At 34.7% G+C, this 72,089-nt stretch overlaps 2 protein-coding genes across 2 annotated transcripts; one reads left to right on the top strand and one right to left on the bottom strand.

Moving 5' to 3' along the window:
• Positions 1–28,638: 28,638 nt before the first annotated feature.
• Positions 28,639–29,400, bottom strand: LOC120079198. The gene is made up of 2 exons (XM_039033363.1): positions 29,053–29,400; positions 28,639–28,929 (listed from the first exon to the last, which is right to left on the bottom strand). Exons 1-2 carry the CDS (start codon positions 29,398–29,400, stop codon positions 28,639–28,641), a joined length of 639 nt encoding a protein of 212 aa, XP_038889291.1.
• Positions 29,401–46,609: 17,209 nt separating this feature from the next.
• Positions 46,610–71,111, top strand: LOC120080438 (disease resistance protein At4g27190-like). Its single transcript, XM_039035094.1, is given in 9 exon segments — positions 46,610–46,740; positions 49,829–50,212; positions 50,214–52,671; positions 55,895–55,943; positions 55,946–55,994; positions 55,996–56,161; positions 56,857–56,984; positions 56,986–57,556; positions 70,792–71,111. Coding segments are annotated over 8 exon segments (3,789 nt in total). The 5' UTR covers positions 46,610–46,740; positions 49,829–49,868; the 3' UTR covers positions 70,816–71,111.
• The last annotated feature ends 978 nt before the right edge of the window (positions 71,112–72,089 follow it).

The raw sequence follows: 72,089 nt of genomic DNA, 5'->3' as shown, positions 1-72,089 counted from the left end.
ATGGTAGTTGTAACAATAACGAGATCGATAACTATATTTTGGTAATAGTATCACATTGTACACATTGAATAAGATTTTGGCCACCTATTTTGACTTTTGTTACAACACATAGTGTGGATCTTCATTCAGTAGACAGACTCGACCCAGTGCCCAATAGTCTTTTGGACTAGTTGATAGGTAATATGAACTTCCCCATCTCTTACAGTTTGTACTCAATGTCCATTGATCCCTATGGACATTTTTTTGCCCGTTCTTTTATGTAGTTGGTATATGTTGGTCTCCCTATTTATTGTTTATTTGGTTCGGTCTTCTGTATGTTTTATCTATGTTCTATTTCGTTGTTTTATTTACTTTATTTTATTTTTACTAATTTTGTTGTTAATTTTTTGGTTAAATTAGCTATACACATTTCAAGTCGATTGTACAGTACTATTAATTTCATGTCTCTCTATTAGATTAGATATGTCCTGACTTTGTAATGCAAAGAAGAGAAAAGTATGTGTTGTTATGCACATATTAGCATTCCTACTTCGAGAAGTACTTGTAGCCTGTGTTGCCTTGGACATGCATCAAGTGATAGGTTTGAGGATCAATTTCTTAGGATGACTTACCAGATATGGTACTTGCAATCTCCAGTTGAGGAGAATGATGTTAGTGTTGGGATGTATGCCTTAAAATCTCATAGTTAATATGTTATTTGAAATAATGGTTGATTATTTTATATATGCAATTATCCATTAAAGAAAGATCCAAGATTATTTTATGAAACTTGAACATTATGTGATAGACATACAGGTGGATCATGTTCAAATAATAACCTAAATGGTTCGTAGTATATGGATAAGATTGGGTGCCTTATCTTGGTGACACTATGGATACGAACCACTTTGTAATTGTTACAAGAGTTGTAAAATGTTACAAACGACTTGATCCTAATCGTTCATGTGTAGACATGTGAGTAGAGGCATCCAATACAAGAGTTTGTATAAGACTAGAACACGAAATGATTAATTTCTCTTTATAACATTGTTGACTGAAGAGATTACATTTCATATGATGACCATAGATAACTCGACCTCAATCCTGAGTCGGTTATGAACTTCTATCTATGAAGATAGTCCTTTGATTTGTATGGGTGAAAGTGGCCCGATTCAACAACTCAATAAGCCTACTATTTTGGGAATTTATCCGAGGAGGAAGCTAGGAACATAGCTATACAAGATGGAATTCACTCATTCCCGTCTTTAGGGTAAGTAGATGAATTGCTTCCTTGAGTACTGACTCTGGGTCTTGGACAATGGAACCCTTCCCTTTCACTAGCCCCAGACAGTCTTGTTTATGGTAGGACCCTAAACAATTTATTCACTAGAGGATCAATGTGACTTAAGGAGTTAGATGTAATTACAGGGGTAAAATGATAATTTGATCCAACTATAATTACTTCATCAAGGGTCGATTATTGTTGATTGATTATATCCATGGACACAAAAATATATCTATAGTGGGAAAAGTGCAGGTGTGGGTCTTTAGTTAAGTGACTTGTTTGAATGTTGATTAGCTTAATTAAAGAGTTTAATTAGTTAATCTCGTATCACTGGAGCTTCTAATTTGTAGGTCCATTAAGTCTCCTTGTTAGCTCACTAAGGATAAACAAGAATAATTTAATTTTAGATTAATTTGAATTGTTCAAATTAAATAAGGGAATCAATTGTATGAGATACAATTAATATAATATATATAGATACATTATGATATAAATTTAATTTTGAATGAGATTCAAAATTATACTTTACTATATGAGAGAATAATATACTTGAATAGGATTCAAATATTAAATAATATGAATGAGATTCATATTAAAACTATAGGTTAAATTTAATATGAATGTAAGCCCTAGATCCTTTGTATTTTTCCTAAGCCTTAAATTAAATATAATGAACTCTTGGGGGAAATTGTTAGAATATAAGAAAATATGGAAGGAAAGGAAAATTTTGGCTAAGTATTGAACTCGAGAGACATGAAAGTTTGAGATTTTTTCGGAATTTAATTTGATGAAGTAGTTAATGATGGTAATCATCTAAAAGTTGAAGCTAAAATGGAGGTGGCTAAGTTTGGTGCTTTGCATGAAGAAGGTGGAGGTGGCTAAATTAGGGAAGATGTGTGGCAAGTGAAAAATGGTAGAAAAATATGGGTTGGCCACCTCAAAATAGAGTTATGAGTGGGATAATTTGGGAATAATACATAACAAAGAGACCAAGTAGGAGCTATCCACATTAGAGGTGGAAGTGGCTAAATGTGGGCATGAAAGAAAATAAGTTAATTTAGGTTGGAGATACTTCACCCATGAGAAGAAGGAGGTAGAAGGCTTAGAGGTGGGCTGAAGACACCTCAAGGAAAAGTTGGGAAGTGGTTGTGCATGCTGCAGCCACGTCAAAGGAGTGGAAGTAGGTGCTGGAAAAAAGAGGCTACTTGAGCTATGTATAAAAAGTAGAAAGAAGAGGCTGGTTCTTCCAAACTACTCGTGCCCTTTCCAAGTTTCTTGAGCCAAACTGAAGGAAAATGAGTAAGGAAGAAGCTCCAGGGCTGCTGAGAAGGTTTGAGGCTGGCAAGATTAAGAAATTTGAAGAAATCTGAGGGTAGTTGGTGAAAAGGGCAAACCCAGATAGGGTTGATTTGTAGAGCTATTAGAGGTATTTTCAGTGGGTTTTAAATCTCCAAAAGTTAAGTTTAATAAGTTAAAAGGTCTCTCTTGAGTTCCACAAAAGTTATTTGAAGTGCGTATGACTAGATTTGGTAAAATAAAATTTGGAAGTCTGCTAAAGAATAAGGGATTGTTGTTGAACAGCCTAGGCATGCTCAGCCCAGCCTCACACACACATGCTAGGCCAGCCGCGTATGCACCCATGCACAGATGCCTACCTTGTGCCCGCACAGAGCCCACACACCATTGGCCTCACTCACCCATTCTCGCGTGCGCCCCGTTTGCCCTGCCCTTTCCTCACACGCCCAGTGCCCAATGCCCATATGCGTTGCCCATGTGTGTGCACCCCTGCCCACCTATTCCCAATCGCATGCCCATGCCCAACCTAGCACGCTCACACGCCTAGCCAAGTGCCCATGGGCCATTTTGGTATCCGTTGACATGTTTTGGCTATTTTGGGATTTTGGTGAGTTATTTTGGAACCCAAATAAGCTTTTCTTGATATTTTAACCCTAAATTAATAATTTTTTTTTTTAATTTAAGAGTGATTTTTGATAATTATGGAATAATTAAGGGATTTATTTGTAGAAATCCTAAATTTGGAAAAATAAGGGGGCTAATAAGGATATAAGGTAGATTTGGGTGTAATTATAGATTAACTAGGGCCTATTTTGAATTTAAGGACATTTATGGAGAATGACCTGATGAGCATGAACTATTTTTCCAAGTCAAACAAACGGTGTAGAAGCTTATAACCCAAAGAGTATTGGCCAACAACTGTGAGTGGTTTATTTTTAAATGTTTTGGTTAATATATTATTATATGGTATTATAGTATCTATGGTTTGAAAACTTGACATGATCTGTTTATATGTTTTCTGCTAGTTGAATTCTTGATTTAGATAAATATGTTTTATCTATGGAAGAATGTTTTATGTCAGATTTTATTAAATAAAATGATTTATTGGATTGAAATCCCTGGATTTAGTTGGAAACTTATATTTTTATTTTGGTTTGATGGGAATGGATTTCAAACCACTGGATATCAGATTGAAGGAAATCTAATTCTTGCGGAAGCGTGAGATGACCTTGGATTTTATTTTTTAGTTTTTAAGGAAACAAAAACAACAAACGAAAATAGAAATAATAATAGATAAACATTATAGGAAGCCTGCTTTAAAAGAATAAATAAAGGGATAAAGCAACAAATCTTTGTTGAATCCCAAACTTCTCGATAAATCCTCTTGCTTTGATCATGTACACTTCTTCACGATCAAGGACACCACCGTAAGAATAACCTTGTTATTCTCTATGAATCCAATGGTAGAAGAATGGTCTTTATCACCTTGGAGGAGGAAGAATAATAGAGAATGGTTGAGAGGAAAAATTTGAAAGGAAATTTAGATTGGAGGCTAAGGTTTTTCACAATGAAATTTCATCCCCTAAATTAGCCATAAAAGGATATTTATATGGAGAAGGGTTTACCCCTTCTCCAATTCTTTCCCAATTTACCCTTAAACCCAATTAATTAAATAACATTTATTCAATTAATTAACACTATATGGTTATTTAAATATATATATATATATATATATAAATCCAATTTAATATATATGGTTAATTAATTAATAAATAAACATCACATGCTTATTTGCCTTCAACTCTCAAAATTAATTAATTAATTAATTCTTCATGAATCTAATTCATAAGAATTTAATATTTGAATCTTATTCAAATATTTCTCTCTTAATTATAGATCATATCTATAATTAACCATATCATAGTAATCTCGCTATTCCATTAATTAACTTGAACAATTCAAATCATTTCTTTTATTTATCCTTTAGTGAGCTAACAATGAGACCTTACGGACCTACATATTAGAAGCTCCAATGATATGAGATTAATTAATTAAACTCTTTAATTAAATTAATCAATCTTCATTAACTACCGGTCACTCTACTAAAGATCAATAACTACATTCTTCACATTGTAGATATATTTATGTGTCTGTGGATATAACCAATCAACAGCGAGTCGACCCTTCATAAATCGCTCATAACTACAGCTGGGTCAAATTACTATTTTACCCCTGTAGTTACCTCTAACTTCTTAAGTACCACTAATTCCTCTAATGAACAAACGGTTTATAGTCCAACTATAAACTAACACCTCTAGGGCTAGCGAGAGGTTGAGGCATCAATGTTTAAGACTCAGAATCAACTATTAAGGGAGAAATTTATCTACTTTCCTTAAGGACGGGAAGGAGTGATTTTCATCTTGTGTAGTTGTGTTCCCAACTCCCTACCCAGATAGATCCCCAAAATGGTAGGCTTGTTGAGTTAGCTAACAAGGCCACTCTCACCCATGCAAATCAAACAATTGCCCTCATAAACAGGAGTTCACAACTCACTCAGGATTAAGATCAAGTCACCAATGGTCATCCTAGTGAAATGTAAGTCTCTTCTAGTAACAGTGTTATATTGAGAGACTATTCATTTCGTAGTCTGGTCTTATACAAACTCTTTGTATAGAATACCCCGCTCGCATGTCTCTACATGAACGATCAGGATCTGATCATTTGTAGCACTTAACAATAGTTGTAACATCTAAAGAGCAGATCGTACTCGTAGTGTCACCAGGATAAGGTATCAAATCTTATTCATCTACTACAAACCATTTAGATTATCCCTTAAATATGATCCACTTGTATGTCTCCATATACATGTTTAAGTTTCATAAAATAACCTTAGATTTTAGTTTATTGGATTGAATTAATACAATCTAAATGTCAATAAAATACCTCTTATTTATTAGATATGTGATTTTTATTTACAAACTACAAAACATATGAGATTTAGGATATCAACTCCAACACGGATATCATACCCTCGTTGTTGTTAGTATATCTCAAGCAGTGTCTAATGGGATATTATTGATATGTGTACATAAGACGGGTTGTATTGAGTACAGGGTTTGTGTATAGGATTTGGATGAATTTATGTGGATCTAGCTTTTGGAATGTTTAAGGAAACTTAGGTTCATGGTCTCTATTTTGATATGGTTCAGAAATTACTTGGCTATGATTATGTTTTGGGTTGTATTTCATTATTGGTGCCTTGCAAAAATTTGATATTGTAAATGTTTTTCAAAAGTATTTCTAAAAGAAAACCCTATGTTCATATAAACTGCCATTTACTGGGCTCCTAAACTCATGTCTTTCAATGTTTTGTTTTTTCCCCCAAGTAGCGAAGGAGTTTTGGTTTTTGCTCGAGGTTGAGTCTGCCATGCCACAAGCTTGATTTCGCATTTAGTGTCAGTGTCTTAGGTTCCAGTTTGTCTATAATAAGTTTTGGGACTTGTAAGATAAATTATATGAACATTAAGTTTGGTTGTAATAAAATAAGAATTTGAGTTAAGTGGTTACTTAGTTATAGAAGTTGTTGAGTAAAACAGGTCAAGACAGATAATAAGTATCACAAAAGGGTTGTATTTGCTGTCTTCACGCTTTCTTCTACGTGAATGAAAAAAATCTGGGAGGGAGTGTGACAGCGAATGAGATTCATATTAAATCAATAGGTTATATGATAGAGACAAATCTTTGAATAAGATTCAAATATTATTTATATAAATAAGATTCATATAAAACTATATTCTAAAATTAATATGAATGAGATTTATATTAAAACTATAAGTTATGTGAGACGATATTATTTGAATATGATTAAAATGAAATTAAATATATGATATTTAATTAACTAATTAATTAATATCTATTTGATTATATATATTAAGTGAATTATTAATATATACATTAAATCAAAAGGAGTTATTTTACGTCTTGGTGGAGTTGTAACTCCTCCACCAACCAATTATATCTTCCATCTCACTAGTTTTTCATAGAAGCGTTCTGTGATTTCATGTATACAGAAGAAGAGTTCTTTTGTAGATCTTAACTCTCTGACACACAAGAGTTCTCTCCAAAAAAGGTTTCATAAAAAAGTTCTACAAAAAAAAAAAAAAATTCCTTCCAAATGTAAGATCTGACCATCTCGATTCTTGCCCGAGAATAGAAAGGAAGCCCAGGTGGTAGTGTCTAGTTCGTGACTGTATGTGGGTGTTCATGGTTGCTCCTGTGATTGCGAAGAAAGATTTCCAAAATGATTTTCAAAGGCATACTTATGAGAATATGTTTATCCTCTGTTTATTTGTTTCTCTGTTTACATGAATTTCCAAAATGATTTTCAAAGGCACAAGTGTCACGTACTTCCACTGAGGAATTCGATTTCTTCAGTTAGTTGTGTCAATACGTTTCGTATGGATAGGTGTGTGTTTCATAAGTTATGTACTATTCTCATGGGAAGTTAAGGACTAAGAATGTGTGTGTGGAGGAGATGGTGCCCATTTTTTTTTTGCATGTATTGGCACACCATGTGAAGAATAGAGTTGTTGGTTTCACCTTAGAGAAATTTTTTCGAATTGTTCGTAAATATTTTCACGAACGCCTTAAATCTATTATCTGATGCCAAAGCCTTTTTTGGATGATCCTTGTGGGAATATCAACAAAGTCAATCAACTTTCGATAGAAGTGGTTTAACGTAATTAACATACACTATGACATTATGTACCAGCTAAATTGATTGTTTTGGGAGGGTTGAATTTATTAGTTTATTATTTGTTGTTCAGCTATCATGTAGGGGTGCTTAGGTGCTTGTTGTATGGTACATTTATCGTGATGTTCGTGCGTGAACTTGTGTTGGAATGACTCTGCACTGAGACTAACTATACACCAAACTGTATGTATGCTATGCGATTATCACAAGTTTTCCTATATCTCGTCTGAGTATAAATACGATATAGATTTCTTGGTGAGAACCGAGGTCAAGCACAAGGACTTGTAACTAAAATGTTTGTAAAGCTAATGTGTTTGTGGTGAAAATTAAATAAATCATAGTGGGGAAGAATAACGTGAGAGCATGGAATCATACACTATGCGATGAAACTAACTAGACAAGCGACAAGAAATTTAAAACTAGTCCTGATAACTTTTGAGAGAACAACAACTTCAACTTGGAGTAAAAATGAATGGAGAAAGTAGTGTCCGAGAAAGTCAGTACCATGTTCCTAAGTTTAGTGTTACGGGTAATCCGGGCTCGCTACATCCGTTCATCACACACGACCACATTTGTCATATCTCTATGGCGCATGAATGATGTTGCATTGAACATAAGGTTATTTCTATCTCTAGAAACACTTCTTATTTTGCTTGGTGAGTTCCACAATCACTTACCCTCTCAGGAAGTTGGAAATAGCTACTTGATTCTATGAGTGATCATAGGCAAGCATTTACTTAATCATACATTAAGCAAACAAGATTAACCCTTAAGACTAAACTTAGCTCATGGTTTTAAACTTCCCCCCTACCCCACGAAAATTAGTTAATCATGATAAGGATATTGGGGATGATGCCCTAACCTCTTGTGTCCTGTAGTTTGTAAACACAGTTTGTATGAATGCTTGTGATGTATATGATATTTTCTTCACTATTTATCTTTGAACATTGGATGTTTTATTTTACCACAAACCAATAAACTAAAATCTTTGGTTGTCATTATGTAACTTAAGTATGTATATGGTGACATACAAGTGGATCATATCTTAAGTGATAACCAAAATGGTCTATAGTATATGGATATAGGAGGGAAACCTTATCCTGGTAACGCTATGGATGCGGTCCGCTTTGTAGAATAGTTACAAATGTTGTGACTTGCTACAGATGGTCTGATCCTGATCATTCATGTAGGGACGTGCGAGCGGGGGCGTCCTATATAAAGAGTTTGTATAAGACTTGACCATGAAGTGTTAATGTCTCGTTATATAATGCCTTTTATGACAGAGACTTCACTTCACTAGGATGGCCATAGGTAACATGACCTCAATCCTGAGTGAGTTAGGAACTCCTACCTTTAAGGGCGGTCCTTTGATTTGCATGGGTGCGAGTGGCCAGGTCGTCGACTCAAACCTACCACTTTGAGGATTCATTTGATTTGGGAGCTGGGAATTCAGCTACACAAGATGAAATTCACTCCTTCCCTGAAGTAGGGGTAAGTAGATAGATTGTTCACTTAAGGGCTGATCTCGAGGTTTGAACGATGTGGCGCCACACATCTTCTCATGGCCCGAGAGGTGTCCATACATAGTAGGACTATGTTGTATTGTTCATTAGAGGGATTAGTGGTACTTAAGAAGTTAGATGTAACTACAGGGGAAAAATGGTAAATTGGCCCAGTTGTACTTACGAGCATCTGTGAAGGGTTATCGTACTGTTGATTGGTTATATCCAATGGACACAGAAATATATCTGTGGTAAAGAAAGTTCAGTTGTCGGTCTTTAGTGGAATGCCTGGTAGTTAACGGATGGTGGATCTCGTGGCTAAAGAGTTTAGTCAGTTATTCACGTACCGTTGGAGCTTCGAGCCATAGGTTCATAAGGTCCCCTTGGTAGCTCAATGGATTTAAGTTGGGAATCAGTTTTTGGGTCAGTTTGAAATGTTCAAATTGACAAGAGGGAGTTCGATTATATATGATATGATTGAACTGGTTGATTATATTTGATACATTAATTGGAGGAAAATAGATATAAATATGATTTATATCTATTGGAGGAGAAAACACTATGGTTTATATATGATATTAAACTATAGGTTAATGAATATAATATGATTATATTTCTTATTTTATTTTGACAATTATAGGATAATTGAACGTCGTTTTCTTCGTAACCATGTGTTAGTGAGAAGTTCCAATCAGTGTTTGTAACTGAAGAATAAAATGAAAATCGTTTTTATTTTTCAAGAATCACAGAATTCGCTCAAGTGAAGTGTGTTGTGTGCTGCCTATCGTTTAGTAAAATCAGAGAGTATACAATAGCTTGAGTTTACTACACGATCACATATACACGCACACCATCTTCTAAACAAGCACCTACGTTTTACTAAACGGTTGTATAGCGCCCGAGCTTTACTAAATGATCGTATAGACGATCATTTCCTTTTTCCTACACGATCGTGTACTTCACCTAAACGATCAAGCATTTTGTCTATACAATAGACTAAGCCTTCTCCCACTTGCTTGATCATTGTATACGATCTTCATTCTTCCTCCACTCTACCAAATCCCGACAGAGCCCACTCTTTGGATTCTCACATCGAAAATACCGAAGGCTCCAAGTGGTGGTGTCATCCCCATCCTTTTGTTTGTGTGGAGGCCGATCGTGGTAGATGACCGGTGGTGTTGCTGAATGATAGCTTGACGTTCAGCGAGAGCAAGAGGAGCCATTCGCTTGGAGAGAACGAGTTTTGCTATGGAGAAAAGTTCTTCAACTGGTAAGTTTACTTGTTCTCTTGTTTGTTATTCTTAAAGCATGCCGGTAATTTTGTAGTATGATGCATATATGTATGTTTGAATGTAAATATGGTAAATCTGTCACAATGTCTTTGGAAAGATCCGTTTCCTCTCAGAGGTACTCTTGTATAAAAGTTCCTTCAATGGAAAGAAGAAATGATAAAGATAATAAAGGTGATGAAGGCAATCATGATAATATAAATATAGAAATAGAAATGCCGATTATACCATGAGTTAATATAATAATGTCAAAATTTAATACAATAATGAAGACAAGAAGTAAGTAATGAAAGTGTAGTTTTCAACATGAAGGAACTCTATTGGGGAGAGAACCTTTAGTGGAAGCGGATCGACCAAATTCCATTTTCATTGATTATAAATTTTTACAATAAACATTAAACAAGATATGCATTTAGTTATAAATTACAACATGCTTTAGAAAGGGTTTCAAGAAACCTCATCTTTGAAGACCTTTCTTCACGTTTTCCCTTGAACAAATCACGAACTCCTTGAAGACTTTCTTCAAGAATAACCTCGAACACGAACGAACACGAACGTTTCCTTGGTATTCTCAGGGTGAGAACCCAGGAATGGTGGGCTTTGGCTATTTTGGTTATGAGGGAAAACTTAATGGAGATAGAGGAAAGATTGAGAACTCTTTCAAAAACGCAAAACACACAAAACTCTTCTATTATTTTCTCCTTTTCTGTCAAAATCGTCCAACAACCTTTTTACAAGAAGAAGAAAAACTTTTCTTTTCTACTTACCAAAAATAACCACCACTCACTTACGTGGGTGGAGAGAAAAGAAGGGGAAGAGAGTTATAACTTCCTTCTTTATTATCAAAATAATAATAATATAAATATAAATATGATAACTAACTTATCATATTATATATATATATTAAATTATATGTTATATCAAATATAACATATAACCCATAGTTTTAATATTGTATCATATATAATATAAACTATAGTTTCTTTTCTCTTTTATATGACATTTAATATAAATCTGATTTAAATTTGACAACTATGAATCCAATTCATAGAAACTATATTTGAATATCATTCAAATATTTATTTCCTCCCATTAAGCTATAATGTATCAAATACATTATGAAAATTATATCACACATAATTGAAACAAATTAATTATATCATATATAATTAAATCCCTCTATTTATTTGAACAATTCAAATTAATCCAAAAACTGATTCTCAATTAATCCTATTGAGCTACTAATGGGATCTTATGGACCTGTAGCTTGAAGCTCCAACGGTACATGAATAATTAATTAAATTCTTTAATGACATTATTCACCATCCGTTAAGGGTCAGACACACTAAAGACCGACAGTTGCACTCTTTGCACTACATATATATTTCTGTGTCTATCGGATATAACCAATCAATAGTACGATGACCTTTCATGAATTGCTCATAAGTACAGTTGGGCCAAATTACCGTTTTGCCCCTATAGTTACATCTAACTTCTTAAGTACCACTGATCCCTCTAATGAACAATAGATCATAGTCCAATTATGACTAAACTTCTCTTAGGCCAAGAGAGGGTGTGACACCACATTGTTTAAGACCCGGAATTAGCCCTTAAAGGAGCAATTTATCTACTTACCCCTGCCTTGGGGAAGGAGTGAATTCCATCTTGTGTAGCTGTATCCCCAGCTCCCCAATCAGAAAAATCCTCAAAATGATAAGCTTGTTGAGTCGGCGATCTGGCCACTCTCACCCATACAAATCAAAGGACTGCCCTCATCGGCTCGTTCACAACTCACTCAAGATTCAGGTCATGTTAACTATGGTCATCCTGGTGAAATATAAATCTGTATTATGAACGACGTTATATAATGAGACTAAACATTTCGTGATCCGGTCTAATACAAACTCATTTGTATAAGATATCCTTGCTCGCATGTCTATACATGAATGATCAGGATTAGATCATTTATAGCACTTTACAACAATTGTAACACCTACAAAGCGGGTCATACTCGTAGTGTCATCAGGATAAGGTACCCAACCTTATCCATCTATTACAGACCATTTAGGTTATCACTTAAATATGATCTACCGGTATGTCTCTACATACATGTTTAAGTTATAAAGATAACCTTGGATGTTAGTTTATTGGTTTGTGGTTAATGCAACAAAATATCATATATTTTATAGACAATGAATAAAATATCTTATATTTTATTAAATACATAATGAGTTTGTTCAACAATGTTTACAAACTATAAGACCTAAAGATTTAGGGCATCAACCCCAACACTTCAAACTGATGAAGTGTTAAAGCTACGGTGACTAATGATAGTGTAAAGTGGAGAAGGCTCTTTCAAGCACTTGCTCCGACGAGTTTTCCAGTGGAGAGTTGGAGGGAAGTTTAGAGTGGAAAATTCTCAGAAGTATTCTCGAATGTTCTCTTGCTTATGGTTCAACTATTCTGTCTAAGGGCGAACTTAAACAAAATATGGATCTCTTCTTCATAGGCGTCAAGGCTCTATTTATAGAGCCATGCACTGATAGCCTTAGGTCTCCCACTCTGATCAATCGTCATCTCTGATATGGTTGGTGAGAACGTCAACACTACTTTCATGGTCAACATTCTGAAGTTGTGGTAGAAGATCCACTAGTATTGAGTTAGAGATCCCCAAGCATGATCATATATTTCTTCATCAAGTGAGAGCTCGGCGCATGCGGACAGATCCTGCGATTAGTTGCAAATCCTGCGATCAGCTGCAAAATATAACATTTCAGTGCAGGTTAACTCATGATATGCGGTCAGTAGGGATTTCAAGTGTACTTCACTGCAAGTATAATTTTTAGCATGAATTCTTAGTATTATTCGCATATTTAGCCTATCTAGCCTCATTATTCTAAGTAAAAGGCTATAATAACTTGTATTCTTACAAGTTATCAGTGCTCTCGGTGGAACACATATCAAGGTTCATGTTCCAAAAAGTGAGAAATTAAAGTATAGAACCCAAAAGAATGAGATCACCACAAATATGTTGGGATTTTGTGCACCGAACATGCAATTCATATACGTCCTACCTGGTTGAAAAGGTTCCATCCACGATGGCCGCTTTCTAAGGGATACAATTACTCAGAGGAATGGTCTGAGAGTTTCGCAAGGTATAACTATTGGTACAAATGATCATATTCGTCATGTTGTATGGACCTTCTCTCATCCTTCCATTCGTTCCTTGGATAACTGAAATGCACAAAAAATGTGCATTATTTGCCTTAGGTTCAGAATGGATTTTAATGTGATTTTATAAGATTTGATGTGTTTGCTAGTGATTTCTAGGTTTTATATTCGAGATTTGAATTCATAGTCAAAATGTGCTAAAAAGGACCTAAATATACACAAGGGGGTCAAAACTAAGGAATGGATCAAAGAGAGTAAAGAAAAGAGAGGAAAAAGTCTCACATCACAAAAGCAGGGTAATGCAACATTGTTGTTTTTTTCTTGAGAACTAGATTTTTCAGGCACATAAGGCAACATTGTGGCACTATGAAGGACCACCGTAGCGCTACACGAGATCAACATTACGCTGCAGCAAAGGGGCGCGTGCGAGGGCCTACAGCGGGATAGTACCGTGTCACTATCCTAAAGCCCCACGACGCCAACATTTATATATGAAAATTTTGTAATTTTTGGCAAGTTCTTGGGCTCCAAGTTTTCATTTTTTTTTTTATAAATTGGGAGCCTTTAAGCTGTTCAAGCCACGAAATACAAGAGAAAATTCAGTCCTTAAAGAGTGTTTATGCTACAAAACTAGGGAGTTTAAGGGATATTTTGGAGGCCGTTTGAGTTCCTGAGGTGATGATCGAGGTGAAAAATCTTTTCTTTGGTTCTCTTTCTTTCTCTAATATTTATGCTTGAAATTATGTATGGAAGTATATTGTTGCAAGCTATGAATGGCTAGACTCGTTAGTTGTAGGGTGTTGATGAAGTTATTATGAATTTAGGTAAAGTTTTAGTCTTTTCATAGATGTTTGTTGAACCTTATACTTTTGAATGATATTGTGCTTCATTCTTATTGATTGACCTTCAATGAATGTTAGGTTAAATGTTGAATTGATAGATTGAATGTTTAACCGGATCTGTATCGTTGCATCATTATTAATCTTTCATGAAAATAGTTAGGTTAATAATAAATTTTTTTAATAATATTTCTTAATGCCTTGTTTCCTAATTTGATCTCAAGAAATTAGTTATCATTTAATTTGAATGAGAGGGAATTTTTTTTGAGAAAGTAATCTTGAATTAAGTTTTTAAACTTGAGCATATTGTTTGCACATGATTCCATGAATTGACTAAAGTAGACTTAATGAAGTAATTAATAGATTCAATATCCTAGAACACTTTAACTCTTAGATTTTTAAAAACTCCTTTATTTCTTTTCTTTATTGTTTTACATAATTACAAACTAAAACTCGATTTCAGTTCTTTAGGTAAAGTTGACACAATTATGAGATAGATAAACAATAATTGTTAGTTTGATCCTTGAGGACGATATTAGACCTTTTGTGACATTTTAATTACTATAACTTGACTGAGTGGATCAAATCCCAGCAGAAGCATGTGATCGAATTCTTTGATTTCTTGAGCGAATTAAAAATATAAATAATCAAGAAAAAGATTAAGTAGCATACCTTTATCGATCCAAAGATGCAACAATATTCTTCTTGCAGTCTTCCTTTTCCACGAGATCTTCCTTGCTATGACTCTAGCAAGGATCTGGCTTGTAGGAACCGCTCTAGAGAACCCTTTTCTAAAAGTTTGGAGAATTTTCTTGGGAGAGAAATCTCTAAAGAATGACTATAGAGATTATTTTGTAGAGTGTAGAGTGTGAATGCCATAGAGCTCCCCAAGGCTTTATTTATAGATTTATACTGGGTCACTTCTAATCATATCAGGAGAAATCCCTCCGTGGATATTTTAAATTAAATATTCAATACTATCTAATACAAAATATCTCCCCATTTAATATCTCATATTAAAAGGTTTAAAATATTTAAATTATATCTAAATATTTATCTTATGCATATTCTCTTTAATTTAATCTCATTCAAATTAATTAATTAATATTTTAATCATATTCAAATAAATTAATTCTTTCATCATCTATTAAATTTGAATCTTATACAAGTTAAATAATTTATTTGTTTACTTCATCCAAATAAGTAATTAATTATTTGAATCTCTTATTCAAATAAATTAATTCTCCAAATTGTAAAGTTATAATCTGAATATCATTCAAATAAACTTTATAATAAATCAAGTAATTAATTTTATCCAATACAATTAATACTTTCTTATAAAGTTTGAATATTTCAAATTTTCTTTCAATATATTTGATCCTCGTTGTCCATGGTGAGCTAGCAAGGGGACCTTATGGATCTACAGATTATAAGCTCCAATCATCCAGGATTAATTAATTAAACTCTTTAATTAAATTAACCTTCATTCAATAACTACATGGCAAACCATTATAGTGTTGGGTTTTATGCTCTAAAACTCGTAGATAGAAAATGTAAATAATAAACTGTCATGAATAAAGAGTTAGTGATGTTATTTTAATAAGTATTATTGATTGTATTGTATCTGTTTTGTCTTAATAACCCTAAATTCAATAAACTAACACCTTATATTGTCTTATGAGTCTTGAATTGTATGTGAAGACATACGGGAATCAAGATGTTGGAACATACCATCGTGCAACAGAAGTAACCAGGATCCAGAAACACTCTAATTCATTAATTTTGGCAGAAAAGAAAGCATGCTAGAGCAGAAATAAATGAGTTTCGTGACATACCTTTATAGAACTTTCTCAAAGCTTGAATTCAGCTGCAAATCTCCTCTGAATCTTGTTGTAGACCACCCCAAGATCTTCTCAACTATCCTCTTGGGGCTCTAGATTGAGTAGTGGGACTCAAAATAAGCCTGAATCAAGGGAATTTGGAGACAAGCTCACTGCAGTAACCCGACAGAAGAACAACTTCTTCTCTCGAATTTTTCAGAGAAATTCTTTCGGTTGCCTTCTTCAAAACACTCAAATCTCTTCAATATCTTGCAGATATTCATGCAAAGAGATTAGCTGCATGAGATGTAGTTCATGCTTGGAGTAAATGAAGCTTGAGAAGTGGGTTGTTAGTGAGCTGCTTGGAAGAAGATAATGGAGAAAATTAATTTTCCATTATGTGTTTTTTTTCTTTCTTATTCAATTTTGATAAATATTGATTTCACAAATCAATTCTTTTAATAATTGAAAATATTATTAATTTTACAAAATTAATTTCATAAATTAGTTTTCTTAATAAAATTAATAAATAATTATTTAAATAATTTAAATCATTCTAATTAATTTAATATCAAATATTAAATTAATTTTACACAATTCCATCTTCAAATATTTAAATCATATTTAAATATTATTTCTCCAAATTCATTTAATTCTAATTTGAACACTTCAAATTAACTTCTCACGCTACTCTAGAGTTAATCTATTTACGAGCTAGTAGGGAGACCTCGCGGACTTACAGATCATGGGCTCCAACGATCCGAGATTAATCGGCTAAACTCATTAGACCGATCTAACCCCCATTCGTTAATTAATGGGTGATTCTACTAAATCCCATAATTGAACTCCCCTCACTGTAGATATATTATATCCACTCGATATAACCATGATTAGTAAGTTAATCCTTCATAGGTTGTTCGTAATAACGGTTGGGTCGAATCTCTATTTTACCCCTAAAATTACCTCTTGTTCCTTAAGTCCCACTGATCCCCTAATGAACAATTGATTTGTGATCTAATCAACAAATCGGATCCCTCTTGGGCCAATGAGAGGGTGAGGCCTCTTATTCAAGACCCAAAATCAACAATTGAAGGGAACAACCTCTCTACTAACCCTAATCGGGTAAGAGTGTATTCCATCTTGCACCCTATGTCTCTAGCTATTCATTCGATCTTATCCCCAAAATGGGAAGCTTATTGAGCAGAGGCAGTTGGTCTACTCTCAACGTTTGCAGATTAAAGGATAATCCCAAACAAATAGGAGTTCATAGTTAGCTCAGAATTAAGGTCAAATTACCTAGGTCATCGCTTTGAAATAGTCAGTCTTAAATAGTAAACAACGTTATAAAGTAAGAGTGACTGGTTTCGTGGTCCGATCTTGCACAAAACTCATTTGCACCACCTTCACTTCTCATGTCCCAATATGCACGAATTAGGATCACTTTGCATGTAGTACTTTACAACTCTTTGTAACAACTACAAAGTAGGCCGTATCCAATAGTGTTACCAGAATAAGGTACCCAACCTTATTCATATACTATAGATCATTTTGACTATTTACTCGAACCTGACCCACTTGTATGTCTTCACATAAAGTTCAAGTACTCATATAATAGTCAAGGGACTTAGGTTTATTGGGAAAAAAAACATATATTCAATAACACCTTATTGAATTTTCAGAATAAGTTCTATTGTTTTACAAACCACGAGTTTTAGGACATAAAACTCAACATAAGGGTCTATAGTATAGGGATAAGGATGGGTATCTTATCTTAGTGACACTAAGAATACAACCCACTTTGTGTTTGATATAAGCATAATGATCCAACGCGTTCATGTAGGTAACATGCGAGTGGGGGTATTCTATGCAATGACTTTGTATAAGACCAGACTACGAAATAATAACCACTAGATATAACTCCGTTGACTAGTTAGGTTTCTATTTCAATAGAATGACCTAGACAACTTAGTTTTAATCCTGAGTGTATTATGAACTTCTATTTACGAGGGATTGTCCTTTGATTTGTATGGGTGAGAGTGGCTAGTTCTTCGACTCAATATACTACCATTTTAGGGACAAGATCGAATGAGGAGCTGGGAACATAATAGTACAAGATGGATTTCGCTCATTCCCGACTTTATGGTAAGTAGATGAGTGTTCTCATAAGTGGTGTATTTGGGACTTGAACAAAGAGCCCTACCCTCTCACTAGCCCGAGAGGGGTTTCTGTTAAAGGTTGGATCATAAATATGTTTTTCATTGGAGGAGCATTGATACTTAAGGATATAGAAGTAACCCAGGGGTAAAATAGTAATTTTGACCCAACTGATTGCACGAACACTCGTGAAGGACTAGCTTGCTGTTCTTGGTCTTAATCCATGGACACAAAAATATATTTATAGGGAAGAATGCAATTGTGGGTCTTTAGTGGAGTGTACCCACAATTAACAAATATTGATTAATGTGGTTAATGAGTTTAGCCAATTAATTTCATATCACGGAGCTTCTGATCAGTAGGTCCGTGAAGTCCCCTTCCTAGCTCGTAAAGGGTATTGAGGTAATTATGTCTTGAATTGAGTTTGAAATGTTCAAATTCACTTAGGGAAATAGTATATTGCATAATGATATATTATAATATAAAGTTTATGTTTTAATTAAACTTTATAATATAAATTGAATTTTTGATATGATTCAAAATTAATTTATAAGAGAATTAATTTTTTTAAGGAGTTCAAATATTAATTTAATATGAATTGGATTCATATTAAAACTATAGGTTAATATTAATGTGTATTAGATGCACATTAAAACTATAGGTTATGAGAGAAATACAACTGAATATGATTCAAATGTAGGTTAAATTGAATATTTGATCTTTAATTTGATAATTGATTAAATTAAATTAATCAATTCTATAGGTGATATGAGATATGTTCATTTAAATATAATTAAATTGGATTTAATTAATTAAGTAATTATTATTTATTTATTTATTTTATTAAATTAAATAATAATAACTCCCATACGTGGGAGTTATCAAAAGAATGTGAACCACTGCCCACGTTTAGGATCTCACACTTAAATAGACCTGGAGAAGGAAGAAGATTTTTTACAGAAAGTTATTGGTGAAAAAAAACTCTCTCTAAAATTCTTTCAAGAAAATCTGTATTTTTCTTTTCCCCAATTTGAGATTGGTTCCCACACCCCATTAAACCCAATTTCTCAGAGAATAGGGAGGTTCTCAATTGGTGTTGTTCACATATTCCATCCCAAGGAGAATTGATCCTTTCATCTGAGTGGTCAACGAAAATAAGTGACATTTTTCCGTTTTCTGTAAAATTAAAATCCCAAATGTAGAGCATGCTTAACCTAACTTATACAATAGGTTGAGTTGTTTTTTCCTCTGTGTTATTCTGTATGTGTTGCCAGTGTACTGATATTTAGATTCTAATTAATTTCGAGTTGGGTCTTGGTTCTTTCGCTGTGTTAGGGCTTTTATCCTTACATATAGACCCATAGTTAAACTATTATGCACTGTAGGACAAGTTGTGTCCATGGATATAATCAACATAACTAAATCAATCCTTCACGAGTTGTTCATAATTATAGCTAGGTCAAATGTCCGTTTTATCCTTATAATTACCTCTTTTTCTTAAGTACCACTAATTTCTCTAATGAATAATTTTCTTATGGTCCAACCATAAGCTAAGTCTCTCTCGGGCCAGTGAGAGGGTGGGACCCCTTATTTAAAACCCGAAATCAACACTTAAAAGGAACTACTCATCTACTCACCTTATGCAGAGGGGAGTGAATTCTATCTTGTGAAGTTATGTTCCTTGCTCCCCATTTAGTCAAGTCCCCAAAATGGTAGGCTTGTTGAATCGGCAACTCGGGTCACTCTCACTCATGTAAATCAAAGGACTGACCTTACAGACAGGAATTCATAAATAATTCAGGATTAAGATCGAGTCGCATTGATCATCCTGTGAAATATTAATCTCATCAATTAACGAATTTACAAAGAGAGGTTAAAAATTTCGCAGTCTAGTCTTATACAAACTCTTTGTCTAGGATACCCCCACTCACATGTCTTCATATGAACGACTTGGATCAAACAATTTGTAACTATTACAAAATAGGTTGTATACATAATGCCACAAGGATAAGGCACCCAACCTTATCTATATATTATAGACCTTTAGGTTATTTCTTGAACATAATCTATCCATATGTCAACTACATACATGTTCAAGACTTCATGCAATAACCTTGAATTATATTAATTTTGCATACTTAATAATTAAATTAATCAACCAATAAATTATGAGGTTTTACAGCATAAATCCCAACAAACTTGTCCATGTACGTTTGCATGTTCGCATAATTTACAATGTATAGGCAATTACTATTTGGTTGATTTCGGTTACACCAATAGCCAAGGATTTCTTGCACCATTAGAGGACAATAATATCATTTAAGAGTGTGGGCAGACGGTTCTGAGCCAAGGAAAGTGGAGGAGTTCAACGTGAAGCATGCATCAACTAGGAATTGTATTGAATGCACTTTCGAGGTGCTTAAGATGTGATGGACCATACTACATAGTCCTTGATTTTACGATTCATCATGCAGCGAAGGATTAACTTTGCTGGTTGTATGCTCCACAACTTTATACGAATGGAGATGCCAATTGACCCTATTGATGATGTAGGTTGGACTAAATGCCCATGCTGACGACTACATTGACTCCATTGAAACTTCAGACACATGGAACAATTGGAGGCAAAGTTTGGCAGTTGACATGTTCAACACAGGGGAAGGGGTGGTTAGCAGATTGATATAGGTTCGAGCAAAGCCTATTTATTTTTTTCCAATTTTTCTTACTGCTTTCTGTTTTATATTCTATGTTTTCTTTCTTTGTCAAAATGATTCTGAGGTTCGATAATGAGTTATGAAATTCTGTTATCCTGTATGTTTATGTTAACTCAGATAAGTTTATCACATGGACCTGGTTAGAATTGTTTGTTTTTTGTTCAGTGGAGTTCATTTCGTTGTTGTTATTGCTTTACTGTTTTGTTTTTGTAATCATATGTTTAGGCATGCGCAGTGATGATGGTTATTCATTTGTATTTTCTTATTCACATGTAAAGGATGGATATTGAGCTTCTAGTGAAGTACTAAGAGGGAGAGATCTAAACAAGCATTTTTGGACATTGAATGAAGATGCAGTACTAATGTTGGCACTATAGAAGATCAGTTTGAACACACATAGGAAATTTGAGAACGAGTTCAAGAACGGGTACTTGAATCAAATTGAACGAATGATGACAGAAAGGTTACCAGGACGTACACTTAAGGTTTCACCTTATATTGACTCTCACTTTCGTACACTTTAGGTCAAATATAATGCAATCACAGATATGCTAAACAAAAGTGGCATCGGTTGGAATAATGAGACAATGACAGTTCAATGTGAGAAAGCAGTGTACGACAAATAGGTGAAGGTATGCACGTCTCACTTTTGATATTTATTCGTACATGAAGACACATAAGGATGCGGCTAGGATGTTTGGGAAACCCTTTCCTTATTACCATGCACTTGGAAAAGTATATGGCCGGGACAGAGCGACGGGGGTGAACGCAAGGGCTGCATGAGACGGTGAAGATGCTGTAAGGCATGAGGATGTTGCCTCGGGTTGTGACTGTAATGACATGGACCTTGACATAGAATTTGATCCATTTACATCGCAACTAGTTGGTAAGGAAGGAACGTCATAATGTACTAGAGAAAATCGATCGAACTCACCTCCAACATTCTCAACAGAAGGCACCCAAAAGTGGAGCAGGGATTCCGTGTTTTGCCACATATCTAATATGGTTGTGTTCTATTGAAAATGCATTATTGAAGCTGAATGGACTGGTTCATACGTTGTCTAGTGACAATGACTATGAAATAGCGAATATGGAGAATTGCCTTGCAACGGAGTTGAAGTCCATCTCAGACATATTACTTCCCCAATGTTTCAAACTTATCAACATACTCGAGAAGGAGCCTCGCAAGGGGTTGTATTGTAGAAGTATTGCAAAACTTATTACCTTTAATTGGATTTTTTTTTTTTTTATTTCCATACTGCACGTGGATTGATAGCACCATAAAAGTACTATTTTTCCTAGCTTAAGTAGGGCTTGTTCATGGATTTTACGTGTTTATTATGATATTCTATAGATATTGAGAAACTAAAAGGTGGAATAGACCACCGAAATCGAAAAGGAACAAAATAGAGCTCCGTAGCATCAATCGTGAAGAAAGGAAGAAAAATGATCAAATTGTCATTAAGGAGCGTCACGACCTTGTGCTTTATGCCTTGCTTTATGCTTGAAGGTAGTAGATGCATTTCATGGAGCATCATAACACCGTAGGGGAGTGTTGCAATGGCACAGATTTTGATGAAAATTCTTTCCTCGTGTGTGCGCATGATCTGATGAAGAGTGTAGCGTTGGGTATCGCTACGCTCGAGGCATTTGCTGCAGCAACTGAGGCCAGCATCGCAATACTGCCTTGGAGCGTAGCGATGCTTGGCCTTTTATATAAATGCAATTTTACCTAAATTAGGTCATTCCAGCTCGGATTTTAGCCCCTAATATAGAATTCTCTTTTCCTTTTCTCCTCTTCTCCTCCCCTCTGTAATTCTTCATTTTAGGGTGTATTTGATGATTGTAAAGCTTATCTTGGACCGATCTCGTCACTAAGGTGAGTTTCTAACTTAGGTCTAGGTGAAACCCATGGATCCATTTTGAGGATTTTTGTTCTAAATCTATATTTCACTTTGATTTTTTGTGGTTCTTGAATGTATTTAAATTTCTATGCTTAGATGTATGTTAGACCTGATTAACCTTCATTCATTCTTTGTATGCTAGAGATTAGGAATGCTCTAATGTGTGTTTAATCTCCTTATGACAAAAATTCCAAAGCATGCTTATTGTGAATTCTGGGTTGTTTAGAATAATCCTTTCACACATTGCATGATTAGGATAATTCAAGAACATAATCGATTAGTAACTTAGGCTATCCATGTGATGAATCATCTTAGTTGAATCGATCGAGCTTAATGCGATTGTTTGCTTGTTAAGAATGCTAACGAACCCAAACAATTAAGCAATTAGTCTAAATAAGAAATTAATTAAAGTAAATGTAAGATTTCCATAGACGCTATCGTACCCAATTAGTCGAGCATCTGTCTTCATTAAGTTATTAATTAGTAATTACGGCGCTTGCCTTGGCTATCCAGGCAAGTTGACTACGCATATTAAATTGAGAAAGATAGTTCTTAGTAATTATATGATCAGTCGAACATTAGGTGCATCCTAAGTCTTGAGCTAGGCATTTCTTTTACTTTTCCTACACTTTTATTTTCATGCAATTTACATTCCTGCATTTAGTTTTCCTATCAAAATAAACCACAAAAACCCTGTTTTTATTGCTTTCCATAGACCAATTGATCTTAGAGAGATTCTATCTTGGCTTCTTATGGTTCGACCCTAGACTTGTCACTTGTGCTACTCAATAGTATAAGTATTTGGTTTAGTGAATTATAAATATTATTTGATTTTTAGTCTTTTGCAAGCAATGATAAAAGGCTAAGATCATGGATCTAATTTCTTGTGTTTTCTATCTTTTGTTTTGGGATATTGTTGCAGAATATGAACGTATTACATTGGTTGTTAGTTAAGAAGGAGGTGTTGTACTATTGATTAGTGAATGTGGCCCTATGAAAATGCTTGTTGGTGTATGTCAATCAATTGTAATGTATGGTTGAGAAATTAGCAAGATAAACACCATATATAAACTTTACGCATTATCATTCATCATCGTAGTATGAAGTATTCCTCCATAGTTGACATACATATTGGAACCTACATTTCTTAATGGGAAGCTCTGCAAGTTTTGTCACGTCTGTAGTAGTTACATGATATTCGCAGTAGTAAGAAGTCCACCTTGCACCATGCAGACTGGTACTGATTGTACACGCCTAGAGTGTAATCCACCAATAAATGATCAGCCTCCCAAGCAACCTTCGCTTTTTCCTAGGACTTTCTCACTATCTCCTTGTACACTCCATGTGGCGTGTTTAACTTCTCATACAACAATGACATGTATGAGATTGATGATGGATTTTTTTGACAAAACATGATCAAAACAGGGACATAAGGCAGGCCATGTAGGAATAAATTATCCAACGCCAAAAATGTCACGATTGTGAATGAGTGCCAATTGAGGTTGTTCGATTGAAGTTTATGCTTTAGGAGCAACATAATAATGTCGACCACATGCACTGAATAGATGAACGCGTGCATCAAATTTGAATACAAAATAGCACATTCATTCGTATAGCATATATCGTTATGGACCCAAGTGCCTAGTGTGTGCAGATCCAATGGAGTTGATTTCTTAATAACACCACTCGTCGACCATCATGACCTTTTAACCTTGTTCATATCACTATTATTAGACATCCACTTAAGAATTTTCACTCTAAGATTACTTGGGATATTGTGCTTAGGGTCGTACGTCATTGCTGAACCACACTTACCCTCCCCTTGAGCCACCTTAGTAATAGCAACGTCAACTGGAAGCATGACATTTTTGCTTGTACTCAAGTCATCCTTACGGCATTTCGAACTGTCAGTTGGGGTCTTCGTCTTCTTAGTTGGGTGGTTGGCTTAAGTGGCCATTATGAGTAACCTTCCAGGAACGATTATATGTCCGACATCAATTGTATATGATCATACTTCTACAATTAATTCCTAATCGATGAAGAAATATTGTCTTTGGAGGCACGAACAATAGAGCTGTTGTATTGTTGTTTTAATATGAGAAAAACAAAGGATTCTGTTATTGCAAAGTTGAAGCAATGAATTATTTAGTAAAGCTTGTTGAGCCAAAGACATAGAAATCTGTATTACAAAGAGGAACATAACAATATTTAAAGCTTAACATAACAACCCTCTAACAAAAAGTCCTATACTTGCTCTACATTATAGAGCATGAATAACAAAGTAACTAATCCCTAAAAATTGGAACAACCTTTGACACAATCAACTTAAACAGAGTGGACTTGTTTCAGTTCTAAAGCATTTTCTTAACATTCCTTCTTACTTTAGGAGTTGCAAACACCAAGTCTTGACTTTAGAAACTCAAACTTGCAAGCAGACAATGGTTTTATTAAAATATCTGCAAATTGATTTTCTGTTTTGCATAGACAAGAGTTACATCTCCATGTTTATGTACTTCCCTTAAGAAAAATAACATGATGTTAAAATTTTTAGTCTTCCCATGAAACACAGGATTATGAGAGATAGCATTAGTAGCTTGGTTGTCAACAAGAATCTCTGTGCTTTCTTTCTGCTCAAAATCAAGGTCAAATAAAATTTTTCTTAGCCATAAAGCTTGATTAACAGTAGTTGTTGCAGCAATAAACTCTACTTCGACAGTGGATTGGGCTATTGTTTCTTGCTTCTTTGAGCTCCATGAGAAAATACTAGAGCCAAGAGTAAAACAATAATCTGAAGTGCTCCTCATATCATCAATGGAACCTCCCCAGTCACTGTAAAAAATAACCAACCAACTTGAACCCCTTGCTTCTTGTGAACTTGATACCAAAATCACTTGTGCCTTTTATAATTGTATCACTCTTTTGGCAGCCTTGAGATGTAATTCGCTTACACAATGCATAAATTGAGACAAGATACTTACAACATTCAAAATGTCTGGCCTTGTTGATGTGAGATACATCAAGCAACCAATCAAACTTCTAAAATATCCTTCATCAACTTTGACAACACCATCTTCTTTGCATAGCTTCTCCTTTTGATTCATTGGAGTTCTTGTTGCATTGCATTCATCCATTTGAAACTTCTTCAGTATTTCCTTTACATATTTTTTTTTGGCATACGAAAACTTCATCTTGCCCTTGCTTAATCTCCATGACAAGGAAGTATGACATGAACCCTAGATCTATCATTTCAAATGTCTTCATCATCTCTTGTTTGAAATTCTGAATATGATCTGTGTTGTTTCCTGTAACCAACAAGTCATCAACATACAATGAAACCATAAGAATGTCAGTACCATTGCACTTAACATACAAGGTTGTTTCTGATAGACCTTTTCACAAAACCCAACTTTAGAAAATATTCATCAATTTTGCTATACCAAGCTCTTGGAGGTTGTTTTAGTCCATAGAGAGCATTCTTGAGAAGATAAAACTTATCTCCTTCATCTTCCTTCACAAATCCTTGGGGCTATTCAACATAAATTTCTTCCTGTAGGACACCATTTAAAAAAGCTGATTTGACATCCAACTGGAAAACTTTCTAAGTCTTTTGTGCAGTTATTGCAAACAGTCCCAAAGGCACCCCTCTCTTTCAAGAGGATTCGTGGCATGTCAAGCCCTGGTAAGGTTCTTTGCTTTGCATCGAATTAAACCACATGCTCCACCGTTTGTGCGGGCCCCCGTCAATTCCTTTGAGTTTCATTCTTGCGAACGTACTCCCCAGGCGGGATACTTAACGCGTTAGCTACAGCACTGCACGGGTCGATACGCACAGCACCTAGTATCCATCGTTTACGGCTAGGACTACTGGGGTATCTAATCCCATTCGCTCCCCTAGCTTTCGTCTTTCAGTGTCAGTGTCGGCCCAGCAGAGTGCTTTCGCCGTTGGTGTTCTTTCCGATCTCTACGCATTTCACCGCTCCACCGGAAATTCCCTCTGCCTCTACCGTACTCCAGCTTGGTAGTTTCCACCGCTGATTGTGTCTAATCTAGCAATAGGAGCAAAAGTGTAAAAGTAATCAACACCAAAGATTTGAGCATACCCTTTAACTACAAGTCTGGCTTTATGTTTGTTGATCGAACCATCGACATTAAGCTTGGTTCTAAACACCCACTTCACCCCAATTACCTTCCTGACTTGAGGTCTATCTACAAGGATTCAAGTCTTGTTCTTCTCTATCATTAACATCTCCTCCTTCGTTGTAACCATCCACCTTTGATCCTTTTTTACTTCTGCATAGTCAGCAGGTTTACACACAGCAACATTGCATCTTTCATAAACATCTGAGAGTAACCTTGTTCCTTTCACAAGCACATCATCCACTGTTTCATTTTGCCAATCATCTTCTTCTTTGATGCTTGAACCAAAGAACTTGAGTTGCTTTGTTATGGTCTGATCCTTCTTCTTTGCTTCATCCCAGCTCCACTCTTCATCCTCTAGGAAGCGTACGTCCTGCTAACAACAATATTTCTAGTTTATGGCTGAAAAATTTTATAGACCTTGCTGACAGTACTATAGCCTATAAAAATAACTGATGAAGCTCTTCTATCACGCTTGTCACGCTTGCTTTGTAGAACATGAGTAAAACACAAGCAACCAAATATTTTAAGAAATTTCAACGAGGGTTTGTAACCATACCAAACCTCAAATAGTGTTTGTTCCTTCATTGCCTTTGTCGGAAGCCTGTTTTGAAGAAACTCAGTCGTATTTGCTGCCTTTGCCCAAAACTTCTTTGGTAGATTTTTGTCATACAACATGCATCTTGACATCTCCATGATGTATCTATTTCTTCTCTCACTAACTCCATTTTTTTTGGGGTGTGTAAGGGGCTATAAGTTGATGCTCTATGCTTGAATTTTCTCAAAACTTGTCAAATTCTGCCGAAGTGTACTCCATCCCATTGTCGGATCTTACAATTTGAATTTTGTAGCCACTTTCATTCTCAACTCTTGCTTTGAACTTCCAAAAAACTTGAGTGCTTCTGATTTAAACTTCAAGGAAAAAATCCAGCACGTCCGGGTGAAGTCATCAATAAAGGCAATATAATAGAGACTACCTTTTAAAGAAGATGTTCTTTGCGGTCCTACAACTTCTATGTGGATGAGCTACAACTTGCAAGTGGCTCTCCAGGTTGACTTCGGGAATGGCTTCCTGTTTAGTTTTCCAGACTGACATGCTTTGCAGCTTGAGATTGCATCACCAAGCTTGGGAACATCAAATGCTAGCTCCTTTTCTTTTAGTTGCAGCAAACCTTGATGATGATAGTGTCCAACTCTCTTGTGCCAAATCTATGTGACATCTTCCTTAATAAGAAAAACAAATTGCTCATTCTCTAAAGGATTGAGTGAGAAACTTTTTCCTTTCATTTTAACTTTGAAAATTTCCTGATTAGCTGTATCCTTAATCAAATAATATTTATCTTCAAAAGTAACTTTAAAGCCTTTTTCAATAAGTTGACTCACACTCAACAAGTTATTGTTAATGTCGGGAACAAAGAGAACATCTTGTATATGCTTTATACTTGTATAGCTTGTAATCGCAATAGTGCCTTTTCCTTTGACAGAGATATAATCCTCATTGCCGATTCTTACTTTGGTGATGTTAGTTGGCTTCAAATCTCTAAACAATTCCTTGTCATAAGTCATATGATTGGTGCAGACACTGTCAATTAGCCAGCTTTCGTTTGATTCACTACCCACGAAACATGTAGCCACAAACAATTAATCCTCCTCCTCCTCCTGATCAATAATCTTAGCCTCTTCACCTTGCTGTTGATTCTTGCTCCTGCAAATTACAGCTTCACGCCCCATTTGGTTACATTTAGTGCACTTGGCGTCGGGTCTTCTCCAGCATTTGAAAGGAGGATGACCCTTTCTATTGCAATGTTGGCATGGAGGATAGGACCCATTTTTTATTGTTGGCTGAGGATTTTCCATTAAGATTTTGATTCTTCTTATTGTTCCTTGCATTCTCAGGTTTGGCTTGCAAGGCTCCTTCAACAACACCTTCTAGTTTCATAGCTCTTCTTTGCTTCTGTGCTTGTAAAGCATTGAGAATTTCTGCAAGAGTAATTTGAGTTAGATCCTTGGTATTTTCCAAGGCTGAAATAGATGCCTCAAATTTTTTAGGCACTGTTACAAGAATCTTTTCAACAATTCTTGAGTCCTTAAACGTAGAACCAAGTAATATGATTCGGTTTTCTATGACCAATAACCTATTAGAATACTCTTTAGTTGATTATGTTTCCTTCATCCTCTCTAACTCGAATTCTCAAGTCAAATTTAGCACATGCATTCCTTTGGTTCTTGCATCTCCCTCAAACTCTAACTTGAGATAATTCCATATCCCATATGCTAATTTTAGAGTCATAATCCGAGTGAATATAGTAGATGAGACTGCAACAAACAAACAAGCCTTTGCCTTGGATTTCCTTATCTTTTTCTCCTTCTGCAATTTAATCTGTGCCATGGTAGGATTGTTTAGGAGGTCAGGAATTTCATAATCCTTTTCCATAGCTTCCCAAATATCCAAAGCTTCCATATATGCCATCATATGAACTGCCCAAACTTGGTAGTTGTCTCCATTAAACACTGGTGGAGAGATTGAAGAAAAATTGGAACTTGCTTGAATGTCCATGATACAAAAAACACTCACTCACAGACCCCTCAAGAATGAGGCTCTGATACCAATTGTTGTTTTAATATGAGAAAAACAAAGGATTCTGTTATTGCAAAGTTGAAGCAATGAATTATTTAGTAAAGTTTGTTGAGCCAAAACAATAGAAATCTGCATTACAAAGAGGAACATAACAACCCTCTAACAAAAAGTCCTATAATTGCTCCACAATTATAGAGCATGAATAACAAAGTAACTAATCCCTAAAAATATGAACAACCTTTGACACAATCAACTTAAACAAAGTGGACTTGTTTCAGTCCTAAAGCATTTTTTTAACATTTGGTTAATAGACTCGATGAACCCAATACAATCTTCGTCTTGTCCTCTTCTATAAAAGATGTGTACGACTTTTGTTGCTTAGGTACTTATGTAGTCCTATTATGAATTACCGCGGCTGGTGTTCCTTTTATATGTTACAATTACTCAATATGAAATGTATTGATTCGTAAGTAATAACAAATGCAAGAAGAATGTATGTACTACATGCATGTCATCTTCGGATGCAGATTTTAGTCCACTTTTAGGTTGTAATTGGTGGTCAGTTGAATTTGGGTGGTGAGGATCAGACTTATGTATCAATCACTAGGGGATTGGGTTCAACTAGGGATGGCCATTAAGGATCTTTGGAGGTTATAAATTGGGGATCGATTGATAGTTGGGTGTCAATGATGCACAAGGCTGGGGATTTAACCATAGGTGACTTCTAGGATTCATCAATGATTGGGAGTTTAGTGTTGGGTGTAAAGGTTGATCGACGGATTAGGACTAGTCAGTGGTGAGACGTAGGGATCATTTGGGGTGTGCCTTAGGGGGTCCGTTGAGGGTTAGAAGTCAATGATGCATGGGGGTGGAGACTTAACCGCGGTTGACTTTCAAGAATCATCAGCAGTTGAGAGTTTGGCATCCCTTGAGTGTTGGGTGTCAATCCTACTCGATGCTTTTAGAGAAACCGAAGGTGGAAGGTGGGAGTTGTAGGGTGTTGGGCTTTGGCTGTTGGTAGAGTGTTGGGGGTCAATTCTACTCCATGGGTTGAGATCAACTCGAGATGAAACATAGGGATGATCGATAGTGAGTTGAGGGTTGTTTGATATATGGGAGACATCAATTGTTGGCCGTTTTTTACTGTACAGAAATTGATATATGGGGTTCGATAGGGTATTGTATTGGTAAGGTCCACATCCTCAGTAGTACGTGCGAGGTGAACCTAAATATCAATCAGAACAATATGTGAGACGACTGTTTTGACATGGTGTGGGGTTGGAGATGCTGTATGGAAACGTGCCTCAGTACGAGACACCACATTAAGAATGCAGACTATCATAGAAAAATTCATCAGCCTACAGAAACGATACGATCGCATAAGTACGAGGTGATGAGGCCATCATATTCTTGCGAGTGTAGTATAGTACATTGCCTTCGAGATTGATTCAATGAATTTAGAGATTGTCCTCATATTACTGCATACATTCGTTGGCACAGTAATCATGTTACTAATTTTGTTGTTCATCCTCTCTTTCCTATCACTGAGAACATGAAGGGCATACTCAATAGCACATAGTCGGTCCATATTAGAGGTAGATGTCGCTAGTGTCGATGCTCTCATTGGTCGCTCCTCTAATGGACTGCTTGATGACATGTTTCAACAATTGATGTTGGGATTACAGATCATAGTGCTCATGGAATGGTCATTCACAGGTGCATCGAGTTGAGTTATATAAGCTTCTAAAGTAGAACCAGTGGCATAAACATATTGGGGGACCGCTCGCAGCGCACGTAGCATTATCAATTCTGCTGCTTTTAGCATATGCAATTTCCTTCCATTATTGGCATGGATGCATATGCTCGCTTTTCATCTGATATATGCATGACATTCATTACGATAGTTTGTACACCATTTCAAAGATTAAGTACAACATTGTAGTAGTCGTGTAATGAATATATGTTGAAGCCAATACTAACCGATGTACACTCAAACACCTTTTCATGCAACATGGACTTGGTGTAGATCGAACATAAGTCCATTTCAGAATGTGAGGAATTACGTGTTCGTTTATTGTGGTCGCAACGACTCCATCGATTTTCGACAGTGTCTCGTATGGAAAAACCTGTGCAATTTGTAGCAAGTAGTGGGAAAAGGATGTCACTGGTTTATTAAATATATCGTAACAGAAAATGAAAGGCCAGTGGAAACCCAGGAAGATTGAACTTGATGATATAAGATAAGTTCACTGCTTTATTATCCTTATACATCCTCGTTTTCCAAACCGATGCTCGTTGTAAATCTCCTAAATTCATTTTGTAGGATTTGGTGTCCTTAATCTCATGTATCTTATAGTTTATAATTACAAATAATATTTTATTAAAATAAGAGGTATTTTATTAACATTTAGACTGCATTAATTCAATCCAATAAACTAAGATCCAATGTTATTTCATGTAACTTAAAACACATATATGTGGTTGACATACAGGTGGATCATGTTTAAGTAATAACCGAAATGGTCTGTAGTAGCATTCTTTGTAGTTGTTACAATTGTTGTAAAATGCTACAAATGATCTAATCTTGATTGTTCATGTGGAGACACGTGAACGGAGGTATTCTATGCAAAGAGTTGGACCACGAAATGAATAGTCTCTCTATATAACACCACTACTAGAAGAGATTTACATTTTACTAAGATGACAGTGAGTTGTGAACTTCTATTTATGAGGGAAATCCTTTGATCTGTATGGGTGAGAGTGGCTATGTTAGCGACTCAACAAGCTTACCATTTTGGGGATTTGTTCGAGTAAGAAGCTAGGAACATAACTACACAATATAGAATTCACTCCTTCTCGATCATAGCAAAAGTAGATAAATTGCTCTCTTAATAGCTGATTTTGGGTCTTGAACAATGACACCTCAACCTCTCACTGGCTCGAGATGTGTTAGTTTATAGTTGGATTATAAACTGTTTGTTTATTAGAGGAATCCGTGGTACTTAAAGAGTTAGTCGTAACTACATGGGTAAAACGACAATTTTGTAACGACCCGACTCCCTAGGACTTAAACTAAGTCGTCACTACAGACATGCATGTATACATGTCAAAATGACACCTTTCCTTGATTAGATAAAAGACCAAAATTAACAATTTTATTAAAAGTAACTAAATGAAATTCATTTGATAGGGTACCCTAAAAAAATGAAATAAAGAAAGTACCACATTAAAACATGATCCAAAACATCCAATGTGCAAGAAGAAAATCAAAACTAGAAATTTTCTGAATCCAACAATTAGCTAAATTTAAAATCATGAAGCATATAAAAAAATGAGCGGAATCATTGACTGGTCCCAGTGGCTCGATCACGGATTCCGCTTGTTATTCATCGACGTGTTCTTACATTTGCCTGAAAAAAACATGAGAAAGAGTGAGTATAAAATACTCAGTAAATAACCTCACTATTGGGGTCAGGCTAACATGCATAAACCTCTACTTTCCATGGGATGACCATCTAGTGGATAATTGAACCCACCCTACTGTAGTCAGATGTACCCACAAGTCTCTAGTAAAATCCTGTAGGAGATCATTGACCTCTGGTGAAGTCTCAAAAGAAATCACAATATCTAGTGAATCCCAAAAGAAACACAAACCTCTAGTGATATCCCCAAGAAGATTACTAACCTCTGGTGAATTCCTGAATGAAATCACAACCTCTAGTGAATCCCAAAAAAAACACAAATCTCTGGTGAATCCCGAAGGAAATACAACCTCGGTGAGTATATAACTATGAGTAGGGGGTAATTATCACTATCATAAATAACATACATCATAAAACATAATCCCACAAACATGTAAATATATCTGCATACACATACAATCTCTTAACAAAGCATATAAGAATTTAATTCATGTTTGTACTCATAACATGCTTTAACATATTTAAGATAGGATCATATATCTTCATGCATCTCGTTGCAAACAGTATTAAAATCCTCAAATTATTCTTAAATCTTGTCGCCTAACAAAAAAGCGGTTCTAATAGTAAGATTACTTACCTCAAATTTGGTCACAAGAAATAGTCCACGTAATTAATCTTCTTACAACTTTTGAATAGACTTAAATTAGTCCTATAACATAAATTAAAAATTTAATATAGCATCCATGGCCTAAAATAATGAGTTTTAAATTAATCCATTAGGGTCTAAATCCAATTAACCAAATTGGTCCATGTGTCTCAAATTTAACTTATCGAAAATATGGTTTGATCCAAAATTAGTTCAGACTCAAATCAATTTGCCAACTTGAATATAAAAACAAAGCCCACATTTAACAACCTAATTTCCACAATTGCCCTTAATCCAAAAGACCCAAAGTGTTGAAATTCACTAATCTTACCAACTTAACAATGCCTTAAACTCTATGGCAACATCTCAAAATCCCCAATTCTTGAGTCTAAAGTCCAAACATAAAGAGATAATAATAATTTAACCCAAAATCAAATGGGTAATCAAGCCCCTCAAAGAAGAACCAAAAACTTGCCCAAAATAAACCAACCATTTACCCAAAGCAAGATTCTGGCGAACTTACAAGTAGGGGTATTCGTGGGTTGGGTTGGGTTGGATTTAGGGATATTTTAGGTCCAACCCTATGCTTCGGTTTGTGTATTTCTCTAACCCAAACTCACCCTTATGAATTATGTATGCAAACCAACCTAACCCGTAAAAATTGGGTTGGGTTGGTTCGGTTCCATCAATTCTCTTTTAAAAAAAGTTTGAAAGGATCTTACTTACTCATTATCTCATATGGAAAATGTTAAATGATCTAATAATGTTCAAAGATATGAAGTAACTAATAATATTCATCTATAAAGTCTACAAAATTCACAATAAAGACTACAATGTTTTCAAATGTCTACAAAAGTCTTCAAAATCCATAAACACGACTATAGTGTCCACAAAATCCACTAAAAAGAGCCGTCCATTGAATGTTTGAACGACAACCAACAAACTTGAACGATCCATTCATGATCCTGTATATGTATGAAAATATTTAGAGTACTATCAAATTTTTGTAACTTTTCTTTTATTGATGATCATTTACCACAAAATCCACTTCCTATGAGTGTTTCTCTGAGAATCTTTCTCATAATTTTCCAAACCCTTCATCTGTAATCTTGTATTGCTCCTTGAACCCTAAAAGAGATTTAAAAAATAAATTATACAAGAATGTTTTCACAATATAAATATATTAATCTAGCGTAAATATATAAAAGGTAACACTATACACCTGATAAAACTTGATCACAAGTTTCAAATTCTTCAATTTGTGGAGTTAGATCTAATAACATCGGTTTCGCACATAGCCAATTTTGTGTACATATTAAAGCTTCCACCACTTAGGACTTAAAGAACTTCTAAAAGAGTCAAGTATTCTACCTCCGGCACTAAATGTTGATTCAAAAACAATTGTTGACATTGGTACGGCTAAGACATCTTGAGCAACTTGTGATAAAATATTGTATTTTGAAGTATTTAATTTCCACCAATTCAAAATATCAAAATTTTCGATAAGATCCTCATTAGGTTCTGACAAATATCTCTCCACATCATTTCTTATTTCATTCAAATTTTTCTCTTTTCTTCTTCATTTTCATTCTAACTGTAAATCCATTTCCATGTCATCACAATCCTCACTCATTTCAACTATGTGACATGGTTGTTCAGAAGCATGACGAATTGAATCATTTGTCTTATAAAACTCATATAATTGCATCAAATTAACTTTCATTTCATCAGTCACTGTTCTAGTAACTCCATTCCCATAAATACTTATGAAACAAAAGGACACATAATCCAATTTATATCGTGGATCAAGCACAATAGCTAGAAACAACAATTTGTTCATCTTGTCAAGAGGCCCTTAATACTTATCAAATTTCTTTCTCATATTGGAATCTCATATAGTATATATCACACTATATACATTTTGGTTCCAACCTATTAGACGTCCTTGAATCCCCCAAATTTCCTAAAAGAATGTATTAGAAGTGACATGTCACACCCCATTCTAAATTACCCTCTTAACTTGGATGGAATGGTGACTACAGCAATTACCAACCCTTTTGCTGGCACTTACTGCCTAACTAACCTATTAACTTTTACTCAAACCCTAAATACATACACATCATCAATATACCAACATATTAACTCGGAACTTAACACATTTATATTACAGGGTTTCGCAGCATTGTTCATATATGAATATTATAACTTAGTGAGCCCCATCTAGTATACTAGTCACTAGACAGATACGTGTACTAACTAATACAGGTGTTCAATTACACTTCCTTCAACTTGTTTCTTTGAGTGGCAGAGCGGCAGCGGAAAAGTCTTTTGGGAATTGACCGCTATCTAAAAAGAAAAACATTTGAAAACGTGAGCTAGAAGCCTAGTGAGTGACTTAATAAAGACATAAATCTCATGCTTAAACTGAAAGCTCGAAAACATAATACTGGAACTAAAATGTACCAAGCAAACGTGTACACAAAAACCTTTAAAACCACCATTAAACATCATTATTCCTTAGTTGAGAACGAGCATACATCGCTCTAGCTCCCAACGTCTGTTACCAGCCAAGAGACTCATACTTCGGGCTCCCTTTGCTGGTATATAGCCTGGAGACCCATACATCGAATTCCCTTTATCCTTAGTTGAGAGTGAACTACTAGATCTAACCCTCAACGTCAACCTTAGTCGGGGAGAACCCTTTTGCTCAATCCCTCGATGTCGTATTACCAACGTGCACGTGGTGTTTTCTATGTACCGTCAATACCTTCGATACATTTATTCAGATACCTTTCTTACCTTCAGTATCTGGCTCACTTAAGCTATCAAGTTCTCGAAGAGCATTAAAAGAATAGTTTTCAAATATAGCATAGAAAACTCTTTAGGATACCTTCCTTACCTTCATTATCCCTTTTCATTCTGTTTAGGAATACCAATGCATGTACTTTGACAACCTTAGGTATTTAAAACACAGTACATCAAGCTTAATTCAACCTTAGCTTTAACCCTAACGCGTGCTTCATACTTTGTGAAATAAGTTGGCTTAAAACATATTGAACCAACTTGTAAAAACCACTAGCATGCGTTAGACATGGAAAACATACTTGGAAAACCTATACACTAGTAAACATCATGAAAATGGAGTTACTAAAACATGCTGAAAGTATTTGGACAAGATAACATATTTAAATCGTGTTAATTTTCGTGGAAAACATGCTTTACTTAGCATGAGAAATAGCTTCAAACATATCTTGCTTGGCACTTCATTTGAACACTTAGCATGAGAAATATCTTCTAAGAAATCATAGTTTCTAAATCATTAAAACATTAAATCATCACATAGTCACTCACAGCTCGTTGGTCTCTTAACAAGTTATACGCCTCTTCTAGCTCTTCTTGGCCTGAAAGGACATAACGATACTCATTTAATAATGGAACTTTCATCATCAAAGATAGCTTTACTCGCGAGATACTCATCATAAGTGCATTCTTCTCATGAGCGAGATCCTTCATCCTAACGATACTCACCTTTCCAGCGAGATTCAGCCTAATTTCTAGCGAGATTTCCTTCTAGAGCGAGATCCTCACCACAAAATTAGTGAGATTTCCTTCATTAGTGAGATCCTCAGCAAAAAATTAGCGAGATTTCCTTCATAAGCGAGATCCTCATTCTCCATATGAGTTGTTTGCTTGTTCTTCCCAAGCAGTTGTCTGCTTATGCACAGCTTCTCTGTTACAATTTCAAAAATTCATAACTCAAACTCCAGACCTCTTTTGAAGGAACTTTCTTCTACAAACTTGTTTAGAATTAAGTTAACTTTTTTACCTTAAAATTTCAGCCAAAAATTCTTTAGAGTTTGGCCTGTAGCTTTCAATCTTCACCTCGAGCCTTGATTAATCCGATATTTTGCCTCTTCTGCAAATTCTCCACTCTTATTCTTCTCTTCTTGCAATCTTTCTCTGGTAAGACAACCTCGAAAACTATATTCTCCCAGCTTTCAAATGGCACTACTTTCACTAAATTTGCTCTTGTCAATTGCCGAAATCATGCTTTTGAAGTTTCTTTTTCCCTTTTAATCTTCATGTCGCCTCTCGAATTCAAAGATTAACCGCCACGTGCCAAACCAATAAGTGAGTTTTCTTATTTAATATGTTTTTCCTTTCCTTTCTCAACAACTCCTATAAATAACATGGATTTTCACTTATTAGATATTTAATATATCATTCCTTTGGCTAAACATGCTTGTTTAGGAAACTTAGAATTTGGGGTTTACACTTAGCTACATAAGGACTTATTTCTTCTTGCTTCCATCCTCTATCCCTCCTAAACCATGGCTTCATTTAACTCACTAGAAGACATCACATTACTTACTCTTACTTAAAATAATTAGGGTTCAGGTTTTACATGACATAAGTTGAACCACTAACCTTCAATGTAAGATCATAGAACATCTTCAAGAATTTGACAAATGTTCTAACATGGTTTCAATCGGCTAAGGTCGGCGGCCCCTTTCTTTTCTTTCCATTCTCATTTTCAGTAAAGTGATGTACAAAATCTTCATCCTCTTCTTCTAAGCATTGAAAAACCTTTTCAAATTTTAAAGCATGATCAAGCATTAAATATGTTAAATTCAATCTTGTAGACACATCCAGACAAAAAAATGCTTTAGATTCAATCTTTTCATGTCTAAGGCACTCTAAAAAAAAATCAATCGCTTAGGTGAAGATCTAACATATCTTACAACATTTCACCCACTAGCTATCGAATCATGCAATTCTTTCAATCCAACATTGACAATCAAGTTTAGAATATGAGCACAATATCTCGTATGTAATAATTCACCATCTAAAATAAGAGACTTCCGAATCTTTAGTTTTCTCTTCATATATGAGATTGCCAAATCATTTGAATTTGCATTATTGACAGTAATTAAAAAAACTGTATCAATACCCCAATTCAATAAACAACATTCAATTAATTTACCAATTGTCTCTCCCTTATGATTAGGCACTTGACAAAAATTCAATATTCTTTTATATAAATTCTATTTAGAATCAACAAAATATGCTAAAAGAACCATGTAATTGATGTTCTATAAGGAAGTCCACATATCTGTTGTAAAGCTCAACAATTTGATTAAAGTTTATTTCCACATTTTCTTTTCATCCATATACCCTTGATAAATATCCCTAGAAATTGTGATTCTGGAAGGAATATCAAACTTAGGACATACAACATTACAAAATTCTTTAAACCCTCTGTCTCTACAAATCTAAATGGTAACTCAGTCAATACTAGCATCTTAGCACATGTCTTTCTAATTCTTTGTTGAATAAAGGCAGTAGACAAAAAATTCATATTGATAGCACCTTTAACATCAATTTCATACGATGAAATTTTGGTATGGTTTTCCCTTTAGGTTGCTCTCTAAACGGATTTGCATTGTTTTCTCAAATGCTTCTATAAGATACTAGTTCCACATGAAGAAGTGTCACAAGCATAATCTTTATCACAATAATTACATTTGCATCTAATACCTTCGGTGTTAGAATTTTCCATCTTTGTAAAGTGGTCCCACACTGAAGATGATGGCCTAGTTGATTTTTTCTTACCAATGACAGTTATTGTTGATGATTTAGAACATCCATCTGGAACATCTATAAGTGGTGATTCATTGTCGATTAACTCACTATTTTTCATCTATAATATTACAAAAAAAAAATGTTTGTGAGCATGGGTGAACTGTGAAGTGTGAACTAGTGATAAATAATTATATAAAAAAACAAAAAGAAGATAAAAGGGAGTTGGGTGGCAAACCAATGACGACATGAAGGTAAAAAATGGCGTGAAGCAACTCCGTAATGTGACGGCCGAACGATGAAGATTGAAAACATCCATCTCATCCTCTCGAAAGTTTATTCCTGAAAAGGCTCCGCGTACTGGGCTCTCATCCATCCTCTTGCTCCCACGTAGCCTCCTCGAACTGGTGATTCTTCTATAAAATTTTTACTAATGTTATCTCCCTGTTGCATAACGTTTTCACCTCCATGGAGAAAATTCGAACAAGCTTCTCCTCATAACTCAAGTTCTCATTCAACTATAATGGTTCCAAGTCCACCACATGGGACGGATCCATCACATACATTCTCAACATAGATACATAGAAAACATTATGAACTAAATAGAGGGACGATGACAATGCCAACTGATAAGCTATAGTGCCAATTCGCTCCAAGACCTCGAAAGGCCCAATAAATCGCAGACTTAGCTTTCCTTTTCTTCCAAACCTTAAAACACCTTTTATAGATGCTACTTTCAAGAACACCTTGTCATCAGCTTAAAACTCTAGGTCTTTACGCCTAACATCGGCGTAGCTTTTCTGTCTACTCTGAACCGTTTGTATACATGCTTGGATCTTCTGTATAGCCTCATTTGTGGTCTACACTAGCTCAGGTCCTAGCAATTTTCGTTCACCAACCTCATCCTACCATTCAGGAGACTGGCAACTTTTTCCATATAGGGCCTCAAAGGATGACATGTCAATGGTAGCCTGATAACTATTATTATATGCAAACTCCATCAAGCAGGTGAGAGTCCCAACTCTCTGGAAACTCTAACGCACAAGCATGTAACATATCCTCCAACATTTGGTTCAAACGTTCTATCTGACCATCAGTTTGTGGGTGAAAAGTTATATTAAAATCGAACGAGTACCCGACGGTGTCTGAAGACTCTTCCAAAAGCTGGATGTAAAACGAGGGTCTCTATCTGACAAGATGAACACCGGTACTCCATGAAATTTCACCACCTCCTTTATGTATAAATGTGCCCACTTACTCACCGAAAAGGTAGACTTCCCTAGGATGAAATATGCTAGCTTAGTGAGTCTATCTACTACAAGACAAATTATAGTAAATCCCTTTGTTGTTCTGGGCAACCCCACGATGAAATCCATTGACACATTCTCCCACTTCCATTCTGGTACGCTCAAGGGCTGCAACAAGCCTCATGGCTTTTGCCTCGAGGCTTTCACTTGTTGACACACTAAGAACTTACTGACGAACTCTGCTATCTCTCTTTTCATGTCATTCCACCAATAACAACGTTCAATTTCTGAAACATCTTGATACTGCTATAATGTATCGTAAATGAGGAGTTATGAACTTCCGACAATAATTCATTCCTGAGATCACTGTCTACAGGTAAGCATAAGCGTCCCTAATAAAGAAGACCGTTATCTGTGGACACAGAGAATTCACCACCCTATCTTGACTCCATATTGCGATCTTTCTCAACAAGGTAAGTTGAGTATCAATAATCTTTTGTCTCAAGGTCGGTTCACCGACAACTGTGCCAACTGTGTAGTGACTTCCCCCACTGCTATTGCAATCTTAGCCTGTCCAAGATCCTTGCATAGATGAGTCTGACTGGTAATCAAAGCTGCTAAATGGGCTACATTCCTACTTAAGGCATATGCCACTATATTTGCCTTTCTTGGATGGTACATAATCTCATAATCATAATTCTTTATCAATTCTAACCATCTGCTTCCCGTACAACAATCCGATATCTTGGAATAAACAATAAAGAAACCCACAACTTTATGGGAAAAAACGCACACTATATTATTTGACTGAATTTTGACAAATGATAATTTGTAGTTTGTACAGATAATTACATATTTCTTGTTTCAAAATATCAAACAATTTTTATTAAATTTATATTGGATTGGATTTACCACATATTTTCTATTTTTATTCCATCTAATTTGAAATTTAGAAAACAAGAAATAGTTGTTGCTATGCTGGAAATGACACGTGTTATTTTATTTCTTTGGAAAAAAGAAAAAAAAAACTAGCAACAACTGTCACCGAACAAATTTAATATTTTTTTTAAATAATTTTTTTGACTATTAAATCCAACAATTTTTGGCGTCTGAAGAAAATGCTCATGCATAAATATTTGATTTAAATAAGTAATCAAATCTCCAAGCAATCTTTCATATTAAATAAATATATTGAAGAGTTCGTTTTGTGGACGTTTTGAAGTCTTTTTTAGTTTTAGAGAGAGCAACAAAACTAGGTTTCTTAGACCCATATATAAAAAAAAATGTTATGTTTATGATTTTTCTTTTTATTTAGACTTGTATACACAAAGATTCTTCCGTCAACAGTCCAATTAGTACATCATTAAAGTTTAAATAATAAGTTAACAATCATCTTAATCTTAATTGTTAAATAAAGTGAAAAATATTTCGAATAATTTTAAAACTGTGACACCTTCATTTTATATGATAAAAAGTATATTATTTTTTAAATCTTATTGTCGTTATCGATATTTTAAATGAGGTATTTTTTGTTTACATTTTTAACATCAATATTTGTATCTTTTATTTCTATCATAAATATACGAAACTTTTGATTCATAAGAAATTAAGAATACCAATATGCTAGGTGTGTGTACAAAGCCTCACACTGGTATTCACCTGAGAGTTCTTCTGATCCCAACTTCTACCTAATACATAACTAGTTAATTATAATTACTTAGTTTTACCTTCTGTTATGATGTATTTTAGGGGTGTTCAAAAAATTCGATGATTCAAAAAACTCGATCAAACCAACACAATCCGTACGATTTAGTTTAGAATATCAACTCATTTGGATTAGGTTGGGTTCAAATAAATAAAAAGTTTATGGATTGGATTGGTTCATGGGTCACCTAAAATAACCCAAACCAATCGAACCATTCCGAATTTATTATATATTAACTTTAAAATGTATTTTTTTTACTTATGATATAATTATATATATTTCAGTTTTATTTAATTTCATTATTTTTTAGATAATTTATTCTCCAACAATTTCTAAAAATAGTTTTTCTAAAACACTTTAGAAAAAAAAAAATTATTAAATAAATTGAAATTGAGTTTTATTCTTAATTCAATATATGAAAATGATTAAATCAAATTTTTACGTATTAAGATTTGACTTCTTTGGAATAAAAATTTCAATAAATGACCTGAATAACCCGAATCAACCCAACCCAAATGTTTAATGATTGGGTTGGGTTGAGTTCATATTTTAATAAAGATTATTTGAGTTGAAGAAATTTACAACCCGAATAATTAAGTTTAGTCTAAAAAATCCTTCAACCCAATCAAATCCAACCCACGAACACCTCTAATATATTTTGTTGTTATATGAAGAGGAATTATTAGATGCAATCTCTAGGTTGCATTTAATCCTATGATTTCTTTTTTTTTTTATAAAAGAAAAATATCACATATCAATTTTTTATTGAATATCTATAAAGATAAGTGTAGTCCAGACAATATTTAAGTATTTATCGAGAATTCTCTTGTATTCATTTCTTTAATTAATGAAGAAAACTCTCTCAAGTTAATGAGACATTATTACACGGTGCACATTCCTATGCACTTTCGTTGGACGTTTTGGTTTTGAATTTGATGTAATACAACTTGATCTTTGCCTTAAAAAATAATATAACTTGATTTTGATTTTTTTTTAATTATTTTCCCAAATATATTTTATTATTCTTTAATTTAGCATGTAGTTTTTAAAAATCATTTTAGCAACTAATTGGATTATAGTCTCTTATCATAAAAATATGTACAACAATACCAACTATGAAAAATTTATCAATCCATATGTGACGTGTGAATAATGAAAGTTGTGTAATATGTATATTTAAATATTATTTTAATTTTTAATTTTTAGAATTTTTTTTTAAATATAAGAAAATAAATAAAAATATTTACAAATAATAGCAAAGTTTATCTGATAGATTGCAATATACTGTGATATTTTGTCATTATAGGTAAGGTTTATCATTTAGAATAATTTTTTTAATTTTTAATCTTCTAATATGTACATTTATATACTATTTTTATTTATTTATTTTTATTTTCTAATATGTATATCGATAAGTTAATCTGAACTTTAAGGCCAATATATTTATATATTATTTTAATTATGAAATTTAAAATTTTCAATATGTATTTTTAATATATTATTTAAATTTGAAATTTTAAATTTTAACATACTTATATTTATATATTATTCTAGTTTTAAATTTTAAACATTGCATATGTACACCTATATATATATTTCAAAAAGAATATGTATATTTATATATTATCTTATTTATGCATTTTGAATTTTGCTTTTACATTTTAGTTTTTAGTAAACTTGGAACAAGTTAGAGAATTTCGCAATATATAAATTTTTTTCACTAAAACACGTATACTTTAATATTTTGCAACCACAACATTCAGAAAACAATGTAATTGAGTTAGATTTAAGCTGATTTCACTTAAGCCAAATGATTATGTGAGAAATAATATTTGTATATAAAATTTAGACAATGTTTGAAAGGTAAAAAACTATATTACTTTTTTTAATTTCGCATGGGGACTTATTTATTAATAATATAATTCTAAGATTTTTTTTATAATTATTTGTTATATATATTTAATGCATGTTATATTTTAAATATTATATAATTAAATTATATTTAAAGAAAGGAGAAAAAAGTTTTATAAAAATACAAGAAAATAAGAAATAATCCTCAAATATTTTTTTTTTTTTTTTTAAGAAATAACAAACATAAATGATTACCAACCATATTCATGTTTCTAGTTACAAAAACAAGAAACAAAAAGAAAATTGATCAAATACGGCCTTTAGTGTTTGAGGTCTAAATTAGTAATATATACTTAGGTGTAGTCATCCCATGCATCCAATTCAATCACATAGAGAAAAAATATTTTTAAAAAATAAAAGTTTGTATAATTGATCACTTAAATGGTTGTACAAAGATGGATACATCTCGAGATATATCTAAATATGTTTCATGCTAAATTCACGATTAATGAAGATTGTAACTTGACATTGTAGGGGTGAAAAATTTAAATGAGTTAGGCAATATATACTCATTTTAAAGATTTTTGTACGAATAATCCATTTTCAGGTTCCCTAATGAATAATTACCCGTCCCCACAAATAACCGAAAATTAACTTTCTGCTTACGTTAGAGCGCACCTATCGCGTTAGGGACGCTCCTTCCCAGCTCGAAGTTGTCGAATCTCTGACTTGATGAGTTGAACCATTGCGGTTCTTATTTTTCTCATGCATTTTCCACTCGGCCTCGTGGGTGCCATTACACATCAATTGTTTTTATGCAACCCTATCATGATTTATTTAAGAATCGACAATGAGTTTTATTTAAAAATCACGATGTCTTTTAAAATCACTAGAGGAGGGAGAGAAGAAACAAAGAAGATGAGGGAAAAAATGTCACCTCATAAAAAAAAATATTACTTATAATTAATTTTTTTAATATGATACTCACTAACAATCAACCGGGTGTAGGAATCATTTACGACAAATTTTTAAGGGATTAAAAATATTCATTTTGAAATGTAAGAACCAAATTGACAACTAAAGTGAATTGGGGCAAGGGAAGCCAAAAGGTTCGGTGAGGAGAGAGAAAAAGAACAAAGAAGGGGGGATAAAAGAAAATTGTCACCTCACAAAAAAAATTAATTTAATGTAATTTTTTTTTATCTTGTAATCTACTTAACCACCAGTCAAATGGATATAGTCTTTATAACCATTTCTCAAGAGATGTTCGGTTTGAAACTTAAAAACCAAATAGAAACCTCTTTCAAACTTTAGAGATGAAATGTGTACTTCACACCTATAGTTTACTCATATTACATTCCGATGCAAAATCAAATTAGTTTAGGAATTTAACCTATCAAATCAAAGATTAAATCATTAAATCATTAAAAAAAACCAAACCAGGTTGATTGCGATAGTTTTAATTTATCTATTAAGTTAAAAAATCATAAATTATAATAAAATTGAAATTGATTTAGTGAAAATATAAATAAAGCGAGCAAAATCAATAATGAGTTAAGCAATTATAAATGACTTTTAGGGATGGAAATATTCCGTGCGATTTAGTATGTAATTTAGATTTTGTTTTATTATTTTTTTTTAGAATATGTGATATTATTATACAATAACAAGTGATCCCACAATCCGAGATCAAGATATCAAAGCAACTAAACATAAATTTCAAAAACATTCAAAATGTGATTCTAACTAATTAATATTATTGTGACATTTATTTTTAAAGCGGTTCTTGAATTATGGGATCGAAAATTTTCAAAACAATTTAAGAATATCATAAATTTGAAATTAAAATTTCAAAATACATAATTAATAAAACCTTTGATAATGTTATGAACTTATTTTATTTTCTAATAAAAGTAAAATGTGTATAACATATTGTATATTAATAATAAAGATACGAAATTTATAACATCAAATATCTCTCTAAATTAAAAGGAACAAATAAAATAATAGTTGAGATGTAACCCGATTCATTCTAGAGGTGTGGGAGGTTTGATCCTCCATCCTCACAATTGTTAAAGTAAGAAATTAAAAAAATAATAATAAATAACAAAATTTTAAAATCTACTATTAGACACAAATCTCAAAAACATTGAAAATATGAAATGCAACTAGAAAACATTCATCGAGTTAGAAAGGGACAAATGATTCAAAATTTAAAGCTCAAGATTTGACATTTTTATCGAAATTGTCTCTGAACACCTTATTGAAAGTTTCAAAATTTAAGTGACTAATTAAGGTCATATTTAGATTGATTAGAGATTTTTTTTTAAAAAAAGTCATTATTATTTATAAAAATGATTTAAAATACATTTTGTAACTATTTCAAAAGTTATTTTTAAGGGTCGCCAACACTTTAATTTGGTCTAAAATGACTTATTTTTCAAAATTAAATATTTTAAAAAGCTAAACCAAATATACCCTAAATTTAAACTATTTAACCAATAGATTAATAGATATGGTTTATGCTATTAAACCATATGTTTTATATTATAATGTAATAAAAATCTAATTTCTTCTTGGGAAGAATGGTTCAAATTTGACAAGTTGTAGCACTTAGATCCATTTTCTTGAAGCAAAATTATATGTTAGTTTCATTGAACATTCCTTTTTGTGACTTTTCTTCTCTTTACACACTATTTTCTCTCTCTATAAATACATACAATTAAGCTTGTGATGAATGGAACTCCTTGTATTGATTTGTGGCCTTATTTCTTTATTTATTTAAGAGAGAGAAAGTCTCTAAAAGAAATTGGGGAAAAAAACTTGAAGTGTTGATAGAAGAAAGGTGTTATATATCTGAAAATTAAGGTATGCACAAGCCTAAATTTGTCTAGTATTTATTTTTATTTTTTGAACTTCTATTCTATTATAAATAATTTGTGATGATATTCTATTGAAAAGAATGGAAAATTTTTATTTTGAATATTTTAGAAAAAATTTTAAAAATGAACAAGTTTGGATGGTTTTAAGAAAACATGTGGATGGTACTGGGTTTTCAATTGTTGCAAGGCTTTATACAATTTCATTTTTTTTTAATTTTTTGAGTAAATTGCAAAAACCACCCCTTAAATATAGTGATAGTTGCAATTATACCCTTAAACTTTCAGTTTTAAAAGTTGAACCTTCAAAATTACATAAATATTAAAATTGAGTCAAATTATAACTTCAAACTTACATGATTGTATGAATTTTAACAATTGTATAAGTATAAGAGTTGAATTTTAATTTTATCATTTTTGGGTCTAATTTAACATTTATAAAAATTTAGGACTTAATTTTCATAATTAAAAGTTTAAATGTGTAATTGCAACTACCACCATATTTTAGGGTGGGTTTTGCAATTTACCCTAAATTTTGTTCTTAAGAATTTCAATGGTTCTATAGTAGCATTTTAAAAATTACCATAATTGTGTGTATGAATACCTACTATTTAGAATAGGCTTAAATCCTATTGTAACCCTTGAACTTTGGTTCTTATTCTATTTTGGTTCATAGACTTTCAAAAACGTCTATTTTAGTTCATAAACTTTTAAAAAGTATTTATTTTGGTCCCACCGTTAGGATTTCGTTAACTATTTAAGAGACTGTTGAGGTGACTTATATTTATTCTCCAGCTATAAATCTTTGATGTAAAAAAATATAGATATTTTTCATATATTTTTTTTAGGATCGTTTTTAAATATAGAAAAATGAATCAAAATATTTACAAATGATATGTTCTATCTTTTTTTTAAAAAATATGATTGGTTCTAACTCAACTCACATGTTAAATATCCAAACATGATAGGTTCTAACTTGGTAAATAAATATAGTCATTGGTGGAATTTACTGTTAAAAGTTTTGCTAAAATGAGTATAGTTCAATTGATATCAAATATGTATTTTATTAATTTTGAGGTTAGAATTTTTTTTTTACCAAAAATTCAACGAAATGCAGCCACTTGTTTGTAATAATTTTAAGTGGCCTAAGATATTTGGAAAGATGTAAGAATTTAAAAGTCAACTAACTGATATTTTGTTGGTGTCATTATAGCTGTATTATGACCAATCATAATCAAATTTTTTTTTTTTGGAATATATATATATATATATATATATATAATTGTTTCAAAACAAATTTTTTATATGTTAATAAACCAAATTTTATTAAATTTTAATTTGATTTATATTTCCTATTAAATTTTAAGTTTTGGTGATTTTTATTACTTTTACTTGATAAAACTATTGATATTGTAAAATGTTCTTTTTTATATTTTATTTTCTACAAAACTTCTTATTCATTGTTTACATTTTGTATTTTCTTAGCTACAAACTATAGTATTTAAAACATAAAAATATAGCTAATATGAGCATAGCTTGTAATTAAAATGTATTCATTCCGTCGAGATCAGATACTTAAATCTCAATATCTTACATTTTTTTTTACTAAAAAAGATGGAGAAAAAATAAGTTATATAATGGACTATCTTTTTGGTCTATAGATTTTGAGTTTAGTTTCTATTCAATTTCTAAATTTCAAAATGCTACGCTTTTACGTAAATTTAATTTTAATTTGGTCCATAAGTTTTAATAGGTTATATTCTTATACTTGAATTTTGAGTTTAGTTTCTATTTGGTCTCTAAATTTTTATAGTTTATGCATTTATCTCTTAGTTTGGTTCTCACTAATGCTCACTTTTGATCTTTTATCTTAACTTTCTGTGAATCAATTTAAAATAATTACAATATGATACTTTTTTTTATTAGTTTTAATTGTAGCATAGAATTAGTGAAAACTACTTTAATTACTATTAATTTAATTTCTTGAATTAACAAATTGAAATTAAAGCTAAGGACTGAAAATGAATATTTAGTAATTCAGGATAAAAGTGTAAATCTTGAACCTAGACATCAAATGAAAATAATGTAACATTTGAAATCTAACAAAATAAAATTTAGAAACAGGACTTAACTTAAAAAAAAAAAAACACTCATGAGTAAAAAATGTAATATTTTGAAATTGAAAGACTAAATGGAAACTAGATTCAAAATAAGAGAACGAGAGACAATTTTTTCCATATAAAATATAATAGATGCAATATAATATATATACTTAGCAAATGATACAATGAAGCTCATGTTGGCCTACAAATCTTATAGTATAAGCATTTAATTTAAATAATACTAACAATTCATTGTTGATTTGTTTGTGTCTTGTGCAATAATCAAAGATTTACTGACTTAAAATTGATTGGTGTCAACGTGAACATAGCTCAACTGAATTTATACTATTAAGATTTGAAGTTTGATCTCTCACCCCACATATTATATATATATATATAGAATATCCTTAACTATTTTAGTAGAATAGAAGTCGGTGGACTCAAACCATAGACTTCTTGGTGGCTGAAATATCTATTATGTCAGTTGAGTTATATTCGTTTTGACAATCAAATTCAACTATTGTAAAGGTGGAATATCAAACCATAAATAAAATGTAACATTCTACTTATGTCTAAGCGCACTACCTCGTTTTATATATTATCGCGTTAGAGATGACGATGTCTATCGTAGTTCTAATACGATGGTCATATCTATCGCAATTTTTATTTTTCTCATATTTTGACATGCTTTCGATGAATATTATGATAGAGTGGAGAAAAATAAAGATCTCAATAGATATGATCATCAATTATGATAGATATGACCATCTCTAACAAGATATTTGCAGTGTCAAACTATCCAGTTAAAAAATAATAATAATAAGTTAGGATATTTTAATAGGTTGAACTTTTCAACAAGCACCAAGCAGGTATCTTGTTATGATATTTGAATAAGCAGATTCAAAATTTCCGCGCTTGAAATGATTAACGTGAATGCGAAGATGAACTCCATTTTTCTCACACATTTCTCTGCAGAGCAGACGAAGACGAAGACAAAGAAGAAGAAGAAGCAAAAATGGAGATTTGTGCAGGCGCCATCGTGAATCCAATCGGAGAAAAAATCACCAACTGCACGGTGGATCCAGTTTTCCGGCAACTAGATTACTTGCTCCACTTCAGAAGCAATGTGAATGAACTCAAAGATCAAGGGAAGAAGCTAGTGGAAACCAGAGATTTTGTTCAACACTCCGTCGACACCGCCAAAAGCAATGGAGACGATATCGAAATTATGGTTACCGAATGGTTGAGCATTGCTGGTCAATTTACCGAAGATGTCGATAGGTTTTTCAACGAAGCGAACGGGCGAAGTCTTCGATGGTGGAATATGCTATCACGCCATCGACTTAGTAGAGGAGCTAGTTAAGGCCATTGAAGGAGGGAGTTTCGAGAGGGTTGGGTTTCGTAAACCTCCACAGGAAATTATGACGCTAAACAACAATAAGAAGTTCGAAGCCTTTGAATCTAGGGTTTCGATTCTAAAGGAGATAATCGAAGCGCTTGGTGATGCTAATGCGAGCGTGATTGTGGTTCATGGGATGGGGGGAGTAGGGAAAACTACCCTAGTTGAAGAAATTGCAAGATTAGTCAAGGAGGGAAAGCTTTTTGATGCTATAGCAATGGTGACTGTAAAGCAGAATCCAAATGTTAAGAGAATACAGGGGGAGATTGCTGATCAGTTAGGGTTGAAATTTGAGGAGGAAAAAGAACGAGTGAGGGCCGATCGATTACGTCGAAGGTTGGAGATGGAGAAGAAGGTTTTAGTGATTTTGGATGATGTCTGGATTAAGCTTGATTTGGAAGCTGTTGGAATTTCTAGCCATCACAAGGGATGCAAGATACTTGTAACTTCTAGAAAGGATGATGTGTTTTTCAATGATTTTGGTACTCAGAAAAATATCAAGATCAATATTCTGTCAAAAAGGGAAGCAAGGAATTTTTTCAACAAGATGGTATGTGATCCTGTTGAATCTTCTAATGATACTGATCCTGAAATGGAAGCTGTTGCTACTGAACTGGCAGATGAATGTGGAGGATTGCCGCTTTCTCTTGCAACTGTTGGACAAGCCTCGAAAGGTAAAGGGCGCCCAAGGTGGAACGATGCTTTGCAAGAAATGAAGTTTCCCGACCAACCCAATAACTATGGGGTGAATAAAGCGACATATTTGTCTCTGAAATTGAGTTATAAATCTCTAAACAGAGACGAAGCCAGGTCATTGTTCTTACTATGTAGCTTGTTTCCGGAAGATTATCCAATTAACATCAAATACTTGTTGATGTATGCCATGGGTTTGGGGTTATTAAACAGCATGAGTTCTCTAGCAGTGGCAAAATGGAGAATACTTTCTTTGGTTGATGAGCTCAAGACTTCTCATTTGTTGCTTGATGGGGCTGATAGTGATTTCGTGAAAATGCACGATATAGTTCGAGATACAGCAATTTTGATTGCGTCAAAAACGAAGTCCAAGTATTTGGTTAGACATGGTGCTGGAGAGAGTTTGTGGCCCCCAATGGACGAGTTCAAAGATTACACTGCAATCTCATTAGGCTGCAGTGATCACTCTGAACTCCCAGAATTTATATGTCCACAGCTTAGGTTCCTATTATTGGTGGGAAAAAGAACATCTTTGCGATTACCTGAAATTTTTTTTGCAGGTATGCAGGAACTAAGAGTTTTGGACCTGACTGGTTTATGTATTCAGCGGCTTCCATCATCAATCAACCAACTGGTAAACCTTCAAACATTGTGTCTAGATGACTGTGTTTTGCCGGATATGTCTATAGTTGGTGAATTGAAAAAGCTTGAAATTCTTAGCTTGAGAGCATCTGATATTATTGCACTCCCTAGAGTAATTGGGGAACTTACCAATTTGAAAATGTTGAACTTGTCTGATTGTTCAAAACTCAAGGTGATCCCTGCTAACCTGTTGTCCAGGTTGACAGGGTTGTCTGAGCTATACATGGACAATAGTTTTAAACATTGGAATGTAGGACAGATGGAGGAGGGAAATATTAATGCAAGTATTTCTGAATTAGACAATCTGCCACGGTTAACCACTCTACATGTCCACATTCCAAACCCCATCATTCTACCAAATGCCTCTCTTTTCAGGCAATTGAGTGGTTACAGAATACTAATTGGAGATGGTTGGGATTGGTCAGGCAAGTATGAAACTCCAAAGACCCTGAAACTTAAGCTTGACACAAGCATTCAGAGACAGGATGCAATTCAAGCGCTACTAGAGAATACTGAAGATCTGTACCTGGATGAATTAGAAAGTGTGAAGAATATTCTATTCAGTCTAGACCACAAAGGCTATCCCAAATTGAAGTGTTTGCGTGTCAATAACAATGTTGAGATTGTGAGTGTTGTCAAATCAGATAATATGCAGCATCTACACAGTGCCTTTCCATTGCTGGAGTCCTTATTTCTGAAAAATCTAGCTAAACTTGGAAGCATTTGTCGTCGAAGGCTTCCACAAATGTCCTGTAACTTGAAAAGAGTAGAAGTTGAAAGCTGTAATAGATTAAAATTTGTTTTCCCATCTTTCATGGGCAGAGGCCTTATACATCTTCAAAAGCTGGAGATTAGTGAATGTGATGTCATGGAAACTAGCAAAGAAACAGACATGCATGGTGATAAGTGGGATGAGAAGAACATGATTGAGTTTCCTGAGTTGCGTTCTCTGATACTTCAACATCTACCAGAGCTTATGGGTTTCTATTGTCATGATTGCATAACAGTGCCTTCAACTAAAATGCATTCTCACCAAACAATTTATACTATTGAGCCTCGTTTTCATCCACTTCTCAAGCAACAGGTATGTTATCTATAATATATGGTACTTCTTCCATTATCGTCTTTGAACTAAATGTAACAACCCAGATTTGTACGCATACAGGAAATTAAATGTCAAATATTAAATAGGACGAAATTTTATTTAAAGGGATGAAAATTTAGAAGAAAAATAATAATAATAATGATGAATAATTAGAAATTGGAAATTTATTGGATTAATTGGAAATTTATTCATTATCCAAAAATAATGAATAAGGGAGCAGAATCAGGGAGGATTAATTGGAAGTTGGACACTAGCTAATTTAGGAGACAACGGACAGTAGATAACTTTTGTTTGGACACTACTCATTGGAAGAATTGGAGGTGAATTAATTGCTCATATACTCTTAAAATTTGAAAGAGTTAAAAAGAAGAAGTGGAGTCCACAAGCAGTGAAGGCAACCACGCGTGAAAACTAGCGAAATTGGAGAAAAAAAATTGAAGAGAGCGAGAGTGGAGAGAGTGAGAGTAAAAAGAGCGAGATTCTCAGTGAGACAATGGGAGAGAGCGAGAGCGAGAGCGGGAGGGAGAGCGGGAGCGGGAGCGAGAGCGAGAGCACGACCAGCGACAGCGACAGCGAGAGTCGCGAGAGCCAAACCAGCGAGAAAGGTGGAGAGAGCGAGATTCTGAGAACAAAGAGAGCAAGATTTGGACAGAAGCGTGGATTATGCATTGAATTTGGCCACAATCTTATAGATTATACATAGAAAAACCCTAAAATTGAATACAAATAAAGAATGATGACGTAAGGGCAAACGTTAGCCAAGATTAGATGTCTTATTGAGAGGAATCCTTAAACCCTAAGTAATTTTAAAGAAGCCACCTGTAGGATGATTTGTCACACTGAGAAGAGTTAAAAACTACTATAAATAGGACCCTTTGTCGAAGATTTAACCCATTCTCAAACAAATCTCAGTAACAAATAATCGTGTGAGTGAGGAAGTTCTGTGAGGCTAAAAGAGAAAAGCTATCAAATCATAAAGAATAATAAAGAATAACTAGATCACAGTAAGTAGTTTATCTCACAATCTCTTTAATGTTCTATGGTAGTGTACCTTTATTATGTTGCATGATTATGTTAATTGTTATATTGCATTACATGTTTAGAACACGTTTCTCTACAAGGGACTCCATGCATTATGTTTGTTCACGATTACGTTAAAATCAAGTTTTAATTAGGTATAAGTTATGCTTCCAGTCTAATCTTACGTTTATGTTAATGGTTGATGTTGGATGCGACTCTGGCCCTACTGACTACATGACCTGCTAATCATCAGATGGGTTAGTTTCTGCTTAAGTCCTCATCTTCCTTTCAGGGCGGAGAAATTTATGCTTCCAGGGCTGGCAGGGCATGTATGATTGCACCTCTCCAGGCCTAATCTTACGTTATGTTTACGTTAAGGACTAGCAGGGTATGTATGGTTGCACCCCTCTAGTCCAATATTATGTTTATGCTAATGGTTGATGTTGGATGCGACTCTGACCCTACTGACTGCATGACCCACTAATCATCAGATGGGTTAGTTTTCGCTTAGGTCCTCATCTCCCTATCAGGGCGGAGAGATTTATGTTAAAAGCATAACCGACCACCACATGTTATTATACGTTTTCGATCCCAATCATATGTTTTCATGACATGTTGTGATTGTGCATTTGGTCACTACCCTACGTGAGAACTACTTACTAGGTATATTATATACTCATCCTATATTTTTAGTAGGTAAGGACACAGCGTAGATGGCAGAATTGGACGTCGCTCAAATGGCCAACCATCAAACTCACTATTATAAAGCACATGCATTTTGTACCACCACGCTAATGTTTTATGGATCCTGGTGTTTTGATAAATAAACTTTTTATATAGTTTTTCTATCTAATTAATGATAAATAAACTTTTTATATAGTTTTTCTATCTAATTAATAAAATTTAGATATGTTCTTTGAAATTTTCACCAGAACTCATCTCATGATAGAAAAGTCTAAATATGCATGTCGTAGCGGTCAGATCATAATGTGTAAGGATCCGGTCGTTACACTAAATATATGTTATTGTGTCTAAGGTCTTGACGTTTTCTTCTTTAAATTTTACTCGTAGTTTAAAAACTCTCACTTTAATCTCTTATGTTTTGACATTTTTTTAATTATTACCTTTTTGTTGGTCGAATTGATTGGTGATAAGCTCACATGACATGATACTTGGAGAGTTGGACAAAAATTTGGAGGAGGAAATTGGGTTATTGAAGAGAATATACATATATATATATATATATATTCTAGTGATAAAATTTTATTTTTCTTTTGCCAATTTCTTAGAAAGTTAGGCGAGGAATTAGAAATTATTTTGGTTGGCCTAATTCATCTTTGTTTGTGCCAACTCACTGAGTATCATGCCTAACCAATATTAACATTCACCAACAGAATAAATTATAGGCTAAATATATGTTTTGCTTTTTATTGTTTGGGTGTTTTTCTCAATTTAGTCTCTAATGTTTAAATGTTTCAATTTAGTCCTATTTAACATTTCATAATTGTATCTTCATTGTTAGAAAATATAAAAATTGGCTTGTGGTAAACCGGCTTGTGTACAAACGTGACATGATACTAATTGAGTTGGTAGAGAGTTTGAGAATAAAATTTTTCACCTAGGTGAAAAAGTTTTTCAATTCATCCTATATTTTTAAAAATGTTGCCAAAATTAGGGGAAAAAAATTATTTTAGGAAACATAATTCCTCTTCCAAATTTCTAATGATCACAAGCCAATTTGAACATTTTTCTAACAGAAAGGGTATAATTGAAAAATGTTAAAACACCGGGGACTAACTTGAAAATTTCATAACATTAGGGAACAAATTGAAAAAAATACTTAAATATTAGGAACGAAAACATATATTTAGCCTAATGATAGTTGGAAATGATTGAGAACTAAGACTAGAATTGAAAGTTATAAAAATTTAGGGACTAAATTGAAAATATACCCCCAACATTAAGGATATCTAGCCTTTATCTTTCTATGGGCTTTAATTTTGCAAATCCAACGTTGTGAAATAAAACAATTAGCCATGAACGATAATGGGTCCTGTTTGCTTTCTGGTTAGGATGTTTCTCGTATTCATTCTCTCAGTTATATATTGAGAAGCAAATTGTTCAATGCTTTTATTCTTCTTCTTATTATTATTCATTTCTTTATGTTTTTAATGTTTTGCAGGTTTCCTTCCCCAAATTGGAAACATTAAAATTATATGCTTTGAATATGGGCAGGATCAACTTCCTTCTAGCTTTTATGGCTTTAAAAATCTAACTTCTTTGTGTGGAGAGTTGTGCTTCAATAAAATATTTAATGACAATCAGTGTGGCAAAAAGCCTTGTGAATCTTGAACGCCTTGAAATAAACAACTGTAAGTTGATGACAGCTATAATCATTTCAGAGGATAAAGATCTGGACAACCCTTCCAAATCTACTTTGCAGACCGAGGTACATTTTCAACCTCATCCATACTTTTTCCTTTTAAGTTTAGTTTGTAAACTTCTAGCATAATAAGGTTGTCTTAAAAAAATTTCATTCATGTCCATTAACTTTAAATTATGGACAATATATTTAGTTTCTATTGTTAACATGAGCAACGTGATAAGGACATCACAACAACAAACTACCAAATATTTTTATAATGTTATGATCTTGTCTACTTTGAACATAAATTTTCATAGTTTTGCTTTTGAAATCATCCAAAAAGTTTCATATCAATAAAGATAATTACCCTCACTTCCTTTCTTAACTAATGTGTAATTTTATTTGCACCGGTACTATAGAATGCTAATATAACATACTTGTTAGATAAAAACCGATTGGTTTAATATATAACAAACAAATGGTAGATATAGATGATCTGACAAAAGATAGATCAGAATAGATGCGTTAAATTATTACGTTTATATGTAAATTTTTGATAGATATACTAAATCATCTAATATTTCTATAATAATCATGCCATATCAATATTCCAAAAAAGAGGTATATATATTATTATATTTTCTAAAAAGAACGTTCAGAGGTTTGGATAGAATATTCAAAACTCAAGGACTTCAACTTGTTATCTATTTAAACTGACCATATTATCTTGATTTTTGAGCAAAAGTTATAATTAAACTGAAATGATGAATATAATGCAGGATGTTTTTCCGAGCCTGGAGTCCCTTGTAATCTCTCGCATGGATGCTTTGGAGACATTATGGCACAATGAAGCTTCTTCAGGATCCTTCACAAAGTTGAAAAAAGTGGACATCAGACATTGCAAAAAACAATTACATGCTTAACAGAGTGACAAATCTCGAGAGATTAAACGTTACAGATTGCAGTTCCTTAGTGGAGATTTTTCAAGTGAAAATGCCAATTATCAATGGAAACCAAGTAGCATCCATTGCAGCGAACCATTTGAAAGAGTTGAAGCTGCTTCGTCTACCTAAACTAAAGCACATATGGAGTTCAGACCCTCACAGATTCTTAAGCTATCCTTCTCTGCAACTTGTTCATACAATTCATTGTCAAAGCCTTTTGAATCTCTTCCCAGTATCCATAGCTAGGGATCTCATACGACTCGAAGAGCTTAAAATACAGTTCTGTGGAGTCGAGGAAATTGTTGCGAAACGAGGAGACAATGGAGATGGAGATGGAGATGGAGATGCGTCATTCGTGTTGAGTGGATTGACATCATTGTGTCTTTGGAATTTGTTCGAGTTTAAGAGGTTTTATCCAGGGAGATATACTTTGGATTGTCCATCATTGACATCGCTAGATGTACGCCATTGCAAATCATTCAAGTTAATGGAAGGAACTTTGGAAAATTCATCACTCTCCTCCGCTGTTGAAAAGGTATTTACATTCTCTCTAATTCTTATGTAGTTTAGTGTCCCTTTTATATCATGCTAAGCCTCATGCATGATTGATATCCTATGTTAGGTTGATTTTTCGTTTCTAGTTCTTTTTTTTTTTTTTTTTAAATTATAATTATAATTATTATTATTATTATTATTATTATTATTTATTTTTATAATTGTACTGGTTTTATTAGAACTCAACTTTCGTAACTACACATTGACTTAGCTAAGTTCCTGGAAAAAAAAAACAAGTACTTGAAAACTACCTTTTTTTTGTTTTCAAAATTTTGGCTTAATTTTTAAAAATACTCTTAATAAATAAATAACAAAACAAAGAAATCAATGGGTAGAAGCATTGTTTATAAACTTAGTTTTGAAAAACTAAAAACTAAAAAAATAATGGTTATCAAACGAGATTTTAATTATATATTATAATTTAATTGTTCAATCATATAGTTCAAACATTTCGAATTGTCTAAGTCATTAATTAATAAACCTTTAAATTAATAATAATAACAAGAAAATTTTGGAATAGAAGGAAACGGAGTAGGGACAAGAGGTTTCTCCATTCCCGTTTAGTGTACGTGGATTCTTTTTTTCTCTACTCCCTCCTCCATTCCCTACCTAAATGAAGATTTTCCATCCCATTAGATTTCGTCCTTACGTGAAAAAAGAATCCCTCAATAAAAAACATTATGGGTTTAATTTTTATAATTTTAAGTTTGTAGATGTAATTGTAATAATCACAAATAGTTGAGAGTTGTCTGTGCACTTTACTCTTGAAAACATACATGCATGTTTGTGACATCCTTACTGTTCATTATTAAAATAGTCAAATGCAGTTGATTGATTTTGATTCATTATGGTTATTATTGAAATAGAAGAAAAGAAGACGACACAAGGAGTTTACGTGGAAACCCCTAATTTAGGGAAGAAAAACCACGGTAGAAAAGGACTTATTATTTAATGTCATATTTACAATAGACCCAACCTCAAATATAAATAGAAAGAGGTGAAATCCTAATTTAGCAAATATAGCAAAAATTACAAAAATGCCCTTAGGGCTAATTCAACGTATTTCAACACTCCCCCTCAAGTTGGGGCATAGATATCGACAAGACCCAACTTGCTAATACAAGCTTCAAACGTCTGTCTTGATAACCCTTTCGTAAAAACATCTGCAATCTGTTGGACTGAAGGTACATAGGGAATACAAATAGCTCCGCGGTCTAACTTTTCTTTAATAAAGTGTCTGTCAATTTCCACATGTTTGGTTCTATCATGTTGCACGGGATTATTCGCAATACTGATGGCAGCCTTATTATCACAATACAGCTTCATGGGCCTCGGACTACTCTCGTGAAGATCAGATAAAACTTTCTGCAACCAGATTTCTTCACACACTCCCAGATTCATAGCTCTATACTCTGCATCAGCACTACTTCTGGCCACTACACCCTGTTTTTTACTCCGCCAAGTTACCAAATTTCCCCATACAAAGGTACAGTACCCTGAGGTAGACCTTCTATCAATTACAAATCCGGCCCAATCTGAGTCAGTATATGCCTCGATGCTTCGTGTGTCATATTTCCTGAACACCAAGCCCTTCCCAGGGGTGGACTTTAGATATCTCAAAATTCGAGTCACAGCTTCCATGTGCTCCTCATGTAGACTCTGCATGAACTGACTTACTACACTCACAGCATAGGAAATGTCGGGCCTAGTATGAGACAAGTAAATCAATTTTCCTACTAGGCGTTGATACCTCTTCTTATTCACAGGAACTCCTTCCAAAATACTTTTCAGTTTGCTATTGACCTCAATAGGAGTGTCAATAGGTTTGCATCCGGTCATTCCTGTTTCCTTTAACAAGTCCAGAGTGTACTTCTGCTGAGATACAGATATTCCTGCTTTTGATCTTGCCACTTCCATCCCTAGAAAATACCTTAAACTACCAAGATTCTTGATTTCAAATTCACTTGTCATCCTTTATTTTAGCTTAGCAATTTCTGCCGTGTCATCCCCTTATAGGATGATGTCATCAACATACACTACCAACACAGCAATCTTTCCTAAGGGTGATTTTTTGGTAAACAAGGTATGATCAGAATGCCCCTGAACAAACCCTTGGGACTTAACAAACACGGTGAACCTGTCAAACCATGCCTAGGAGACTGCTTCAAACCCATATAAAGACTTCCTGAGTTTGCAAATATGATTCCCAAACTTAGCTTCGAAACCTGGAGGTGGACTCATAAAACTTCCTCTTCCAACTCACCATTTGGGAATGCGTTCTTTACATCTAGTTGATGTAGGGGGCAATCTTTATTCACGGCAACAGACAGAAGAACACGATCGTGTTTAACTTAGCCACTAGGGAAAAAGTTTTGAATAATCAGTCCCATACGTCTGAGTGAACCCTTTAGCAACTAACCTGGCTTTATACCTCTCGAGTGTTCCGTCAGATTTATACTTCACTGTGAACACCCATTTGCAACCAACTGTTTTGAGACCTCTAGGGAGAGCTACTAACTCCCAAGTCTTATTCGCCTCAAGAGCTCTCATTTCCTCCATTACTGTTGCTTTCCACTCGGGAACTTCCATGGCCGCATGTACACTGGTAGGTATTGTTAGAGCATCTAGCTGAGTAGTAAAAGCCTTAAAAATAGAAGATAAGTTACTATAGGTCAGAAAACTATGCAAAAGGTATTTTGTACATTACCTGGTTCCCTTTCTCAGAGCAATTGGCATATCCAGAGTGGTATCATAGTTGTCAGTTTTCGTCTGTCCCTCTTCAGTAGCAGACTTTTGAGACAATTCTGCATCTTCTTGAGGATCTTTCAGCATCTCATTACTTCCTGAAGTTTCAACCTTCTCTGAGCTCATTTCATCATTTTCTATGTTCCCAGACTTTTCTTCAAGACTCTCCTTTGAAACAACAGGATCTTGAACCTGAGTTGGTTCCGACGCTTGGACACTTTCCGATGGAACACCAGAGGTTTCCTGAATTTCCTTTCTAAGATTCCTCCTATAGTATGTTATCCAAGGCACTTGTCTAGTAGGAAGAACCGACACGAGAACAACAGGAGCAGAATTAGGTTCAAGACTAGGTAGACTAGGTCCAGGAATATTGGGACTAGGCTCAGGTTCAGGAATATTCGGACGAGGCTCAAGATTGAGGCTAATGGGTATGGAGTACGTGGATTTGGACCTGTTAGTCTCTTCATTCGTGGTCTCTCCCTGAAGATGACTAACGGGAAAGAACGGTTTATCTTCAAAGAACGTGACATCCATAGTGACAAAATATTTTCTAGAAGATGGATGAAAGCATTTATAGCCTCGCTGATGAAGGGGATACCTGAAAAACACACATGTTTTAGCTCGTGGAGCAAACTTAGTCTGGTGTGGACCATGAGTATGAACAAAGGCTGTACACCTAAACACATGAAGAGGAACCTCAGGAATAAGACGGGTAGACTGATAGGACTCTTTGAAGCACTCAAGAGGGGTTTGAAACTTTGACTCGTGAAGGCTTCTATAAATTAGATGAGTCTACGGTAAAGTAATGCATCTCCCGCACAAGTACGAAGGGAGAAGATGCTGAGACAGTTGAACAATCGAACCAAGGAACGAGCAACTTCAATGAGATGAGTGCGATTTTCCGTTCAGCCACCCCATTTTGTGTGTGATATATGCACCGAGTTTTGATGGATGGATCCTTTTGACACTAGGAATTCCTGAAAGGTGTGGTTGACAAACTCACGACCATTGTCACTTCGGAGAATGGCAATCTTTGTGTTGAACTGTGTTAATACAGTGGTATAGAACTGCCTGAAGGTAGTAAAACCTCGGACGTTATCAGCAAGAGAATAGTGCCCATGTAAGTCGGGTATGGTCATCGATGAAAGTTACAAACCACCGTTTACCAGACAAGGTTAAGAGATGCTTAAGGGACCCCAACCCATCACTGTGGACTAGGTGAAAAGGCTGGGTAGGTTTTATAGGGCTGAGAAACAAACGACACCGCGAGGTTGTTTAGCACGTATACAGACATCACAAGATAATGAAGAAACATCACATTATAGAATAAATGAAGGAAATAATAAATCGCATATATTGAAACTAGGATGTCAAGACGAACATGCCACAAATAAATAATTTGTTTCAGATATTAGTAAACGAAGATAAAAGACTAATCCTAAACAAGCTTCTGGAGGAAGCATCTCAGAGAGAAATATAGGCTCTGTCATATCGAACAGTTGCAATCGTCTTCCCCGAGCTCAAGTCCTGAAACAAAGCAGTATCTGGTGAGAAGACAACTCTACAGTTCAAATCTTTTGTTATTTTCTTATTGATAATAAGTTGTAAGAAATTTTGGGCACATGTAAGACATTTTTACAGAGTTAATCCCTGAAATGGTGACAGTCTGTCTTTTCCAGCAACAGAAGCGAATGACCCCATCCGCAATTCGAATCCTCTCATTTCCCAGCACTTGAGATAGTATGAGAGAACCCGATCGGATGAGCCAGTCAAGTGATCAGTCGCTCCTGAATCAGAATCTAATAAACTCATTCCCTTCAACAGGAAAACTAAAAGATTGAGGGTTACCTGATTGAGCAACTGTTCTGATCCTATGGTACCTGAATACACCAGGATTGGTCACTGGAGGTTGTGTCTGAGGTTGTGCAGCCCCCTCAACTGATTCACCCCACTAGAGCAGCGCCCAGATTTCGACTTGTCATTGAAGGGTGACGTTTACCATTTGGAGGGCGACCATGCAATTTCAAGCACTGATCCTTCGTGTGCCACTGTTTTTTTGCAAATGCTCACAAACTGGGGGTGTTTTATTATTCTGTTTATCACCATCAGCTCCAGCGAACTTTACCCCGAAGGCAGCTGACTCTACAGTGGTAAACCCGGCCCGTTCATTATACTCGATCTATCTTCTTCCAATCTAACTTCTGAACAGACCTTCATGAGAGACAGAAATTGGTTTCTGCCCTAGGTATTCTACTACGAACTGTATCAAATTTGGGTGCAGCCCGGCAAGAAAAATTCATATCACACGCTACACACCTCTTCTATCTTTGGAGTATTGAATTCATCTTGGGGAAGTTCCAAATGATTCCCGACATAGATCCATTTCTTGCCATAACAAGTGGACAATTATTGCTGAAGTATGACGTTACATCCATGCTCCATTGTTTGCTTGTGAACCTGTTACGTAGAGTATACAGGCGGGATGCGTTCTGACGCCTCGAATATAACCGTCGGACTGCATCCCAAATATCTCAGGCAGTGGCGGAAATAGAGTAAAAGGTTTCCCGATTTTTGGTTCCATGTGCTACTGATTAACATTGACCGGAGCAAAGATCCTCTGCCTTCCAGACACGCTCTTGAGGATCCCAGGATTCGGTCGTGGTATCTCTCCACGTTATAATATATCCAACTTATGGCATCCCCAAGAACCATTTTAATTGTTTGGGACCAAGAGAAGTAATTTTGCCCATTCAACTTCTCTCCCGTGATCATTCTGCAGAGTTTCAATTGTTCCAGTATAAAAAATTATGAGTTGAAGAGTAGGAAACATTGATACCGGATTTTCTGAATACATCGGGGAAGAATCATGGCCATTCAATCTGGCTCCCAGGGCGACCATCTGTTGCTGGAGACTAAACTTTGTTGTTGGATTCCCATGAGATACAGATCTGGAATTTTTCTTGTCTAAAAAACCATGGATTTTTCTTCAATGAAATCACCCATTTCGAAACTGGGGCTGAACTGGATATGCCATGAGGAAGAAGCTGTCCACCATGGTACTGTGAAGAAGCTACTGCCGGAAGTCCACAAGCGGCAAATTTTCGACAACCGTGACGGGGCGCTGCTCCCAGACGGCTGTGATGGTGGTAACGGACAGAAGGCTCGGCGATCGACTGTGAGGTTGAAGAAATCGCGTCGATCTGACCCGACCCGGCAACTGGAGCAAACCCATGACCATCTGGTGTAGATCCGGTTCTGTGTGACCGCAATGTACCAATCGGTGCGTAGATCGATCGCGTGCGCCGGCTGGGGAACGTGCAAGGCTTGAGACGGTTGCAATGCGAAGTCGAGGGTTCGATCCGGTTATGAACCCGTTCACGTGCGCTGGGCTGGAGCGAAGTCGAGAAGTACCGTCAGGTTGTGAACATTTATGTGCGCCGGCTTGGAAACCGTTGACCTTCCTCTGATGGTGTTCGGGTTGGAACGGCTGAGATTGGAAAGCTAATCGGCGCGCTAGCTGGAGCAAGCCCACCACCTGTATGTTCGCTCGCCAGCTGGATCTGCTTCGGCTGAGCCACCTGGGATGATGGTTCGGAGATAGCGGTCAACCGCTGCTTGAATCACAAGCCTCATTAGTCAGGTACCTTCACCTATCAAGTTTGATGACTGAGTTTCTTCTATCGGGGCTAGGGTTTCATCCACCTTGCTCTGAACCATATTGATAAGAAAAAAAAAAGAAGACACTAGGAGTTTACGTGGAAAACCCTAATTTCAGGGAGACACTTGGTAGAAAAGGACTTATTATTTAATGTCATATTTACAATAGACCCAACCTCAGATATAAATAGAATGAGGTGAAACCCTAATTTAGCAAATATAGCAAAAATTACAAAAATGCCCTTAGGGCTAATTCAATGTATTTCAACAGTTATAATAATAGGTTGAAGATGATCAATCTAATTCCCTAAGAGAGAAGTTAGAAAGAAAAGAATCAGATGTGTTGAAGGAGACATCCACAAGGAAAGAAGAAATAACAACCATAGTGCAAGATGTAGTTGAAGCTGAGTTAATTGAATTAAGAGCTCAATTACAAGCTCTTGTGATGGTTCAAAATCAAATGATGGAACGCTTAGCCCAAATTACAATAATTGCTGATGAGACTGTCTCAAAGTGATTTGTATGCCTCCTTTGATAATGTTTCTATTTTATTGAATTTCTCTTTATCTCTTGTAATATTAGATATTTATCATGTGTATATTCATCATTTATATATGTAAGATTTTTCTTCTTTTTTTTAGTTGGTGTTTGTTCTATATAAGAAGACCTTATCTTTAATTCATAATATAGAAGAATAAGATTACACTATTTCTTTTCCTTTTTTCTAGTTTTTAGGAGAGTAGAAGTATAACATCCCAAATTTTGAGGTAATTCTTAATTTATTATCTTAAATTATTTGGATGCTATTTTATATTTTGAGATTAAGTTGAATTATTAAGAAAAGATGATTCAATTTTAAAATTGTGCTTCGGTGAAGGATTTTGGAATTTAAAAGATTTTAAGGAGAATTTGTGATATATTTCAATTTTAATTTAATTTGAAAAATTGAATTAAATTTGGAAGATTTAGAATTTGTTTACAATTTGGAGAAGAAAATAAATTTAAATCAATTTTATTGATAATTGATTTAAATTGTTTGAAAAAAGGATCGAGATTTAAAATTAAAAAATAATTATTATTATTTGGAGTTTGCAGAGAGAAGGAAATGGGTTTAAATATTTATATTAAAAAAAAAGAGAAAAAAATATTAGGAAATTTGGCCAATGACCTAATATCTTGGCCCATAATGCCAAATAACCTGGTTTTTTTAAAAAACGATAAATTAACCTTGTCACACTCCCTCCCATACTTCGACTTTTATCTAAGAGGAGGTGTGATGTCAACGATATCACTCTTTCATGACAACCATTGACCACTCTTTACTAGTTTCCTTTTAACAATATTTAATACCGAAGCGGAAAACTTAATGGAACAAATGAAATCACATACTTTGTTTGGGAAACCAGTTTACAAATTTCTAAATTACATTTACAAATGTAGCCCCATCCCGACTACAAAAAACTCTTTTAGTACTACTTCTAACTTGTGGCAGACCTTGACCAATTTCTGCAACCTAGACTCTTCTGCTACCTACGAGGAAAACACAGAAAATAAAACATGAGCTTTTGAAGCCCAATGAGTGGATCATAATTATAAGTCTCTTTCAACTTATAAACATTATATCATGAGGCTACTATGCAAACCTCCATCTTTGAATGAAGCTTTTCACAAACCTACCTACACACGTGGTAGATAGTTAACATTTCACATCTATAATCATTCATTAACCTATGTGCACATAGTTCTCCCTTTCATGGGTTCAGAAGCTAGGCCTGTCGGCCCTCTGACCATCCCACTCAAGGTTTACCCTCCCACATGCTCAGGAACTAGACTTTTTAGTCCCCTGACCATCCCGTGAGATTTCATCTTGGGCTCAGGTACTAGGTTCATAGACCTCCTGACTATCCCAACCTCATGATCATCTCATATTATAAGCATTCATTCATAAACCATAGCATATTAATTCAAAATATACTTAAACGACTAAAGGAAGAAACCACTCACACTGATCCGCTGGGATTGCTTTTCCTTCCCAGTTCACCCGGTTTCCCTTAATCACCTGTTGGACCCTATTTCAGATTCAACTTCACGCTTAGATTACTTACTCTTCCGGACCTTATCTCAAGACATTTTCTTCTACAAAAATATGTTAGCTTACCTTAGAGTTTCACTTTGAGATTCCCTTTTGAAAGTTCGGAGTCTCAAGTTCACTCTACCTGGCCCGACTGTCTCCCCACTGGTGAACACCTCTCGGTTTTCTTGGATTTGATAGCCTTAGAGTTAGAGTTTCTTCATAGCAGCCCTCATACCAATACTACATTCAATTTAAAAGCTTTTGGTCCAAAAATCACCTGATTTGCAAGAGTAGTTTGGAATAACTCCTCGTTTGAACTTAGCTTAGGCGTCTGTCCGTACATTTCGCTCCTTCCAACGCCTCTGTTTTGACCTCCGTCTGATCAACGTTGCTTCTCCTCCATTCAACGCACGAATTTCTCTCACTTACTTCTTTTCTAAGTGATCTTTACGAATTGAAATGTTTTGTAAGTTGAAGTGAAGAATTCTGCCCTATTTATAGGCGTCTCACCCTTCACCTCCACTCGACACCTCCTTCTTTGAGCATGTCCAGGCATTCTTCTCCCAATCTGCCAACGTCCGACCTCACCACCTCCTATTTGAAGTGTCTTCCTCATGCATAAGACTCTCTTTGCGTGAATCTTTATTCGTCCAGCTCCTACTAACTCAAGCTCAAACTTCTTTCGGTACAACCATTTGTCCAGATGAGCTCATCAGTCTTGCGTAACGAAAGCCTCAGAACCTCTCCGTTTAGTCCATCGTGCAGCTTTTGCACTTCATCGCTTAGCTCCATCATCTACTAAACATCTCGCTGTCGTTTAACATTCAACCCTCTCGCTGTTTCTCATTGTAATCGTTTAGTGCCCGCGTCTATCACATAGCACCAATGCCCCATCGTGTAGCTCAATTGTTTAGTAAACAATCTCACTCTCAGCGATCTCGCTCTCAACGATCTCGCGCATAGCCTATTGCTTAGCTGTCGCGCCCATCGTTTAGCGCTGACGCCTTATCGTCTAACGCATCTGCCTATCGTCTAACGCGTCTGCTTATCGTACAATGCCATCGCCCAGCGTCTGCGTCTATCTTGCACGCCCATCGTCTAACGCTTGTCTATCGTGTAGCGCTCACGCTCACCGTATAGCGCCATCGTGTAATCTATCGCTTAGCGCCCGCGCATTGTCTAGCCTCTGAGTTCATCGTCTATCGCCCGCTCATCGCTTAACGCTATCGTTTAGTGCTATCGTATAGCGCTATCGTCCAACTTCTACGCTTATCATTTAGCGCTCGCACTGATCGTGTAGTGTTTAACGTCTATCGTATAACTCGATCGTGTAGCGTATCTCTTCATATCAGTTAGCATCGCGCGCAGTTACACGATCGCCTAGCGCATCGCTCAGTGCCGCCCAAAGTTATACGATCGTCTGCCTAACGCTTTGCGCTCAACATCTCGCTCTCTCTGCTCTCGCTCATATGAACTGTTGATATAATTTAGGAACGGGTTTTGTTTTGTTTTATTTATTAAGGACGGATGGGTTTGAACATGAAATCATACGTTAAACATAACTGATGTGTTTGCTCCCATACGTCTGAGGTCATGCATCAGAATGATGATGCGTTAATCTTAGCATGCAATGACCACGCGTTCCTAGCACAAGTTTTCTTACGCTTGCGCCAAGTATAACACAAACGCAAGTTTCTTGGGTAATCTGAGGTCGAACACGGGGACTTGCCACTCAATAATATTTGTGAAGTGATGTGTTTTAGGCGATGAATAAGAATAAAAATAAAGTGAATAAGGTTTAAATGTTTTATACACTACTCCTACTCCTAACTAAACAGATTGAGCAATAGAAGACTTGCAATGAGAATAAGTAGAGATACAACAACCAATAATGCATAGTAATATTTACTATCTTAAATCGCCCGAGTAATCCTAACTCATTGCACTGACGCATCACACCTCTCGGTGGTCAGCCGTATGACTATATCTCTATAGTGCGTGGTTGCGTTGAGCATAAGATTGTGCCTATTTCTAGGAACAATGTGAACCTTGCTTAGTGCGTTCCATCGCTTACCTTTTCAGGCAGTTAGATGCGGCTATTTAACTTATAGACAAGCAATGCAACATCCCATAGACAGGCGTTGCCACAACCTTTCACCAAGCAAGGAGGATTAACTCACTTATACTTGCACAACGCACACCTCTCGGTGGGTTGCTATATGCGTCATATCTCTAGGCTACACGATTAGCATGCGATTGACTTTGATAAATAAACGCTGAAGAAAATCTATGATAGAGATGAAGATGATGAAGAATACGATAATGAAGGAGTTAAGATTTGCATTGATCACAAAATATCTTAATATCTCAAGCTAAAATGTAATACAATACAAAGATTAGAAGGAAGATAAAGGACTCTGCGTCAAGGCTGCCAGTGGTGCCATGGTTGAATGGTGGAGATGTCTCTCTCGAGCTCTATCTCCAGCGAAGGCTCCGGTCGTCACTTGGTCTGGTCTATAGAGTTGAAGGACTCTCACTGGAAATCTCTTTCAAGCTCTCATTTGTGATCACAAACTTCTGCCTTGAGGCAGAAGTTCGGATGGTGTAAAAATTGAGTTTGGACGCCGACAGCTATCATGATGACGATATGGCTCACTGCGACTTTTGTCACAGTATGGGCATTGTCACATCGCCTTATCTTGTTGATACTTCCAAGGTATGCTTCCGAGCTTAATTTAGCTGAAGTTATCAATGCGTTCTACCCATCTTGCGATCTTCAATCATGGCTATCACTCCGTGGCCACAATCTCCATTTGGTCACTGCAATTCCCATGCGTTGGACGCATGTGATTACCGTCTGCGACCGCTTAGCTCATGCGTTTGTCTTTGCGATCGTCTGGCTTCAGCGCATGCGTTTGTTTGCGATGGCTTATTTCAAACGCATGCGTTTGATTCCTGCGATAGCTACAAAAATAGACATTTTGGCATGGAGTAATGCATAATATTGGGGTCAATGAGGATTTAGGTTCTAATTGACGTAAAACTCAATTTTTCTAAAATTCTAAGTATTATCACTGCATTTTCTACTTATTAGCCCTCATAATTCTAAATAAAAGGCTTATAATAACGGACATTTCTGCCAGTTATCATGAACTCAACGCATGAGCAACTTGGGCAATACCTCAGCTAATCATACATCCAATCTTACAAATGCATGGTTGCCTTTCTCTTAAACCTCTACTAACTCAGCCTAATCTTATGCGTTATTGTTTTCTAACACCCAACGCATGGTTCCTTTTGGCTTCACACTTAGCCAAACTTTTTCATAAGTTTAACCCCAAACTTTTTAAGGGAAATTTATTCAACACTAAGAATTTCTTCCTTTTTCGACATAGGATTCCATACTTAGTTAATTTCTCTTAATTATTAGTTTAAGTAGGAAAATTGAAATTCAGGTTTCACAGACCTTCTGTTGACGCCATCACAGTATGAGATTACAAGAATTGCCTATGATAATTGTCTCGCTCTCGCTACATGGTTCTTGCTCTCGCAGTTTGTCTATCTTCCATCGTGATGTGATTGTTTGTCACTGTACGATTGATTTGATAATTTTCACGAAATCATCTATCTAAAACTTAAAATCGTTAACACACAACAAACATGTAATGGAGAATTCTTTAAAATCTAAACTTCATTTGAACGGAGTTTTTCAGAACCAAACGGAGTTTTCATAATGGAACGTACTTTTCTTGAACGTGGTTTCATTGGTGTTTGTAGGAATATGGTCTCGAAAAGGGTATGTAAATAGCATAACGAAAGAGGTGTGAGAAAGAGCAACAATGAGAAAGGTGGAGAAAGAGAGCGATAGCGAGAGAGTGAGAGGGAGAGAAGCGAGAGTGCAAGAGTGAGAGAGAGTGACAGCGAGAGCACAAGAGTGAGAGATAACGACAACGAGAGTCACGAGAGCGAGAGCAATTGAGAGCGACAACGAGAGAGATCCATGTGTATTAGGCGATATTCATCTGCTTAATAAAAAAATGTTATCTTGCTTTGTAGGATGACAGAAAAGTGTCTACTAATTCAATACGGAGGTGATTGGGATGAGAACCAAAATTTGTATGTTGGAGGCGAGCTAACAAAAATTATTGTGCCTATTACATTGAAGTATGAAAAACTTAAAGCTCACATTTATAGGGTTGTAAATGTAAGTTGCTCAGATTTTGATGTTGTTATGAGAGTTAAATATAAGCTTAACTATGAAGCCCCTCCATAGTACATATGGAGCTTCACATCAAACAGTTGCAAATATAGCAATCAGACCCAAAGTATTAGTAGTTATAGCATAATGTAAAAAAATTACAAATATGATAAAATTTAGATAGTTTACTAGTGATAGAACATATTGTTAACCATATCGTTGATAAGGGTCTATTAATGATAGAAATCGATAACTGATATAATTTACTATATTTGCAATTTTTTAAAAATGTTGTTATATACTTGCTTATTATCCCTAAAAATTCTACTCATAGTAATTACCCTTAATTAATTTCTTTCTTTCAATGTGACTATTATTTTATGTTATTTATCTCTCCCTTTCATTTATTTTAATTTAATTCAATTTCTTCTTGATTTTATTTTTAATTTGATTAATTGATTTATTCTTTAGGCTTGCATGAATTGATTATCGATTTACTTGTTTCATTATTTATTTGTTATTTATCTATTACATCAAGCAGTCAACAAAACGGTCAATCCGCTAATTCAGAGCCACCTGTGAGTTGACGTGGAGAACCGTCTGATGTGGAGAACCAATCTGATTTGCAGATGAACCATTCCAGAAGATTGTGGAATCAAAGTTTGTCATTCTCCCACCAGTGAAAATACTCCATGTATTTGTATTTGTATTCTGTTAAAAATATTCTCATTCTTTTATTTTTGTATAATTGTCAATTAATTGATTTCCCTGTATATATTCATTTCTAGTCTTCATCACAAAATGTGTGAGAAAGCATATTATTCTTTGAGAATATTATCTTGAAAAGGGGAATTTCATTTTCATCTTCTTCCGCTTGCTTGCATTTGTTAAGTTGGCATCAAAGCCTCTTCAATGGCTAATCTCAGTCAATCTCAATCGTCTGCTTTATCTTCTATTGTTGTCTCAGGTAATATGTCTGATCCACCCTTGAATCAGTTACTAAACCAAATTACTTCTATCAAAATCGACAGAAAAAATTCCCTTTCTTTGGAAAAACTTGGTATGGCCAATTCTTCGTAAATAGTAAAGTCTATAGATTTTATGACCTAACAAATCAAGTGATTATAGAATCCAATGACATACTGACTTATTTGAGGATAAACTTCCCTTTAAATCAAGAAATGGTGGGGTCTCGAATTCTAGTAGTCTACCTTCAATTAGACTTCAAACTCCAAATGAGGAAGTAGACCCAAAGCTCAAGAGAAGCAAAAGAACTCGTACTATCAAGGAATTTGGGGATGATTTCCAAACCTTCAACATTGAAGAAGATCCTAAGAACCTAAAAGATGCCCTGTCTTTAGTAGATGCCAATTTATGGCAATAAGCTATGAATGATGAAATGGACTCTCTTGAGTTAAATAAAACTTGACATTTGGTAGACTTCCCCCTTATTGCAAAGCAATAGGATGGAAATGGATCATGAGGAAGAAACTCAAACCTGATGAAACAATTGACAAGTTCAGAACCAGACTTGTAGCTAAGAGTTTTAGACAAAGGGAAAACATACATTTCTTTGACATCTTCTCCCCTGTGACTAGGATCACCTCAATTCATGTATTGTTTTCTCTAGCTGCCTTAAACAAACTTGTAGTTCATCAGATGGATGTAAAGACTACATTCCTGAATGGTGAACTTAAAGAATAGATTTACATGGAACAGCTTGAAGGCTTTATAGTCCATAGTCAATGTTAAGAAAATGCTTTAGGACTGAAACAAGTCCACTCTGTTTAAGTTGATTGTGTCAAAGATTGTTCCTATTTTTAGAGATTAGTTACTTTG

Source organism: Benincasa hispida, chromosome 6, assembly GCF_009727055.1.
Source record: "Benincasa hispida cultivar B227 chromosome 6, ASM972705v1, whole genome shotgun sequence".
NCBI classification, from domain to species: Eukaryota; Viridiplantae; Streptophyta; class Magnoliopsida; order Cucurbitales; family Cucurbitaceae; genus Benincasa; species Benincasa hispida.
This window is presented reverse-complemented; position numbering and strand designations above follow the sequence as displayed.

What these genes read in the sequence shown, in the direction of transcription:
- LOC120079198 (XM_039033363.1), bottom strand. Translation starts at nt 29,400, where the DNA reads ATGGACATTCAAGCAAGTTCCAATTTTTCTTCAATCTCTCCACCAGTG. An exon ending in CAAGAACCAAAGGAATGCAT is followed by an intron (nt 28,930 to 29,052) that starts GTGCTAAATTTG and finishes TCTACGTTTAAG; the next exon opens with GACTCAAGAATTGTTGAAAA.